The sequence below is a fragment of the Thamnophis elegans genome, chromosome 2 (genome assembly GCF_009769535.1).
Source record: "Thamnophis elegans isolate rThaEle1 chromosome 2, rThaEle1.pri, whole genome shotgun sequence".
In the NCBI taxonomy this organism is placed as follows: domain Eukaryota; kingdom Metazoa; phylum Chordata; class Lepidosauria; order Squamata; family Colubridae; genus Thamnophis; species Thamnophis elegans.
In genome coordinates this window covers 100953032-101025120 of record NC_045542.1, presented here as the reverse complement: position 1 = coordinate 101025120, position 72089 = coordinate 100953032, and positions in this window count along the sequence as shown.

Below are 72089 nucleotides of genomic sequence, written 5' to 3'. Positions count from 1 at the left end.
CCATTAAGGCCAAAATTGAAAAATCCTCTGATGATGCCAACATAAGCCTGAAAAAGTCACCGAAAATCAGATGATCAAGATCTTGTGGGATTTCCATATACAAACAGACAAAATACTGGTGCATAATACACCAGACATCACACTGGTTGAGACAAATAAGGTTACAATCATAGACATTACAATACCAGGTGATAGCAGGGTCGCTGAGAAGGAACATGAAAAAATCGCAAGATACCAGGACTTAAAAATTGAAATTCAATGATTATGGCAGAAACCAGCAGTGGTGATCGGCACACTGGGTGCTATTCCAAAAGCACTGGAACTACATTTAAAACAGTTAAAAATTGACAAAATCACCATAGTCAAATGCAAAAAGCCACACTGCTTGTATCTGCACGCATATTATGAAAATATGTTACGATGTCCTAGGCCCCTGGGTGGGGCCTGACTAGTAATCAATGCCAAATCTGGCGAAACAACTGGCCGCTGTGATACAATTCTGTTGTTGCGATAATAATAATAATACAAGTAGGAATGCCTATCTTTCTGAAACCTATTTGATTGGGGCAAACAGTAAGGCCTTCCCAAAGTTTCCAGTAGTATTATGGAGTGCCTTCTCATTGGCAATGCAGAAAGAAACTTCTCCACTATTTTTCTATAAATAAGGAATACTTTTATTCTGACAGCTTTTGCCTAGTCAGGTAGTTAATGTATCTTCTGAGCATTGCTTTTATTCTTATGTACAGAGTAGTATGTCTTAGTAGTGATATTTTAGTGTGATTTTAACTATTGTAAATCTTTTCAATATGAAGCAGATCAATTTGTCAGGGATCCTTAATTTGCATTCTACTATGGAGCAAGAGATTGAACTCAGTAGCCTAAGTGGTCTCTTCCAACACTACAATTCTGTGAGTCTAAGACATTTTAAATAATGTATATGCATTTATGAGGGCAGGAGAGAGGGATATAAATCTTTATACAAATCAATATATACATCATCACATAAATATGCTAAAACATAACTTCTACCCCATCAAATGTTTCCCTCACCTTAATATCCCAGATGGAAGTGAGGGTCCTAAATACTAAATAGTATCTAATAACCCTTAGCAAACATATTAAAATCAGATTAAAGAAGAATGCATAGGGTGGATTCTTGGTCTGAATCTATAATTGCTGTACAAGGCATGAAAGTAGAAATGATGGATGACAACTGTCCAGATCATCATAACTTAATAAAATGCTTCATCCATCAGAGGAGCATCAAGCTATGACATTCAATTCCTTCAGCTGCATCCTACAGACTTCCCATCTTTTCCCTTATAAAGATGCTGCCTCTTCTCTCATGCAGATATTGCAAATTGTATTTACTCACTGGCTAAGTGATAATTGGATTGTGCTAAATGTGACACGAAAGGGGGGTTGTATGGGAGGCTGACAAGCTTACTGAACCATCTTCTACTCACTTGCTGCCTATTGGTGGGTAGATGAGCTCCATCTTTCTGTTTGTGTCTTTTTTGTTTTTTAAATAAAAAGATTGTTAGATTGGGGAATAGTAACCTGAGTATGCAATTGCATGTAACCAGAGATGGAATTCACTTTTCCTATCGGTTCACAAATGTGAGTGTGCGTGTCGTCTCTCTCGCTTCACTCACACACACCTTGTCTATGCATGTGTACTGCCTTCTGTGCATGCGCAATGCTCGTACATTATGTTGCGGTGGGTGGGCAGAGTCTCCTGCAGCCATCACTCCTGGTTTGCCCGAACCAGAGAGAACCAGCTGAATACCACCTCTGCATATAACTACATGAGAGTTCACAAAAGCAGACAATTTGGAAGAACAAGCATGTTTTCTGAGTCCTTATCCTGAATTAACAAAGTCATTCACATCTACACAGTTCAGAGTTACATAAACGTAAGTCTGTATCAATACAATTCAGGAATCATAATTAGTGTTAAAGGAATTGGTAGTCCTACTCTGCTGTGAAATCTGACTATGTGGCTGAATCTTTTCCAGGTAGTACAAGGAGCATAATTTCGTATACTGCTTATCTGCTTTTAAAATATCATTATGCAATATCATGTCCCAGTTGCTCCCAGAGTAAAACCTTCCCTTTGACAAATGTGCACGACAGTTTACATTAACAAACTGTAATCAATAAACATACACACGATGTGTTATAAAATCCTGCCATTGTTTGCACCCAGCTCCATCATTAGGTGAAACACATATAGGATTCTGTACCAGACAAAAATGATCAGAAAACCTGTGTTAAGTAGTTTGCAAACAGAACTTTCCAAAGACTTTAATTGTAAAATTTCCATTTCATTTAAATTTTCTAGCAACAGGATTCAGAATATTTGCGTGTGGCTCAGATTCTTACATTCTTACCTAGCGGGTTGCAAGTAAGAGTTGGATTGCATATTTTCAAAAATGGAGGACAAACCATTATGCCTTACTTGATCCATTATTTCTTTCTTAAAGATTTTGTGGAAGTCTTAGGGCCAATCCCAAACCATACAATCCCCCAGGTCAGTTACAGCTTTCACCATAATTTTCAAGTCATCTGCTAAATCAGGGGTGTCAAACTCAAGACCCAAGCTCCATTTTTCGCTGGCAGAGGGTTGCAGGAGGTAATTGTAGCTGAAAATGGAGCTCGGGAGCTCATTTTTGCTGACAGAACACTTGGGCCACCACAGGCGTCCACAACATGAGTGACATTGAGCTGGCCACATCCTTTGGCCATGCCCCCCTGCCGCCCCAAGGTCAAACACAACCCTGATGCAACCCTCAATGAAATCGAGTTTGATACCCTGTGCTAAATTCTTTATTGATAACCTGAAAACTCCACAAGAAACAACAATACAACTGACAGCTCATGAATGCAAGGATGCCGCCTCTACCCTGCCCCACCCAAGGAGTTCTTTGTGGGCATTTGATGTTTTAAAAACATTTGAGCATTTGCAGTTGGGGAGTAGGTGGGCTGCCACATTGACAAAGTATTTTCCCTTTGCACAGTTTGAAGCAGATAGGAAATGCTGGCAAATTATTATCTGTGAGAAAGGGAGAGAACTGCCCGCTAATCTAAAAGAATATCCTGCCTCCAAGGTTTGGAAAACTCAGATATGGAAAACTGGATTCAGCGTGTTTCCTTCTGAAGCATAGTTGAGCTACAAATGAAACAGTTCAGCTGCTTAACAAAGACAATAGTGTAGGATTCTATGAGTATGGAATTAATCCGGAAACAGCATAAACATCACAGTGACATTGCCTTAAGACATTCTATCTTCATATCTAATAAATGCAGTGCTTGTGGTTTCAATATCAGCTACTTTCCTCCTTTGGGAGTTTGTTTACCAATTAGATACATGAACTATGGAGCTGTTTTGTTGCTTTGAATTCACTAATAAAGGTATTGAGTTATTACATAATTTGAATTTTTCTTAAAACCAGCACAGCTGCCTTTACTTTGAATAGATTTCAGTATGACAATTATGCTCCTAAGATACAGGACCTCAGAACTTCACATAACATGATAAAGAAGATGAGTTAAAGCGCAAAAGATAGGGCAGACATGGATACTTTAATGGTGGACTAGCAATACTGTTGGAGGCTATTGTAGATACAGGAGGTAAGGGAGTTGACAAATTGCTATCCCTGGCTGACCCTGTCTTGGACTCTGGAACTAAGCAAGACCAGGCATGGTTAATACTTGGATTTCTCCAGGAAATACAGAGCTGAGAACTAGGCTGAGAAGTTGAAAAGCATCCCAGAAGAAGACAAGGACATATCATTTCTCTACTGTTGCCAGGAAAATAGCATTGACATGTCCATTAAGTTACCAGAAGTCAAGGTCAATTTGAAGGAGACTTAGCTTTTCTATATATGGTATTTTGGTTTCAACGTCTAGCATGTCGTTTTTTGGCTTCTTAGCACTGCTTTGCTATGCTTCTTTAAAGCATTGCTGTACATTGCTTTGTTTATCATATGGAGTTGCTTTTACATCTTTGCAATAGATAAAATAATAAATATGCTTCTGAAAGCTGACCTTGTCTGTAAGGAACTTGTTTATGATTAATGATGTATTTCTGTTTGCAAATTTTTTGGCCTAGACTTTATTAGAAAACTGAACACAAATGCTTTCTGACCCTACAATAATAAACACTTATTATAAAAGCATTTGTCACTGAAGTGAGGAAGCCAACAGCCCTAGAAATCATAAACATACACAAATTATGCCATATTTTGCCATATTTTGTTCAATTAATATATTACACAAACCAGATCTCTCAGCAATCCCCTCTTAAGCAATATATAGGCCATTAAAAAAGAAAAGGCTAATGTCAAATACAGCTTAAAATATTTGGTTATCTAAAATAAAAGATCCAAAGCTCTATCTATATATATTACTGGGATTTGAACCTGGGCTATATTACATACTAGGCAGACTTCTTAGCCATTAGGCCACAGGCTCTTATCCGTTATCAGCAAAGCCAGGGTGAAAGGTATCTATTAGATTTCTTTTACAACCCCCGGTATGCCCAAATATGGAAGGAAGATCACTACTTCCATTCTCTGTCCTTCGGCTCGTCACAAGAGACCATCCAGGCAGAAACCCAATATTTTTACTGTTGCCTTTTTGTTACATTTTGTTGTATTTGTGCTGATAAATAAATAAAGGGAGACTAGTATAGATCTATTTCAAGCTATTTAGTTCTCATCAGCTAGCCATACCCTTACTGGGATTTGAACCTGGGCTATATTACATACTAGGCAGACTTCTTAGCCATTAGGCCACAGGCTATATATATAATTTTTTGAATAAACACAAACACCTTAAAATCATCTTCCATTACAAATTGTAGAAAGTGTGTCAATTGGTTACAAAGAACCTTCATGCATCCCTTCCATAGTCATCACCTATGATTGAAATCAAGTTATATATTTTACATTATCTATATCTATATCTATATCTATATCTATATCTATATCTATATCTATATCTATATCTATATCTATATCTATATCTATATCTATATCTATATCTATATCTATATCTATATCTATAGATATAGATATAGATATAGATATAGATATAGATATAGATAGATATAGATATAGATATAGATATAGATATAGATATAGATATAGATATAGATATAGATATAGATATAGATATAGATATAGATATATATCATCATACCTCATCCTTCATATGACTATAGTTGTTTTAACTTCCCTTTGTAACAAATATTCCAAAGTTTAAAACAAAACCACATAATGGCATTCCATTATTTATTTTCAATATCATCCAGCCACATTATATCTTTATAACACATTCAAAATAAAAATTAATTATATTTAATAACAAAATTTTTAGACCTCTTTTCTTAATCATTGTTTACAATTTATATCCAATTTCCCTTTTATCGTGTCAATACAAATTATTACATTATTATTGATAGATACCAGAAACATTGGTAATGGTTTACACCAAGGTCCTCTGTTCCGGCGGGAACAGAGATTCAATCTGATTGGTCAAAGGGTCTGACAGCACCCTATAAAAGGGCTGCTCTCAGACTGAACCTTCACTGGATTGTACATAGTTGATTTGTGCTAATAAAGAGATGTTTGTTACTCTGAAGCCTGAGTGTGCCTTCATTCACCCGATTTAACAATTATCATTATCAGTCATTTATTTAAAAATAGTTTGACTAAGTTTAACTTTTCCCCCTTTTTTACCATTTAAAATTTATACCAAATTTCCTCTTATCAAACCAATACATATGTATACATTGTTATCATTATCAATTATTTATCTAACTTTATCCATTATCGCTACATTTTTAACATAATGCTCTAATTTGAATTAAATTTAATTAGTGTTTTATTATTAATTTTCATATCTCAACCTGTGTCTTTCCAGTAATAGTGTAGTCCTATTTCTTTTGCCATTTGTGGAAGTGGTCTTCTAGTTATTTCCTTAATCCAATTTGTTTGGACTTCTCTTCGTAACTTGTTGCTTGTTACATATCTTGTAAAATCTCGAAACCCTCCATTCTTTTAACAGCTTATCTTTGGTTATCAGTAGTGTTTTTGTCAAAGTTTCTCTCCTTAAGTCCATCAATTTTTCTCTTTTTTCTTCTTCTATACCTTGAAATCTGGAGTAAAGCACCTTTCCATCTATCTCCCCTTTCCTTGTTCCACTCTTTCCATCTCCAACCACACTCAGTTCACTGTCAATATCCACAATTATCTTGCCTCTTTGTTCATTTTTCCCTTGGGTTTTTAGGACTCTGGCCTCCACTTTTTCCATTTGCTGTATATCTTCCATTTTTCCATCAGGTTTTACCACATTACAATTTATATTTTCAATATTTTCCCATCTCTTCTCAATTCTCCCTGTTGTTTCTAATAATTTTTGAATTCCAAACATTATCTGTTGTAATGTTATGGTTTCTTTTTGATGTCATGCCATCCTTCCAATTAGTAAACACTGCCACTCTGGTTTAAAACAAATCTTTGTTTTCACTTCTTTCCAGCTACCAACAAGCATCCAAAGAGCACCTATGTAAACAACCCATGCTCTTCTCCTTATTTCTTCTATAAACAAGCTGAAGTGCAAGGTCAAAATGAACAAGGGGGAAAAAGAAAAAGCAATGTTTCCAGGTCTCAGACTACAACCTCCAAGTGGCAGTGTAACTTCTTTTCCCTCTAAGATTACTACCCTTTTTATATTCCTGTTAGGTAAGCTCCCCGTTGGGAGAGCGAGTGCGTTCAGAGAAGCATTGTGAGAGTAGTGTTGGAGAACACACAAACCAGCATACAGAGACTTTTACAGAGACAGCATACAAATAGGCTTTTACTTTCGTGGAAATAGAGGTATCAGAGTCCATCAAACAGTCCAAGTCATACACGATTAAGACAGTCAGTCATCAACGTCTTTCAGTTAAGGGATAATCCAAATAACATAATCCATAATCATACAAACAGTCCGGTACCCAAAGTTTGCTAGCAGTTGCAAAACTTACAATAGCTCACGCTGATCACTATATGGCACTTCTCACAGCCAGCTTCCAAACACTCAGATCAGATCAGATCAGCATCTAACAGTGAATCTGGCTCCCTCTTATGACCGATTGAGGAAACAGCAACCAATCACACAGCATGATTTAAAGAAACAGGTACAGCATTGTTACATGATTTATATATTGCCAACCCAACCGTTAGATTATATTCCTAACATTTCCTTTTATATCTTCTTTATGTTTCAGGCTTAGAAGAAACAAAATTCCTAAAGGAAACAAAATGAAAAGAAAAAATCCATCCAAACCAGTATTGTAGAAATAAAGGAAAAGATTTAATCCATAGGTAAAAAAAGAAATAGAATAAGAAAATCCAATACTTTCACTTTAAAAAGTAAAAAATGTTTACAAAATTTCCACCCATAGAAAAAAATAAAATAAAAAAGATTACACACTGTCCAATAATGCTTAATTTCACTGCTTATTTTCTTTTCTTTACCAGTTTATAAAAGACTGCCCAAAAAAGACTTTCTCATGAGTCAAACAGGTAGGAATTGAGAGATCGAAAAGTATGTGATTTACTTATTTGTTTGTTTGTTTGTCAAATTTATACAATCACTCATCTCACCAAATGTGACTCTGGGTCACATCAATAAAAACAATAAATATAAAAACAGTAATACAAATATAAAAACCATAATAAATATCCTAAAACCACATAATATCAAACCCTAAGTGAAAGGAGAATTTTAAAAATGATCCCCTCAACCAGGGAGCTATATAGGCAAGTCTCTGGTTCCATGGGAAGACAAATATAGTCACATAATGTGAGGCCCTTTCAAAATGTTAGTTATTTATTCACTCAAAGTTCTTTCTCGGTACAGGAAACAGAACAGAACAGAATAATAGAGTTGGAAGGGACCTTGGAGGTCTTCTAAATCCAACCCTCTGCTCAGGCAGGAAACCCTACACCATTTCAGACAAATGGTCATCCAGTCATGTGTCCAATCATAAAAGAGGATGGGGCCAATGTAATTTTGAGGGAAGGATATTCCATAATGTGGGTTCCGTGTCAAAGAAGACACCTCTTATGGGACCCACCAAATACTGACCCTTAGCCAATGGTGCCTATAGAATACCTTCTCTGTAAGTTCTGATGGGGTGGGCTGACATAAGCAGAGAGAAGCAGTTCCTCTGATAGTCCAGTCCCATGCCATGAAAGGCTTTAAAGATTGAAACCAGCATCTCAAATTGGACTCAGGGCAAACTAGCAACCAATGTAGCTCTCAGACCAGAGGTATAGCATGTCTGTTCTAAGACTAGACCCATCTGCTTGTTCTGCTGCATTCTGTAGCAGTTGAAGATTTGAGATACAACCCCATGTAGAACGTATTGCAATATTACCCTTTTTTGTTAGAAGGTCAACTCTTTCTGGAAAACCAGTGCATTAAATTTCCATCAGAAACTATACAAAAGAGCAAGAGAGAAAGCCAGATATTTCTCCGTATCCAAATCCATATCAGAGCTAATTAAATTGTCAAGTCTTCTTGTGAATTGTTCTATAAATCTTATAAACACATGCTACAGTATGGTTGCAGTTTCAACCAAGCACTTCTTTTCTTTATTTCAGGAAATGGAGGAGAGACAGATTTGATGCTAATTCAAAAATGGATAAATTTGGCTCTTTCCCCTGGGTAAAATCATCTAGTTGTATTAAGAAGCACATTAGGGAAGCATAATATCCACCAAAGTCTACTTTTATGTTTCATTTTTGCATGAAAGTTTTGCAGGACAAACCATCTGATCTCTTTTTTTCTGATATGAAAAAAAAATCAAATGGAAAATCTCTGGGCAAATGCATTTTTAAAAAATCCTCATTTCCATTTTGTGGGGCTATATTCATGTCATTTCCCCCACTCCTTCCCATTTCACAAGTATAATTATCCTGTTGATATATAAGTATATGCCAACAATACTTACAAACAAAGGTCAATGTCCATTGTATATCTGAATCATTTTAGAAAAAAGAAATCCATAAGGTTACAGCCCCATAAACCTTGAATATCTTACAGTAACTTCTTCTTTCAAAGCCTAGTGCCCTTCAGAAATCTTGGACTACAGTTCCCATTATTTCATGCTACTCTGGTCAATATTTTGTGCTTCCTGATTCCACATTTGGCAGCCATCAGGGATAGAAAATAGTAATGTAGCCTAGGAACTCAGGGATACATACCTGCATACACGCGCACACACACAGTAACTATAGAACAGTGGTGGGATTAAATCATTTTACTACCAGTTCTGTGGGCGTGGCTTGGTGGGCGTGGCATGGCTTGGTGGGTGTGGCACGGCTTGGTGGGTGTGGCAAGGATACTATAAAATCCCATTCCTTCTCAATCAGTTGGGACTTGGGAGTCAAGGAATAGATGGGGGCAGGACCAGTCAGAGGTGGTATTTATCAGTTCTCCAAACTACTCAAAATTTCTGCTACCGGTTCTCCAGAACTGATCAGAACCTGCTGAATACCCACCTCTGCTGTAGAATATGTGAATAATTTATAGGAAAAAACACTGACATTTTACATCAAGCCATTTGAATCACTCTGAATAGAGATTCAAGAGATGTAAGTCTATCATTGGAAGGTGCCTCATTGAAAGAGGACATGTAGTAATATTGGAAGAATGCTGGAACACAACTCTGTGCTGTAAATCCACTTGAATGACTTTCCTGGTATAAAAGTGATAATGGGCCCAGGTAGAGACCTAGAATTGACAGCAATGTTTCAACCATAACAGATCATTCAGAGTGGGCATTAAATCTTAAGGTACATAATTTGCATCAATTCACATCATTAGCATGATTAGGTAGTGAATAGAAATTGCATCATTTGCAAGAAACACTGGATTTAATGGATACATTCTTATTCTTTTAAATGAGGAGGAAGACCAAATGGGAAACCAAAAAGTCCATTGCGTCCAAAGAATGTTAAACCAAGATCCATTAAAATAGGATTTTATAGTAGAGTATTAATTTGGCAACACTTCAAATACACCTAAATTCTAATTACAGGGAGGAGGTAGACTCTGAATTAGGGCCCTAATGAGAAAAGGTGGGATGGCCACAAGATCAATTCTACCACTCTTCAGCTGGAACTTTGCCACTGCTGCAGCAATCACTCTGGGTCATGCTGGACAGCTCCCCATTTAATCTGAATGCTCTCATCCTTAACCCAGAGATTACCTGTACAGATTAGCTGCTGGTTGTTAGGAACAAGTTAGATGAATCTATGGAAGAAATGATGTGGTGTCTGTCTCTGCTATTCTATACATTAGTCACAGGGCAAGGAAGAACACAAATAGCAATAGCATTTAGACTTACATATCGCTTCATAGTGCTTTTACAGCTCTCTCTAAGCGGTTTACAGAGTCAGCATATTGGCCCCCAACAATCTGGGTCCTCATTTTACCCACCTTGGAAGGATGGAAGGATGAGTCAAAATTGAGCCAGTGAGATTTGAACTGCCTAACTGCTGCTAGCAGTCAGCTGAAGTAGCCTGCAGTACTGCACTCTAACCACTGCACCACCTCGGCTCTATAGTAATACTAAATACTAATATTACATACAGTTTATTTGTATTCATGTCTTTGGTATTGCAGTTTAAATCAGAGAAATAACACAGACACAATAACTGGGCAGAGGTTAATCCTTTCTAGTGCCATACCTCTGGTTCAAATATTCTGATAAATAAGCACTATAGAAAAACTATTTTCAGACTTTGGTATGAGAGTTATGTATGTATGCTCTATAGGTTTAGATAATGTAGATGTGCTAGACAGATACTAAGATTCACGTTAAGGTAAAATATACATACATAACCATTAAGAATACAAATCTCACATTTTCAAACAGCACAGAAACTTGTCAAGGGAGAAGAAAATCGGTGTTCAGAAGTGCAATATCCAATTGTGGAGAATCAGTGGATCTAAAAGGTAAAAAACATGAACTCCTCCTATGATTTTATATCCATTAGTCCTCTCAAATAATGTTTAAAAAGGACTGGGCATATTTTATATTTAAGGATCTTAACTGATATGGCACTATATTCCTAAAATACGGAATCTGTCATTTCATGAAGAGTTTTTGTTCAAGTGAGATTTGGGCAGGGTAATGAGGATAATTTTCCATAATTTGAAAGTATGGTTTTAAGGAATGGCTCCAGAATATGAGCTTATTATCCAGGTTTGAAAAGCTCATTTGTTTTAAAAATGAGAAGATGATGCAATGTCTTCTATATATTCTCTAGAGCTAATGACCAGCTTAAGGATTTAATTAATTTTATACTCTTATCTGCAGTTAATATCAGTTTATTTTGTTAGTTTTTTGTCAACTATATTCTAATCACTATATTATATTTAAAATTTATTACTTCACTCTATAGTCATTCTTTCTTAGTGGTGTAGAGTAGCCTTTTTGTGTTTATTAAAAAAAATTAAAAGAAAAAGGGGGGAAAACAACTCATATTAGATCATTCACCCTGCTTGTGGCAGCTCTATTCTATTGCTGTAGCAAACCAGACCACTGAAAAAGGGCCAATTGGAAACAGGGCCAGACAGGCCAGCCACAATTTCAGTAACTTCAGAGAAGCAATACCATACAGAGCTTCTTCAGCTGCTACTATATTTTTCTCTGCCAGTCTTTGCTAATGAGCCAGAGATCTCATTTGCCTTTTTAAAAAAGTCACTGTAGGAACATTGGCTAAAGGCATGAAAAGGGATGGGGTGTTATGTCTACTTTATTCTTTGCTAGGGTATGCCTTCAGTCAGTGATGCCAGGTCCTTCAATTATCCCAAGGTCAGTCACTTATCTTCGTAGCTGAAAAGTGTGTGAAGTGGGGGGGGGGAATCTTGTAGTTAAATGTGCACTGCAATCTCTTCATTTGGATGAAAATAGCACAGGGACCTGCAATTAAATTTAGAATTTGGTCAATAATGATTCTACTTTTGCCAACCCTACACACAATTGATTGTGCTAAGCATTATACATTACAATTTAAAACAATGCATTAAAGGCGAAATTGCAAAACTACAGTAATACTGAAATAACATTTATCACAATTAAAAAACCAAATAGAGCGATATAGAATAATGAACTATGTTGTACTATATATATTTAAAAACTATAACAATCAGGTGCAGCAGCTAAAGATACTTTCAGAAACTGAAATACACACCTTAAATATATTTCTAAGAGTTAAGCTACTTGAGATGCCTGAAACCAAAACGATAGCAATCTATTGTAGGTGTTGGCAAGCTTCCCTGAAGAGCAATATTTCATTGCTGAGGAGTTATCACTAAAAAATATCTTATGTCCTGCAGCCAATCGCAGCTTGGATCAAACTCGCAGTGTCACATTGTTGTCACATGATTTATCACAACATTTTTACCCTTCGCTAAACTGGGGGTGGGGGTGGCCAGCGCCTGACGCATCCAGCCCGTAGGCCGCAAGTTTGACACCCCTGGCCTAGATCAAGGTTTCCATGGAAGTCACATGGTATTAGCTTCCTGTTCTTGCAGTGTTTTGCAAGATTAAGCCAGGAGTTTGAATTGGCTGAGGAACAAACTATGCAACATAACTCAACATAGCAAAATAAAGGAGATGGGAGGAACCTTAGAGATCTTCTAGTCCAACCCCCTGCTAAAGCAAGAGACCCTACTCCATTCCAGAAAAGTGGCTGTCCTGTCTCTTCTTAAATGACAGTGCAGGTGAAAGAAGATTTGCATACTATGTTCACACTACTTGGTCCTAAATCGAAGTCTCATTGCCACATTTGTCACTGGTTGAAATTTCGTCAGAATCAGACCCATTTACAAAAACATTATTGCAATAATCCAAATGCCACTTAACCAGTCTGATGGAAGGTCTACTATATCTGTACATGATATCCATTTCTAAATCCCAGTGGAGGGAAAGACCCAAGGCAGCTACTGTATTACTACTTTAAAACACTCAGTCTACATTGGAAGACTATGTTTGTGGTGAAATCATACTCTTGAGGTTTTCCCCTGCAACTATACTTTCTCCTTCCAATCTCTCTGCCACAACTAAATGTTCTAATTACTCTTGGCATTTCAAGACATATAGGGTGATCCGAATGTGATGCCTCTCTACTATATTGGTTAATGAGGTATTGCTTTCTTTCCAACAAGAACATCAACATTAAACCAAATGATTATTTCCATGAATTGTCTGTGCTTCTTGTTTTGACCTAAAGATGGGCTAACCAAAATATAGATTTCCCCCACTAAATTTGCAAGAAATATAAGCAAATATCCACACTATAATATGTCCAGCTTTGGGCCCATTTAATTCCTTTTTCGTGTTTTATTTAATATCTTTACTTTGTTCAGCAATGCCATTATTTTTCAATTCCTTTTCTTTTTCAGAAATGACATGTTTTATTAATACATAATATCCAAGCTAATTGTTAAATGTATTATGATGGGATGGAAAAATCTTCATTTATGACAACCTGCTTTTACTGGAAAAGAAATATATTGTCCATATGATCAGGCATTATTCACATATTTGCATTTGGACAGAAAGCATATTTAAAAATTGACATATATCTGATCCTAGCTGTAGGTAAATTACCACAGACATATTGATTATATGAGTTTGCTCTCAGATGAGACATATTCTTTCCCTTAAAACTACAGACATTTCTAAATAGAAGAAATAGAAGACTCTAATAGAGTCTTCAGAATACTTTTCAGACTTATGTACCATAGTACTACATGCAAATCTTTTACAGCTTTGAGACTTCAAAGTTTTCCTCCACCTAAGAAGGGCCAATCTCTCCTTGAAGAGCTGTAGATGATAACCCCAGAGTAAAGAAATTGTTACCTGGTCATAATTTTTCCCACTACGGGTATCAGATCTTTCTACTTTCTACTACTACTTTCCACATCCAAACCCTATCACCCTCTCTGGTGAGAATGTTGCAGGAAAGACCTCTGACTGAAAGTAGGACACATGGATGGGTACACAGGCCCTCCCTGTGGCAGCCAGGATGTTTTGAAGATCCCTACCCTCAGAAGTTCATAAAGCTCCACTCCTCGTAGCATTTCAGAATATTAATGAAATAGCTTCATCCCATAGAATCTTCAACTCTAATTGAAAATTCCTGGCATTCATTTGGTTGGGTGGGTTTGGGGTAATTATTGCTATTTTCATATTTTTGCTTTGTTGTGATATACACAGAATGTTTTGGTTGAGGGAAGCAAGGTATGAAAACTGTAAAGTGAATAAAGCCATAACTGAAGCCTGTGAATTACAATCCGTGTTTCCATTTCTGTGTATGCATTTATTTATCTACTGGGCTTACTGTATATGCAGCTCCAATTCTAATTGACTGAGCAATTCACTCCTATACCAATTACAAGAATAAAACAACATTTTCTACCTTGAGGGCTGGCACACAGAAATGAACATTCACCCCAAGGAGGGAAAAAGTTAGATGTCATCCCTCTGATTCCACATATGATAATCATCATATTTATAATATGATCATTATTATAATCATATAATAATAATAATTCATTATTCATGATTATAATCATTATTATAATCATGATTATAATCATTATTATAATCATGATTATAATCATTATTCATGATTATAATCATTATTATAATCATATAATAATAATAATAATAATAATAATAATAATAATAATAATAACAACAACAACAACTCCGCCGTTGCCAGTCCCAAGCCCGGATGAGAAAGGAGGAGGGTTGGGGTCAGGTTGGCAACTGGCCCCATAAAAAAAACCCGCCAACCCATACAATATGGTGAAAGAAACGAATAAAAATTTTATACCGCATCGGTCGTCACGCGGGTTAACAAGGGCCGCGGCGGATGTTGGGGTCCCTGGACATCCGTCGACAAGTGGGCTACAAGTGGACCAGCCAACAAAATGACTAAAATATAGTGCAGATGAAAACCGTGCCATAATGGCCTGTTACTACAACTCAGAGCCAGAAAAAAGAGGTTATTTAAAGAGAATGTATAAATTATGGAAACAACAATATCCAGATTCAAATGTTAGTGAACAACAACTAGCAGATCAAAGGCGATTTATTATACGGAATAAATTATTTAGTGAAGTTGAACTTCAGGAAACTCAGGCAAATTGCAAAACCAAAAAAACAATATCACAAGCGGAAATAACTGATATTCAAGACACAACTAAAGACATTACAGTAGAACTCCCAGAAGAAGCTCTCGGGGAGGAAATAATACCACCACCACTAGAACCAGTTATCACTGAAGCAACTGATGAAATAACTCAAAAACAAAAAGAATTGAAGGATAAGATCATGGAGCATCTTCTGCTTAATGAGGAAAGGAAACGTTTACCATCACTAAAAACTGTGCCTAAGAAAATTTTGGCCCCTATCATGAAAATGGTTAATGCAGTGTTTTCAACAATTGAATCGGGATCCATCTTGGAAACAAACCCTTTGGAACGAGCTCCCCGTAGAGATTCGTACCCTCTCCACCGTCCAAGCCTTCCGCACAGCCTTGAAGAACTGGCTCGCCCGTCAGGCCTGGGGATAAGGATCCCTACCCCGCCCGAATGTTGTATGCATGTTGCTCATTATTTTATTATGTGTTGTTGTCTCAATGTTGTATTTCCCCCTTCCCTGGTTTTCTGTGAGCCGCCCTGAGTCCCCTCAGGGAAAAGGGTGGCCTACAAATGCAAATAAAACCATAAACCATAAACCATAAATGTACAGCGCAGCTGTAATAGTCACTAATGAACTAGGCATTAAAATCAAAGTACCTAGTCACACAACAGAAAAAGCATCAAAGCCAAAGTGGAAAATCCGATTAGAACAAAAAGTCAAAAAATTAAGGGCAGATGCTAGTAACTTAAAGAACATGCATGAGCAACGGCTTAAAAACAACAAAGCCATAGATCAGCTAATCAGAAGATATAGATTGGATACAAGAAACATCAATGAAGCTGCAGAGATTGTAAAACAGCAGATAACAGCAACAGCTAGAAAAATTGAAAGATATGAGGCACGAATCATCCAATATAAACAAAATCAGCAATTTCGATCAGACCAATGGCGTTTTTATCAAAGTCTTAATGTGAATGGTGACACCAAAAGTGAAAAACCAGAAAAGCAGGCCACAGTTAAATTCTGGAAAGAATTGTGGGAAAATGCAAAGGACTACAATAAGGAAGCAAAGTGGATACATGACTATGAGAAAAGCATTGGCAACAAACAAATGAAAGTATTAGAAATAACAACTGAGATGGTCAAAAATTGAGTAAAAAAGGTAAAGAATTGGACATCACCTGGGAAGGACCAATTACATGGTTTCTGGCTCAAATATCTGACCAGTTTACATGCAATATTGGCCAGGCAACTGAATGAAATTTTACAAAAGGGCCAAATTGATGAATGGTTGACAACTGGAAAAACATACCTGATTCAGAAAGATGCAACTAAAGGAACAACACCTGAAAACTACAGAACAATAAAATACTTGCCAACAACCTTCAAATTACTCACAGGCATTATTGCAGATAACATGATGGATTATTTGGAAACAAACAACATCTTGCCAGTAGAGCAAAAAGGCAACAAAAGAAGGAGCAGGGGCACAAAAGATCAGCTCCTAATTGATAAAATGATATTAGAAAATTGTAAGAACAGAAAAACGAACTTGAATATGGTCTGGATTGACTACAAAAAGGCATTTGACTCACTGCCACATAATTGGATCATAAAATGCTTAGAAACAACTGGCATTAGCAAAAATATTACATCCGTTACTGAAAAGGCGATGAAACAATGGAGAACTGAGTTGGCAGTAGGGAATGAGATCTACGGAATGGTTAATATCAAGCGAGGAATTTTCCAGGGCGATTCACTTTCACCTCTTCTCTTCATCATCGCAATGATCCCACTATCAGTAATCTTAAAAAAAATGAAATTAGGCTACCAAACAGCCAAAGAAGCTGAAAAAAAATTGCATTTACTATATATGGATGATTTGAAACTCTATGGAAAGTCAGAAATAGAAATCCAATCATTGACAAACACAGTCCGAGTATTCAGCACCGATATTTCAATGCAGTTTGGCATAGAAAAATGCACCACTATATCCATAAAAAGGGGCAAAATCACTGCATGTGAGGGAATTGAAATGCCCAATGGCCAACTAATTAAATGCAACAAAAATGAAGCCTACAAATACTTAGGCATTCTGCAGTTGGGTAATATCAAGCATGGAGAAGTAAAAACTATTGTCAGGCGAGAGTACACCAACAGAGTTAAGAAAATTTTGAAATCTAAATTGAATGGTGGAAATACAATCAAGGCCATAAATACCTGGGCAATACCAGTTATAAGATACACAGCTGGTATAGTTAACTGGACACAAGCTGATTTGGAAATTTTGGACCGAAAAACCAGGAAACTAATGAAAATGCACTACAGTTTACATCCACGTGGTGATACTGATAGATTATACCTGCCCCGAAAATCAGGTGGCAGAGGATTATTACAAGTGAAGCAAATAGTTGAAGAAGAAAAATATGGACTGGCTGATTATTTAAAAGAAAGTCAAGAACATCTATTAATCGAAGTAAAAAACAAAAAACTACTGAAGGCCCAACAGACGAAACAAGAATACAGGAAAGATGTGATAAAATCAAGAATGGAGAGTTGGCAGAACAAAGCACTGCATGGCCAATTTCTGGAAAAAATAAAAGATAAAGTGGACAGTGAACAAACTTGGTTATGGTTAACAACAGGTACATTAAAGAAAGAAACAGAGTCACTAATCCTGGCTGTGGAAGAACAAGCTATCCGCACAAATGCCATTAAGGCCAAAATCGAAAAATCCTCTGATGATGCCAAATGCAGACTTTGCAAAGAAGCTGATGAAACTGTTGATCACATACTCAGCTGCTGTAAAAAAATTGCGCAGACTGATTATAAATTGCGGCACAATTCAGTAGCACAAATGATCCACTGGAATTTGTGCAAAAATTATAATATTAAAACAGCAACAAACTGGTGGGAACATAAGCCTGAAAAAGTCACCGAAAATCAGATGGTCAAGATCTTGTGGGATTTCCGTATACAAACGGACAAAATACTGGCACATAATACACCAGACATCACACTGGTTGAGAAAAATAAGGTCACAATCATAGACATCACAATATCAGGTGATAGCAGGGTCGCCAAGAAGGAACATGAAAAAATCGCAAAATACCAGGACTTAAAAATCGAAATTCAATGACTATGGCACAAACCAGCAATGGTAATTCCAGTGGTAATTGGCACACTGGGTGCTATTCCAAAAGCACTGGAATTACATTTAAAACAGTTAAAAATTGACAAAATCACCATCAGTCAAATGCAAAAAGCCGCACTGCTTGGATCTGCACGCATATTACGAAAATACGTTACAAAGTCCCTGGCCCCTGGGTGGGGCCCGACTAGTAACCAATGCCAAATCCAGCGAAACAACTGGCTGCTGTGATACAATTGTATAATAATAATAAACTGAAAAAAAGAAACATAAGGCTTTATTTTGGCAGCTCAAGAACAAGCCTTAGCCACAAACTGCATGAAGGCAAAAATTCAACATGTTATCACCAACAGCAAATGTTGCCTCTGTAATGAGAAAGACAAGACAGTCGACCACTTGATCAGTGGGTGCAGAAAAATTGCACAAACTGACTACCTACAACGCCATGACCGCGTTGCTAAGATCATTCACTGGAAATTGTGCCAAAAGTTTGGATCTGAGTACAGCAAAAACCACTGGGTACATCAGGTTCAGAAGGTTTTAGAGAATGAGAAAATCAAAATCTTGTGGGACTTCAGAATCCAGACTGACAGGCACTTGGCTCACAACACACCTGACATAAGAATAATTGAAAAGAAAAAAGTATGGTTCATTGACATTGCAATAGCTGGTGATGCACAAATTGAAGATAAACAGCAAGAAAAAAATCACAAAGTACCGGGACTTGCAAATTGAAGTTGAGCGACTGTGGGGGGAAAAATTGTATGTTGTCCCGATTGTAATTGGAGCCCTTGGAGCAATATCTAAAGGGCTACCTCTCTATTTGGAAATTTTAAATTTATCAGACTTGAACATTCTGATTCTACAAAAAACTACCCTACTTGGAACAGCTTATATCCTCCAACGTTACCTTAACAGTTCCTAGGTCCTTGGTTAGGACTCGAGCTGTTGTGCTACCAACCAGCCCCAAAGGCTGTGAATCTCACCAAAGATTAACCACATAATAAGTTTTACCAAATGAATAAATAAATAACCAAGCAGGCCAGAGACTCTCTGTTGTCAGAGGAGTGCTATTCCTGAGAAGAGGGACAGTGATGGAGACTAATTCTGAAATCCTTGTAGATGACAATTTCTGAAGCCTGAGATCCAGAAAAAGCCATCTTATCTATTTCTGTATATATAGGCAGAAGCTATCCGTTGGCCCTGTAGATATTCAGATTCTGAATTAAGAGATTTAAAGGTAACAACCATTACTTTGAACTGTAGCTGTAATACACTGCTAGTAGTGCAGCTATTGGAACATTGTATAGGGGCGGGGGGAGAGAGGGAGAGGGAGGGGGGGAAAACATTTATATATTTAAAATATTTTTTCCTAGTGGCACTGACTCTTCTTTGGCAACTTTATGTCTTCTTGCTTACCTAATTTGTCCATTTCCATCCAGCAATTGGCAGATCTTCCTTTAGGGTTTCTGTAAAAAGGAATTTTGGTGTAAATGAGATTTAGTTGTTTCTTTTGCTTATTTAATATCTTTAACTTTCTTTTTTGGCTTACTATTTCTTACTTCTTTTCTGGGTTTTGCACAGTGTTTTCTTGAGGAGGAAATAGCATAATGAGTATATGTGGGTGTAAAAAAACTTTTTCCAGGTCCTACATTCAGCCTCCTCCAATACCAACAATTAATCTTCCAACCTAAAACCTAGAGATTAGACAAAGGAAGCTGCAAAACAAACTGGAGAGAAGATGGTTTGGCCAAGATAGTGTTGTTTGACTTTGAGTTTTGCAAGGATATCTAAGAGCTGTTGACATTTTCTGAGGCTTGCAGTAAGGGTGAAAGATGCAAATAGACCACATCTTGTGAAAGAATAATTGTGCTGTATTTCCTGATCTTTATCCCTTTAAACACGATACAGTGAAGAAAAAGCAATTTCCTAATGAATGCAGTAAGGACCAGTTTGGCGTAGTGGTTAAGCCATCAAGCTATGAGGGGGTGGGAGGAAAGAGAGAGACTCTGAGCCCTGATCCCATCTCAGTCATGAAGCCATCTGGGTGATCGTGGGCCAGTCACTTTCTCTTAGCCCTCAGAAGGAGATGATGGCAAACTACTTCTGAAAAACTTTGCCAAGAAAACTATGGAGACTTGTCACTTTCTAAGATTGGACGTGCCTGAGCAGCAGGAAAGAATCCGTGGATAGGGATAGCTACAGAAACTCAGTTTATATGCAAACTTGTTCTGCTATGCAATATGTAAGAGGAATTATTGAATCTGTCATATACACCTCTATAACTGTCTGGTTTGGCTTTGCAACCGAACAAGACAGACATAGACTTCAACGGATAATTAGAACTGCAGAAAAAAACAATTGCTACCAAACTGCCTTCCATTGAGGACCTGTACACAGCACAAGTCAAAAAGAGGACTGTGAAAATATCTACAGACCCCTCACATCCTGGACATAAATTGTTTCAACTTCTACCCTCAAAATGATGCTGCATACTGCACACCAGAACAACTAGACACAAGGACAGTTTTTCTCTGAATGCCATCACTCTGCTAAACAAATAATTCCCTCAACACTGTCAAATTATTTACTAAGATTGTATTATTATTATTATTCTCTTCCTTCCTAGTACCTATCTCTTCCCACTTATGACTATAACCATGTTGCTCTTTACAATTTATATTGTTTTATTTGTTTCCTAGTATAATTTGATTGCTTATTAGTAACCCATGACTAACACTAAGTGTTGTACCTTATGATTCTTGATGAATGTATTCTATTTTATTTTTCTTTATGTACACTGAGAGCATATGCACCAAAGACAAATTCCTTGTGTGTCCAATCACACTGGGCCAATAAAGAATTCTATTCTATTCTATTCTATTCTAAATGTAAGGCTGGTTGAACATTTCAATGGTTACAGGTTTTCAAAGGGCAGTTTCTGCTCTGTGTTACATAGAAAACAGTATCTACAATATCAACTGTATTTATGACAGGAGTACAAGGCAGACACTTCACAACTATGGAAGAAATAGATTAGAAATTCCCTGTGATTATTTCTTTATTTTGCTACCAATAGCATTGCCCCTGCAGGTTCCAGTTATTATCACATGTTTTTCTTAGTTTTGAAATCCAGAATTCTGCCTGTAAAAATTTGCTGATATTGTACATTGATTGTGGTTGTTTTGAAAGAAGGAAGGTTGGAAGTTTCTCTTAATCATTAGTCTCCTGGGGAAAGTACAGTCTTCCCTTGATGAGTCGCAATTCTCTAGAAAAGTCAGCCTTATCATAGAATGTGATCTTAATCCTTCCTAGGTCAGTTTCAATCTTACCTAATTGGAAGACCTGGAATATCAGATGTCTTTTTTCCGCTTGACATGATCTATTACATCACATCTCCCAGTAGTGAAATTCTAATAATTTGTTACTGGGAAAATACTCTTTTTCTCACCAACTACTTTATCAATTATGGATCTTTTATAGAAAGTGATTCTGTGAGCACTGAATAATTTTTAGTGTCTGGTATAATTTCTGCATAGTTAATTCACAGTAACTATACACATCCCTTCTGAGGTCTTTTTACAGTGGCCAACGATTGGCAGGCTGTTCCAACACTATCAATGCTGGATAGTGGAGTTGAAATCCACATATCTTAAACAGTTGCCAAGTTTGAAAAACACTAATATACAGGAGTCATTTGAACAACTGTAAATACCATGTTTCCCCAAAAATAAGACAGGGTCTTATTTTTGAAATAAGCCTTGGCCTTATTTTTGGGGAGGTCTTATTTTTTTTGAGGTGCAGGAGACGGTGAGTGTGTTGCTGCTGCTGTGTTGCAATATTTTCAGGGAGGGCTTATTTTCAGGGGAGGGCTTATTTTAGTACATGCGCTCAAAAGCCTGATTGGGCTTATTTTATGGGGAGGTCTTATTTTCAGGGAAACAGGGTATTACATAAAAAATATTGCTTTTTATTAGAATCTGGCATTTTGTAGAGACTTTACTACCATATCAGACCCAAATGAGTTGTATACATTTTTTTAAAAAACTTTGCCATCATCTAGAAAAATTATTTCCCGTCTGTTGTGGAACAAACTTCACTAACCCTCGCTACAAGTAGCTTGTCCTTAATCGATGCATTTCTTCTTCAAAATACAGTTGAATAGTATTTTAAATCTAAAAGGAAAAATACATTTAGAGGGAGAAATTTCTTGTTATTATTCTCCATTAAAAAAAATCACTCTCCTCAAATGAAGCTAACTTTTGTTTTTCCAGTACTGCCTGCTCACCCTGCATTCATATATTTTGTGTTGTTTTTTTTTTTTTTTGAGGGACAAGCAATTTCTGGGGGAAATTATTAGCAAAGGAAGGATAAGAATCCTCAAGGGGGAAAAAATTCTTAAACGCAGATTCCATATATGCTGTTACATTCTTTGTAGCTGCATTTTATAAAAATAAGACAAGCCAGGAATCATACACAATTTATTCATAAGGAAATATTTCCTTGAATTCCATGGGAGTGGAGGATCAAAGTATTCATTTAACACTTGCTCATTAACACTTCTCTGCCTTCTCTAAATTAGCATTTGCAAGACCCTCCCTGCCCAACACCATAACTCTGCTTGTCTCTAAATGATGGAACAGCACCTCATGATCTACGGCAGAGGTGATGAGACATCACTAATCGATCTGTGTCAAAGAAGATTTCTACAAAAGAAAATCCCTCCTGTGGCCACTCAGGCATATGCAAAAGAGGAAACTGGTAGTGATGTGTCTTGTGAATGCCCTGCAATCTAAAGCTCACATTGTCCATCTCCTGAACCCATCTGATTATGTTCTTACTCTGGTTCTCAAGAGAGTATTTCTTATCATCACCTCCTGTTCAAGATGCTTTCTGACTCACTCCTAATAAGACATGGGGTATCTTGATTTCTTCTGGTTTCTTATCTCCTCTAAAATCCAGTCTCTTTTTTGCAAAGGCTCTTTATAGAGTTATGACATCTCTCTTGACCTATATTCCTTTCCCCCAGATCTACTACAAATACTGCAGGTGCTGGTGTTGCTTCCTGGAAGGACCTCATCACTCCATCACCTTTTCTTAACTTGCTTCTCCACGTCCACTAGCCTCATCCTGATGGAGGGCAAACAGCACAATGGTTGTGAAAAGGTCTAATTAGCCTTTAATGACTCAGATCCTTTCTTTCAACTCCTCCAGTGAAGATACTCCCACCCACCCAATCTCATACTCTTTCAAAGGAATAGAAGTTAACACAATTATAGATACATTTTTGCAAACCAAACCTGTAGCCTGCATGCCAAGGAGGAAGGCAATAACTCCAGCTTTTAAACTTCCAACTCAAAATCGTTGAGCAGAAGGAGGCTACACTCACTTATACAGCAATGTAAAACTAGATATGCAACCCCAATCAGATATTATTATGGTTTACCACACAGCCAGATGTTTAGGCTGGATTTGGTACTTTTATTCTCCTATTGAGCCCTTCCTGAGGACCTGGGCTAGGCAGATGCTGTTTGATGGTATTAAAGGTATTATCGCAGGATGTGGCTGTTCCAAATAAAGCTGTCTTTTACAATTGATTGATGGTGATTTTTGTAAATGCTGATGGCGTCCCTGTTGCTTTGGACTGCACCCCAGGTGGCTATTACAATTGGTACTATTTTTGCTGTCTTTCCCCCCACAGTCATTCTACTGTGAGATTTGCAGGTCTTTGTATTTTGTGATTTTTCTCCAGTTCTTTCTCTTCTGTTGTCTCCAGGAACTTACATGTTCACTATCCAGACTTTCTTAAATCTTAGTTTTATTATGGTTGGTTGGTTGCACAGTCAGCCAGATGTTCAGGCTGGATTTGACATTTTTATCCACGTGTCGGGTACTTCACAAGGACCTGGAATAGGCAGCTGCTATTTGCAAAGATAAAGATTAAAGATATTGTTGGAGGATGTAAACCCTTCCAAGTAAAGTTGCCTTTTGCAATTGATTGACAGTGATTTTGCCAATGCTGGTGGTATTCAAGTGGTGTTGCAGATGTTGCTGTTGTTATTCAGGAATAAGAGATAAATTGCTAACCTAAGTTGCCAATCCTACTTAAATATATCCAGAGAATAATGGCATATATAATATGAATTTACCAAAATGGAATATATACTGAATAGAAGAATAGCATTATTAAATCACCAGTAAAAAAAAACATGAAAGTATACTTAAAGCAGCTATACTTAAAGTATAAAAATAAGGCCTAAGGCACCAAGAATAACATGTGAAGTTACTTCTGAGCAGTTCTTTATTGTTGTTCATCTATTAATAGAATCTTGCCAGACTAAAGCAACTACCGTATTTTTCAGAGTATAAGATGCACCTTTCCCTCCCAAAAAATAGGGTGAAAATCTGGGTGCATCTTATACACTGAATACAGCATATTCAGCCTACCGAAACCCCACCCCTTTTGCAAAAATGGATGAGCAGAGGGTTTGGGAGACTTGTAAAGTACTCCTGGGGGCCGGGGAGGGCAAAAATGAGAAAAGAAACAGACCATTTTTGCTCATCCCCCCCTCTAGCCTCCAGGAGCATTCTTCAAGTCTCCCAAAGCCTCTGTAGGACCTTTATTATTATTTTTTGCAAAAAACAGCCCATTTTTGCAAAAAACAGGGCGTTTTTCGCTCATTTTTGCCCCCCCCCCAGCCCCTAGGAGCACTCTATAAGCCTCCCAAAGCTCTGCATGCCCCCCTTTTTTTGCAACAAAACTAGGAATGCAGAGGGTTTGGGAGGCATGCACAGTGCAAAAACTTTTTTTTTAATTTACCTCTTCAAAATCATGATATGTCTTATACTCTGGTGCATCTTATAGTATGAAAAATAGGGTATCTGCATAACTATTAGATATACACTGCAAACTTCTAGGGAGGATCTGCCTTCACCCTCTTCCTGCCTTCCAGACACTCTAAGCTCTCCTGACTCTGCCCTTTGGGAAAGGGTCCCTTTCTCCTGCCATAGAAAGAAAGAATGTAGGAGTAAATAGCAACTCAATAGTACACGAATAAAGGACTGTAAAGATAAGCAGGAATAGCTTAAACTGCACTGTAGCTCAGATAGGAAACCAATGAAGCAATAAAGCAAGTCATAATAATCGTGTAGAAAGTCCAGTACAGCCTGCATGGTACTATTCCAAACTACAATCAGGATGTGGAGAGAAGAAAAAGGAAGAAGTCAAGGAGACTATTGTAATAATCCAAATGAGAAACAAACAAGGTATATGCACCATTACAGCTACAATCTCTTTCTACAATCTCCAGAAATCCCGGAACCTATGAATACTCTTCCAATGAAAACTAGTGACATTCACTGTAAGATAAATAAGCAGGCACAAAGTCAGCTTGGACATCATCAACCTGGGGCTTGACCAGAGGAAACTGGGATGATCAGGGAGCCCTGGAGACAAATGGGGGAAAACGAAATAAAGAACGGGAAGGACAATCAGGAAAAAACACTCAGTCATTTCAACCAAACAGAAGATCATCCAAGGGGAAACATTAATTAGACACATTTCACCTTAGGAATTCTAGTTTCATTTTCTGTGTGGAAATTAATAAAACCCACAGAAGGAATGATGAGAAAAAAGAACCATGCTTGTTAACAATTTATTTTAGAATGATATGCACCAGCATTTCCCCTGCTGATTGTTTTTGGCAGAAAATACCTTAGGGGTTTTTCTCTTAATGCCCTGTATAATTGCCCCATGCAGTAAAATTCATTGTCTTCAACCATAAAAAATTCCAGATGAGGATGCACCATCTTATACCTAAGGTACAAAAGGCAGAACCAAGCATTAGTCAGCACTTGAAAGTATCTAGTTGATTTAGCCCTGCAACAGCTCCTCTGACCAGTTTCTTAAAAAGTGTGACTGTATGGTACAAATGGAATATAGGGCAGTGAGACTATATTAGTGCTTTTCCTAGCCCCTTTTTTCATTCACTCTCTATTATATCTACTGTTCTAGGCGTTAATCCAATAAATCAGGTAAACTCTATGCCATGATTTAGCCATCTTGAAAACATAGATGAAACCCAAGACCAGAATTACTGTGGATGAATTTTTGTGGCATCATTATCCAACTACTGTAGGTAACATCAGTGCTAGAAGGGAGTAAGTCAGAAATGACTGGTTCTTCAACCCCTTTGCTACTTTCCCAATTTGGTATATTTGGGGTTGGATGGAACTTCTGGAACTATACTCCAAGACGTTGGAAGATTAACAAATTGATATTTCTTGGTGTTAGTATTCTTTCAATGAACCGCCAACAACAATTACAGATGCAGAATCCAGGTCAATGGTTGTCCATTGATTCTCCTGTCCTTATTTTTTTGGTGTAAAAAAAGCCATTTAAGCATTCAACAATGAAGATTTTCAGCCTAATATAATTTCGTACAAACTAGCTATCTTTAGAAAATGGCTGAATATAAGATTTTCTTCCACATTAGTGCCCAATCATTAAGTGAAACACTCCATAAATCAACAAGAAGTTAAGCTTAAAAGGCAAGTTAAGCTTAAAAGGCAAACGTGCAAGATTCACAGCAGCTCTGCTCCTGTTTCAGAGGAGTAGAGTAGAATAGAGTTGAGTAGAGTTGAGTTGAGTAGAGTAGAGTAGAACAGAAAGAACAAAACAGAACAGAATAGAATAGAATAGAATAAGCTGGAAGGGACCTTGGAGGTCTTCTAGTCCAGCTCCCAGCTCAAGCAGGAAAACCTATACTAGTGATGGCTAACCTTTTTGTCCTCGCATGCCAAAATCATGTATGTGCCCATACCCACACTCACACCCACAATGCAATGCACCCACCCCTTGTGCATGGGCGCATGAACCCCCATGCTCTTCCTGACCTCCACCTGCACACAACCCCCTGCGCATGTGCATGACCCTGCACCCACACCCATTTTGGGCCTAGCAGGCCTCCCTGAAGCCTCCTGGGACCAAAAATGGGGTGCAAGGGTGGGAACACTGCACCCACCACACTCCTTCATATGCATGTGTGACCCCCCTGCCCCACACATGTGTGTGTGACTCCTGTACGCGCAGCAGAGACCTGAAAATCAGCTTGCCGGTGGGAGGCACATGGACATGAACAGTGAAGCTGAGCTGGGAAACGGCACGCATGCCCACAGAGAGGGCACACCTACCAAAGGTTCGCCATCACGGACCTATGCCATTTTAGATAAGTGACTGTCTAGTCTCTTCTTAAAAACATTCAGTGATGGAGCACTTACAATTTCTGAAGACACAATCTCTTGTGTCAATATCCCTAGAAATGGGTCTGGACATATTTATATTCTGCTAAAATGTCATAATAAATTTTCACTAGTGACCCTGTTGACATGTGTGAAGTTTTGTTTGACATGGATGACACATCTCTAGATTTTCAGGAACTTTTGACGGTCAAATCTCACCTTTTGCAAAGCTCATCCCACCCCTCAGGAGATGCAATACAAGTCCTATTCAAAGGGCTCCTCTGCTCCTAGAATTCTGGGATGTTGTTGGGATTTAATGCTGGTTGTTCCTTCCCACCACATCTAAAGAAATTTTTCTTATGTCAGGCATGCAGGCAGGTCTCAGCTGCTTCCTTTCTTTCCTTGTCAAAACTCAGCTGGACCATGTGAAAAGTTTGAGAAAAACCGAGAAGAGGCAATACAGAGAAGAAGAGGTCTATGGGAGAGTAGTCAGCAACAATTTTAGGGCTGAGTAAACAACCTGTGACCTGTTGGGTCATACCTGTAGAAGTATTTCCTTACCTAGACAGAGAAGCAGACATTAGCATGAATGGGTTGTTATTGTTTTGGCTTGAAAATTAAAGAAGTTTTATTAAAGAAGAAAGATGCATAGTTAGACAAATATAGATGCTTTTCATTTAACAAAGGACACTTTTGATAACAACATTTGCGGTTGATCTGGCATTCTAATGCAGCGGTTCTCAACCTGTGGGTCGGGACCCCTTTGGGGGGGTCAAACGACCCTTTCACAGGGATCGCCTAAGACCATCTGAAAACACATATTTTTGAAAAAATACGAAAACATAAAATAATTTTATGGTTGAGGGTCACCACAACATGAGGAATAGTATTAAAGGGTTGCGGCATTAGGAAGGCTGAGACCCACTGCTCTAATGTTTTCACTTCTTTTTCCTTGGCTTAAGATGGCATATAGCCAATCATGCTGGAATACTAGTTAGATAAATATATACTAGATAATATATATACTCCCAGATAAATCAGCATATTCTCTATGGTCTGTCCTTATATTTTATGTACAGTGAGAGCAAAGCATGACTTTTTGATAAATTGAGTGTAATCTTTGGAATCATTACACTGCCATTTTTGAATGCACCAATGTTTTTCTTTGCTACAGTGAGATTTTTGTGAAGTTCTTTCACAATCGTCTGTTTCTCTGCAATTGAAACTTGACAAAGTTTCTTCAACTTCAAACTATGCTTTTTTAAAGCCTAAATTCTTCACATCGGCATCATTTCCTCCTTTCACAACTAGTAGAAGTTGATGGAAGCCACAGCGAATGGTTAAAATTCCCCCAATGAGCTCATTCTTACCACATATATTGCAGAGACCAACCTACAGTTTCAAATCTACTAATCATGGGACTCACATCCCTGACAATAAGCCTTGCATGTTGACACAAATTTACAGTCTGGAGGGTTTTGTCAATGTTGCAATGCACATTTTCATTCACTGAGAGCTATCTCGAATCCTGAATGTGCTGTTCTACCAGCAGGCATCAATGTTGCTGATACTACTGGATGAAATCTGTAGCAATAGCTACACCTTCCCTAATTTTATTGGGGATCAAGATGGTAACAAATGTCTTTCCCTGTCCTTCTAGTGCATCAATGAAAATTATTCAAGAAAGATTGTTTTGGAATCATTTACAGGTAGTTCTTGTCCTCGGATCATTCATTCAACAACCATTCAAAATTAGGATAGTGCTGAACATAGGGAATTATGAGCCTTACCTGAAATTATAAACTTTGCAGCGCCCTTGTGAGCATGTGATGAATATTTGGTTGCTTGGCAATACATCTTCCTTATGATCATGTGGACATTGCAACTCTCTTCCTCCTGCCTATCTCCTCCACATCTAGGCTGTCCCAGCAGCAATTGGCAACAGCACTCAGGATGTGCCTGAAAGAGAGGACCAGTGCCTTCAATGGCCTCAGCCAGCTGACACTTCTCCAGACTTCCGCTTCAGGCCTAGTATTGCCACCACTGCTCAAAAATGCTGCCTCAAAGAAGCCTTGGAAACAGCATGTTTTCCTCCCTGACCTGGCACACCCAAGTGCCACTTAAGGTGGTTTTCACCTTCACTTGAGACTCCCTACAGGGTATTCAAGGCAACTCTGGGGCACATGAGGCTTTTCCTCAAGTGATTTCAGAGCATGTTCTCACACAGCTTCCTGTACCTGTGGAATCCACACAAGAATGAGACATGCTCCTGTGTAGCAGCTGGAAAACAGGTGAGAATGGAGCAGGCCCTCACATAGCCTCTGAAATTTCCATAGCAGCACAAGAGCAGCCAGTGGCCCTGAAACAGTCACAATTTTTTATTCCCTTGGGAGTCATAGGTTCCAAATTTTGGAGACATTCTCTGTTAGCACATGGAAGCAGCTTGATTCAGACGTTGTTGCCGCATGATGTACATTATGCCAAGGTAGGAGTCATAACATTGAGAGTTTAATAGTATATAGATAAAAACATTATCCATTCTAAATTATATAAGGTAAATTTATATTTTTGTTGCTAATACCTCTTTAATTTCTTTTAAAAGAAAAGAAATAACATTTCTACTCTATGGTTTAGAAAATGTTTAACAGAAAAATGATAAAATTAACACTAATATGGCTTATTATACATTTATAGAATGTCTCTTATTAATTATCAATTTTACTTCTATTTAAGCCAGCATCCTTGAAACATTTCTTAATAAAGAACAGATTGAGGTTAGTAATCAGAACAATGGGAAGTTCCTTTTTTATTTTGTACCATATTAAGAAACTAGTTCCATTTCTTGATGTATGGTAACAAATTCTGTGACAATTATTTCCTTACAAAATGCTATTTTTCCTCATGTTTAACATGCTTTCAAAGCTGCCACTTACCACAATACTGAGTTATTTTCTTTCTTGTTTGACTCAAATGAATGTAGCAAAAATCATTCCAAATTTAGGAGCTCTTTTGCAGCACAAATATGCCAATGTTTTCTTAAAACTTAAGTTTCATCAAGTTAATTGAGATGATTTCTTTAATTATATTTAAGTGTATAAATAGATAACATGATCAGATGGCATATTTTATTCTTAATATGAAGAGTTTGTGGCCATAATAGACTACAAGAATCTCTCAGGATCTCCTATATGGGCTTGAACTGCAGATATCCAGTACTAATTGCTGTCTTGAGATCATCTACAGATTATGGATTTTATTATTTTAAGGAATAAGCATACCTCTTTCCTCTGAATTCCTTAGCAAAAATAGTGATGTGTATGATGTTAAGGTAGTGTTTTGATGTCTGTACATATGGAAACTAATCAAGAAAGAAAAACAGGGGGCAGGAAATGGACCCCATAGTCCTACAGTACTTTCAGTATGGAATTGTGCCTCTAATCCTCAGACATATACCATAATGAAGTGAAAATCTGCTCTGCGCCCTAGTGCGTTGCTATAGTAACTATGCAGTAGTAGTGATAACAAAAACCAGACCTAGGATTACTGCTCTCTCAGTCCCATCAGAGACAAGCTGACAGACAAGATGGAGCTTCCCTTATCCTAAAGTAGTTATAACTTCAAATTCTGAAGGGCTGAAAATGATTAACCTGGTCAGATCTGTTTACAAGCTATGCTTGCTTTGGGTCTGGTCCCCAAAGGTTCTTATTCTGTCACTTCTTGCTGCATGAAAGTTGATCCAAGCTGGTGTCTTCGGATCTGCCAAGTTCTGAATAGGGATCTTTTTACTGTCTGAAAACAGAGCAAGGGTGAGTCTGAGGATCAGAGGATTCTTCACCTGCACAACATTTGGTTGTTCTTCAGGATCTCGGAGGATGATAAAATATTTGCTAAAATGTTTCCTGATTGGAAGCAATGTCTGCTAGTCTACTAGTTAATTAATTGAAGGAATGGCTTGAGCAATCTTTTCAGAATACACTGAGTATATTTCCTTGCTGCACACTCTTTGTGCTATTAGGTAATCTGGTTGGGTTAGAAGTTAAAAAGGAATATCAGTTTAAAGTACAATACGTTTACTGTGTTAGGCACCAAGCCACATTAAGAATCAAGACCTTTTATTGGCATGGAAAGCATACTAAGAGTTCCTTTACAAATATTAGTCTAAATATAGATAATTGAAAATCTATCTCAAATCAAAATCTTAGGGAAAATCCCTTATGAACAGAAATATGGCACCATGCAGGTTTGGTCACAAGAGATTAATATGGCTTTTTCACCTCCAAAAGTTATCTCTCTATTTAAAACATTCATGAAACTAATCATCGTGCAGTTAGTCAAAACAAATCATCCTTTCCTCTCCATAGGAATCATCGTAATATCTAATTTGTATATATTACCCTTATAATTGAGAGAAAAAAATCAATGACATGTTCTCAACTAGATAGAAACTGTTAAAAAAGTTAATTTTAAAAATGGCTTGTGTCTACTTACAAAAAAGAAACAGGCAGGTTCACGGCTGACTTAATTTGGAAATCTGGATTTGATTGGGACTTCCCTAATGGCTGGTAGTTGCCTATATCTTTTTTTTAAAAGGTCAAATGTTGAGGAGCTCTCTGTTCTAAGGCTACTTTTCACATACAAAACAATAGATTTTTCTGGAGCCTTACAATATAGAATATCCTGAGATTTAAGCTATACTAAGAACATGCAGACCCCCAGCAACAGAGGATCCTACATTGTTACAGGTCTGAAATGGCATTGTTTGCTTTGGTTGTTGAGCCTATATGGAGAGGACTTTGCCCCTCTTGATTCTATTAAACCTCCTGGAGGCATTTAACAGCATTAGTCATGGTGTCCTTCTGGACCATCTGCAGGGATTAAGACCATAGTTGTATGTCATATTATTCCTATCTCAGTGAGCAGTTCCAATCAGTGATCATGGGCAATCAGCTTTAAAGTTCCTGGGGAATTTCATTGGGTATGCCTCAAGACTCAGTATTTTCCTCCACAATATTTCACATTTACATGAAGCTGCTAGTAGAGGTTGTTCAACACTTTGAGATGCCATTGATGATATCCAGTTATACAGTGTTACTCTGTGCTGAACCAGAAATGTTGTCAAAGATTTCAACTGATGATGGGACCTATGAGGAAAGGGACAAAACAAGCTGAAATGAAATGAATTAAACCCAACGTTATTGGATTTACTGGACATTAATATATATCTGGTCTACTTAGTAGCACCCATTCTGGTATTTACTCTTGGCAGGGCTAGCCTCCCGCTAAAAGAGTTGTTCATGACTTCAAGTTCCTTCTGAACTCTTGGCTTCTTTTTAAACAGCCAATGAAGGTCATGGCCAGGAAGCCTCTATTCAGCTTTTGGTGCACAAGTTGTAATGAATGTTGAATGTTGAATGTTTATTCAATTTGTATGCCGCCCTATTCCTGAGAGACTCAGGGCGGCTAACAAGCAGAGGGGAAGGGGAATACAAACAGGAAAACAAAAAGACAGACAATTTAAAACACAGCAACAGTCGCAACAGTTCAAGTGGGGGCTGGGAACTCATCAGCCCCAAGCCTGCCAGAACAACCAGGTCTTAGTGGCTTTGCAGAAAGCTGGAAGGGTGGTGAGGGTGATCTCAACGGGGAGATCATTCCAGGGGGGCGGAGCAGCCACAGAGAAAGCCCTCCCCCGGGGAGTTGCCAGTCGGCACTGGCTAGCAGATGGAATTCGGAGGAGGCCTAACCTGTGGGATCTAATCGGTCATAGGGAGGTAATTGGCAGGAGGCGGTCTCTCAAGTACCCAGGTCATCATAGTTGTCCTAGGAGGTCCTGAGAACAGTAACTCCTCATCACTACCCAGTGGGACCACTGTAACATATTCCATGTGGGAATGAAAATGATATTTGAAAATGATTTCAACACTACCATTAATAGCACTTAGCAATACCAATAGCACTTAGGCTTATATACCACTTCATAGTGCTTTACAGCCCTCTCTAAGCAGTTTACAGAGTCAGCCTATTGCCCCCAACAATCCGGTTTGTTGGCAGCAATATACGATACCTACTGTTGAGGCTAGATTATCGACAGGGCAATGCTGATATAACAAAATAGCACCTATTAGGAAGTCGTAATATTTATTTCTTGTAGTCTTCTAGGTCCAATTCAAAATACTAGATATTTTGTACTAGACTATAAAATATTAGATTATCTTTAAAACCCTTTGTGGCACATAACTAACATATACCAAGCCAGGTTTCCTTAGAAGTGAACTAGTCTGGTCCAGCAATCAAGAAAGACATATGAAGTGTGGACTGAGCAACAGACCTTCTCAATGTGGTCCTCGCAAATCCAGAGATCCAGATGGCCCTGACTCTTCTGGAATTTCATAAATAACCTAAAACAGTTTTATTCCAGTACAGATTTGGTGATTAGATCAGTTTAATTGAAGAACAGTCATGATGTTTACTCATTATTATGTTTAGAATAGCATACACAACTCTTTTATCTTAATGTCTCTTTGAGAGATTATATCTTATTCCCAACTTTGAGGTTTTATGTGATTTCCAGCCTTTCTCCTGGAAAGGGAAAATTACTCTGGTTAATGCTGTGTGATGTATCCTGTGTGGTATTTTTATTTATAATCATACGAGAACTAAATATAAACATTTTATAACTATGTTTTGCAAAATTCAGCAGTAGGTATACATTTAGTGAAAGGGAAGTCACCATTCCAGATTTATCCTAGTTTTTCCAAGTCTATATACTTTTGATATGAGAGACCGCCTGCTGCCAATTACCTCCACCAGACCGATTAGATCCCACAGACTAGGCCTCCTCCGAATTCCATCCGCCGGCCAGTGTTGACTGGCGACTACCCGGAGGAGAGCCTTCTCTGTGGCTGTTCCGACCCTCTGGAACGAACTCCCCATGGAGATTCGCACCCTCACCACCCTCCAGGCCTTCCGCAAAGCCCTTAAAACCTGGCTGTTCCGACAGGCCTGGGGTTAAAGAACCGTTGCCCCTATCTCGAATGGTATGATTGTTGCGTGTTTTTAAATTATGTATTGTTTTGTGTTGTTGTTAATTTGTCTGTATCCCCCTTCCCTGGTTTGAGTTGTGAGCTGCCCTGAGTCCCCCTTCGGGGGGAAAGGGCGGCATACAAATGAAATAAACATTCAAACATTCAAACATTCAAAGCATGAATTGAATATATAAATTTTCTTTATTAAATATACTTAGATGAGCATATAAAAATTACAGACATATATTTAATCTTTGTATAGTTCTAAATTCTATAGTTCAAAAGAATCAGTTCTATTTATAACAAGCCAACAGAGCAATAGGAAGAGAGTCAATAAAACCTAGTCTGGCTAATAGTACATTGATTATCTATGTCTGTTACTATAGAACAAATAAAGTGAATGGTAGTTTCATAGTTCAAATGAAGCTGGATACAAGTCAAGGATTTAGTAGAAGATGCAGAAAATGCTTTCTTCTGGATAGTCAATTCCACATTTTAGGTAGAACTGTATATGGACTCTTTTTAGTATATTTTCTCTATTTGAAATTTTCTTTCAAAATATTATTACCCCAGAACTACAGAAATATTATAAATTATATAAATTACACACACAAAATTTGATTAGTTTTGACCTTATATTATTTAGTTGGGTTTTCCTGGGCTTGGTGGGAAATCCAATTTTCATAACCTTATGAAATAGCTTCCTTTTTTCCTTTATTTTCATTGGTTCGGTGCCAAAATTAGCCACATATCCAGTGCTTTCAATCTTCAACTGAATTTTCATGTATAAATGATGAACCCAAGCAAACATACTGTAAAGAATACAATTATGATTTCAGAAAATTATTGGTAGTTTGTATAATTGTAACATGTATAGCCCAAATCTATTCTTAATTCTTTACAATTAAATGGTGTTAGTGGGCTTCCTTTGCAATGGTGAGTCTAGGATTCCACTTTAAGACCAGCCTATATATCACATATTAAAGGATGGAGCCTAATTAGCTTCTTGACAAAACTTTAGTTCTACTCCATTCGCTGGCTACTGTCTTTTCCCAAAGATACCAGGAAGCAGTAAGAATTAAATAGTGTCTGCTTCAGGAATAAATAGTTCTGTAGCAGGAAGCATTTTGAAAAGACTGCAAAAGAAGTATATATTTATCTTCACAAAAGAAGTGGTCAAATGAATTAGATCTGGGAATCTGAATTACCGTAGATTCTCAGGTGACATAAATGAATGAACTTCTGTATTCTCTGTACACCAAGTCATAATCTATCCCTCCAATATTAGCACTGCTCTTTAAGGACCAAGTAAATATGACTGATAATCCTCTGTTTTTAGTGCATATCTGGTCCCCAGAACCACTGGAATTCTGCCTCTCCCAATTTTTTCTCATGGACTGTTGATCTTCCAATTAATCAGTAGAACAAATTGCCTGCAGAAGTTGTGAATCCTGAAACACTGGAAGCTGTTAGAAAGAGATTGGACAATCATAGGGATATCCTGCCTGAGCAGGAGGTTGGACTAGAAGACCTCCAAGGTCCCTCCCAACTCTGCTATTCTATTCTATTCCATTCCATTCCATTCCATTCCTGGATGGAATATAGTACATCACTGGTTTCCAACCCTGAATAGTAGTGGGAAACTTTGTGACTGTATGTGTATACCTTCAAATCATTGTTAACTCCTAGCAACTGTGTGGGCAGTCCCTGCAGTCTTCTTCATAAAGTTTTTCAGAAAAAGTTTGCCATTGCCTCTTTCCTAAAGGTATAAGGGTATGACTGGTCCACCATCACTTAATTGACTTTTTGCCTAAGGCAAGAGTAGAACTCATTGTCTCTTGGATTCTATACGGATGCCTTAATCATGGCACCAGACTAGCCCTGTGAAAAACTAGTAAATCTCTAAAGAAGAGAGTGAGTGAGGGGGGGGAAATCACACTGAAAGGAGAGACCATGGATTTTCTCCCCATTCCTCCACCGTACCTCTTTCAAAATCAATGGTTTTCCCTCTCTCTTGACGTAGGTGGAGTTCTCTGATTTCCCACTGCCATTAGTTATGGGAAAATAAATATTGAGCAAACTCTTTTAAAGGATAAATCATCTTCATGCTTCTCAGTGACTGAAGCTTTTCCCTCCCTTCCAATGCCTCTACCATGTGGGTGTGCCTGGGTGGTACAAGTGTGCAAACACAGTTACAACTGCAGAATCCATCTGCTAGTTCATGCAGTCCAGTCCAGAGATGGCTGGTTATTTCTGCTTATAGGCAGTTTGAAATATACTTCCCTTTATTTTGAATTTATGATAAAACTTTTAACACATAATGATATGACCTTGATGAAAAGACAGTGATGAGTGTAGTATTGTCCCTTGACTTATGGCAAATCATGGCCTACACAGTGTTCAGTAATCCATCTATTGATTTTATTATCTCCAAAGACTGCATCTACATTTGTATCCATCTTGCACATACTGTAATAGAATCCAATTTTGAATGGAAAATAAGTTAGATAAAAATAAAGTCCCAAAAAAATATTTTAAGTGCCCATCATTTTATTTCAGCTTATGCTATATATACAGGCATTATTAACTTCTGTTTCCAGAAAACTTACTAATGGTAAAACTAAATTTAAAAAAAGCCAGGCAGAAGTCCTTACTTCCAGAATCTGAAAGAATATAATGTGACAGCTAAGCTTTATTTTATTGATTGATTAAATTTATATGCCACCCATCTCATCATCAGGCAACTCTGGGGGGTGGGGGGGCTTTAATTCAAATAGCTTAGTCCAGGGTTGTCAAATGCCCAGCTCACAGGTCGGATGTGTCACACACTCGCCACACCCACAGCTGGTTTAGTGAAGGGGGGAAAGTCCTGATAAGTCACATGATGCTGCCACAACAATATGAGTTTGGTACTCCTGGCTCATTAAGTATGGCTTGTAGATTTCATGAAGGATCTTTCATTACTACAAGGTTGAACACCCAACCTTCAATTAAGTCTGATCCATTCTGCAAACAATAGTTTAAGAGTGTGGGAAGGCTGTGATGGCTCCATAGAGAGAAAAATGCCTTGGACTCTCTTGTGTTGGCTTAGAACATTCTGTTTCCCACATCGGCCTATATTTGTCAGTGAAATACTTTTGAGCTGGGAGTTTCTCAATTGACTTATAGATGTGCATGGAATATAGTCCAGGTATCTTTGAATCCCCCAGTTCGGGGATCTGGACAAGCTCTCACAGGCATAATCAGTCAACTTAATATTATAGCCTTAGCCTGAGAAAACTTGACATCAAGGAAAGCAAAAACTATCTTAGCATAAAGAATGGCTGTCCTTCATATAGAGGACAGTATAGCTCCTACGATACTTACTGCAAGTCTTCATCAGGACAAAAAAAAACAAGTTTTATTCCAACACAAAATATTTTCTGAGTATGTTGAACAAGAACTCCCAGCAGTCTCAGTCCAGCTGCATCACTATATAAGGAGAACATTTATTAAGCTTTTTAAAAACGATTAAATGCAATTACAGAGACTGTTTCAAGGATATTCCTGTAGGAATGCTACCATAATATAGTGGAATACAACATCATATGAACAGAAAACCTTTCTTCCCTCCTGCTCCAGTTTCCTGGACTAGATTTGACTATGTGTACATAAACTGCAAAAAGAAAGGAAACTCACTGAGTTTTTATTCAGCTTTTATTGAATTTTATTCTGAGGGTTTGGAGGTGTTTGCTGCTTTTATGTTTTGTGAGAGCTGTCCAGATTTGTGATTACAATATGCGGTAAATATATAACTCTTTAAAATCAATAAATGCATTATAGTTTCGGGGGGGGGGGGATTTTTCTTTGGACCTTCCCACGTTGTACTCATAAGAACAGAAAAGATAGCGTGCGCTTTCCATTTCACACGTTCATTTTATAGGTTTTATAAGCTTCTTTATTATGTGATCCCCCTAGAGAACTGATAATTCTATATTGTTTACAGAAGTCATAAATATTTTTAAAAACTTCAGTGATTCCTAAAACTTTAGGGAAGTTTGCATGAATCACGCAATTCACACTGGATTTCAGAACCAACCAAGTCCCATGATAAATAATTATATTTTACCTTCATTTCAATGATTAACCACATGTGGCTTTACTAAAGAATATCTGGTTTGCAAAGTTTTAGAGCAAAAATTATCAGAAAGTGGTTCTGACAGTTCTTTTTAAATATGAAGGTCAACCCATAACTCATATGACTTTCCAAAATTACCAAAATTTGTACAATTTTCCTTATTTATAATGTTTTATTGTATTGGATTTTATTGTTAAATATTATTTTACAAAGCATGGGTATAACTGTTAAAAGTAATATTTGCATACCCAAAGTTTTACATATACTAATATATACTGATTTCTAGAATCATGATATATTTTCTATAATTCATGGCTTTTCTAAACGACAGCAGATATGTAAAGTCTGCCTTCTCTGTAATAGAACCTACTCTCTGGAAAGAGCCCCCTGACCCAAAGATCTGGATTGGCCACCTTCTCCCCCCCCCCCCCCCACCTTCTCACCAGCTGAAATGAATTGAGTACAAATTACATTCCTAACAGAGTTGGGTTACTGTAGTCAGCAAAGGCAGGGCAATCCTTATAGCAAAGGCACCATTGTCCATTATCAGTCCTAGCCAGCAACAGCAATAAGAGATAAAGTCTTATAGCAAAGGGACAATTGTCAATACAGTCACAAATCCATTAGTGGTTGGTAACCCAAGCCCGTCTGCCTTGTGGACAAATTAGAGTGGGGCAGTAAGAGTAACAGGAGCTCTCCCATGCCATATATGCCACTCTCCGTGGTGTCAAAGAGTCATTAGACTCATTTATTTCTAGCCAGCTCCCTGCCTTTTACCCCCAGCGAGATTACACTGTCGGAAAAGAAAAGCAAGGAACTAGGGTGACTGCTTTTGTCAAACATTCTCCACTTTTAGTTAAGTTTCCTGTTGGGTTCCTTGGCTTCTTCTACTTGGTGTTTTAATCAAATTTACTTCCCAAGGCAGCTCATTAAATTGATTAAGCATAATAATTGATTTAGTCTGATGTCTTCTTTTTTAGTGGGTGGCACGTTGTCTCGGTGGTTAAGACGCTGGGTTTGTTGGCTGGAAAGCTGGCAGCCCGGGTTCGAGACCTGAGCATCATGCAATGCTGTGAGCTTCTATCCTTGCCTCAATTCCTGCCAACATAGCAGTTCCGAAGCATGCAAATGTGAGTAGATAAATAGGTACCACTTCGGTGGGAAGGTTAACAGTGCTCTGTGACATCATGCTGGCTATTTGACTGTGGAAATATCTTCGGACAGTGAAGAAACTGAGATGAGCACTGCCCCCCCCTATAGTAAGCAATGACTAGCAGAGTAAAATCTTAGTGCTATTTCCAGAGGAATCTGTGTTCTCCACTTTTTCCCTGCTGACTGCTCTCCTTAAGCAGCACTAGAAACTTGCCATATCTGGGTCACATTATTGCACTGGATTTCATGGCTTTTCCAGAGAGCTCACCCTTTATTAGATAAACTCAGGGAAAAGGTGAGAGAAACCACTGCTGATTTATCTCTTTAGGTCACCCTTAAGTCACAGAGAACCAGCTCCATTCATTGTAACTGCTCTTAAATACCGTGTTTTCTATTTTTAAAATGGTTGGATGGGTGTTCTCCTGCCTGAAAGGTAGTTTTTGAATAGCAAGTACAATAACTCTGTGCTTACTTCATCCATTCTTACTTTGCAAAAATGCAGCGTTGGTTCTTTACTTCTAAAGACTGCTGAGGCCTGAGATGAAGGGAGATAAAAAATATTAGAAGACAAGGTGGAAGAAAAATAAGACCAGAGATAATTCAAACCTAACTTTTTTGTAGTGCTTTGCTGTGGGAATTGTGTCAGCAGTAAGGATTTGATTATGCAAAAGTTCAGGTGGTGAGGCTGAGGAGAAAAGAGACAACTATGTGGGAGGAGGAATGGAATGAAGCAACTGAGGGGGAAGGTGAAGAAAGAGATAAAAAGGGTCAGAAAAGAAATCTCTCACCATCTGGACTGATAATTTTGTGGTTCTCGCACTGAGAAACTATTTCAAACTTTCCTCAAAGATGGGAGTCTAGACATGCACAGCTGTGACTGTGCACCAGTTTATTCATCTTTCCTACAGAAATAGCAGTGAAGAGAGTTTCCTATTCTTTCATACTTAGTTCTTGCTTAGTGCGTGAAACTTCTGAAAAACATCGTGCTGAATTACAAAGCAACTGGAAGGAGATGAGGTTAGGGGAGAGCGGCTTATGCCAGACTTGCAATAGAGTTGAAATGAAAATAATTGCTTATCAAACCCCTAGTGTATTTTTCAGAAACCATTGTGTTGCTTACTAATATTTGAATTGTATTGTGCAGAAGATCAGCTCAGTTTTGTGATACTAATCATTGCTTTTAGCCCCATAGTGCAGATTTAATTGATAGAGAAGTATACAACATAACCTGACAGTGTATTTCATTATTAATAGCTCTAAAAGCTGTAGGAAAGCTGAGTTGAAAAAGCTTTCAATAGCTTTGCAGTGCAATTCACAGTTAACCTCTCTTACAGTTCATGTAGCAGCAGAAAACAATTTATTCAAATTGTCTACTTATGCCTCCTTCCAGACCAAACCAAGCATACACTGAATTTCATTCAGAAACCTTTTACTACCCCATCAACTTTAATGCTACGTATTTGTATTTTTCAATAGAAAAAAGTAATTCTTTGTAAACACACATAGAAGTAGTTCAACATTCAAGAGTCTCTCTCTCTCTCTCTGTCTCTGTCTCTGTCTCTCTCTCTCTCTCTCTGTCTCTCTCTCTCTCTCTCTCTCTCTCTCTCTATACATACATACATACATACATACATACATACATACATACATACATACATACATATTCCCCTAAGCAAAATCTAGGGACACGGTGGCCCAGGAGCTAAGACACTGAGCTTGTCAATCAGAAGGTTGGCAGTTCAGCGGTTCGAATCCCTAGTGCCATGCCATATAATGGAATGAGCACCTGTTACTGGTCCCAGCTTCTGCCAACCTAGCAGTTTGAAAGCACATAAAAAATGCAAGTAGAAAAATAGGGACCACTTTGGTGGGAAGGTAACAGCGCTCTGTGTGCCTTTGGTGTTTAGTCATGCTGGCCACACGACCAAGGAGACCTCTTTGGACAGTGCTGGCTCTTCAGCTTTGAAACGGAGATGAGCACCGATCCCTAGAGTCAGCAATGGCTAGCATGTGCGAGGAAACCTTTACCTTTAAGCAACATCTGTGAGTAAAATAGGCAAACCAAAGACACATTGTAAGATTTAGTTGTAAGATGCTCTTATCCTGGTTATATAGTGACCTGATTCTCAGAGCACTATCCTTCTTAGCAAAACATCTTATTTTTATTTGTAAAGTAGAAATCTTGAAATTTTGTTATAGTTCAGAAACCTTTTAGAAGATCTCTGCTAAATAACTCAACGGAGCTTAAAGTTATTCAAGAGGACCAGAATGTAGACAGATAATGGGGGGGGGGATGGGATATGGAGAAACAGGATGGAAACGTTGAGAAAGATGATTATTTATTTTTATTAACTTTACATGTCACCCATCTCACTAACCAAATATCCATAATTAACTGGAATGCTTAAGAGACACTTCAAAATGCAGTATTTTATTCAGGTTTCACTTTAGAATCACCTAAAGCTTATTCTAAAAACAAATTGGAAATCCCAGCCTTTCCTCCTTAAAGTTTCTCAGTCACATATCCAACACTGAAACCTATGACACGTTTGTCAGCTTCCATAGTCACTGCTCTCAGCTGTACACTGTCCTTTCCGAATGATGGATGGGAGTTTAATTTCTCACGTTCATCCACCAGTGCTTTATTTATTCCCTGAGTAGTCCCAGAGTAGATATTTTCGCATTCATTTCTTTTTGGAAACGAATATACTGTAAATTAATCAACCATTTCTTTGCAAGCCAATGTTCATCTATGCTTGTCTCTTCCCAAACTGGCCAGCTGTCATGGATGGAAATGTATTCAATAGGAAAAACATCAAAATTCAGCTGTGTCATCACACATGAGATTAGACCAAAGAAACAGAAAGTGTTCAATTCCTGGTTGAGTTGTTGCCTATATCATTGAGAGAAGTCTGTTGCTTTTTATTAACTGGACAACAAAAGTTCAATAGATCCAGATCACTTTCCCCCATCTGTAATCTCCTCAGCAACGAAAAAAGCACACATGGATTTACTGCATGTTATTAAATCATTCAAGGATTACAAATTTTTAGTAAAGAATTCTTTAGTAAAGAAATTTTAGTACAGAAAAAACTACTAATTTTAAATTCTCTCTCTCTCTCTCTGTGTCTCTGTCGCTCTCTCTCTCTCTCTCTCTCTCTCTCTCTCTCTCTCTCGTGTGTGTGTGTGTGTGTGTGTGTGTGTGTTGGTGTATGTGTCAAAGCATTTAAGCTATTTGGCTTTTAGTCATTCATAAATGACAAGAGGGGTTGTTTTTTGCTTTTTTGTTTGAATTGTTTTTTAAAAGTACTTACTAGGATTAAGATTTTTAATTTTTTGTATTTCATAGAATCATGGAATCATGTCTGCTGTGAGTTGCTAAGGATTCCTCTAGCAGACGTTGAATATCATCTGGATTAATTTGTACTTTTTAGGAGATATGCAATAGATATATTTTCCATTTTCAAGTACTCTCCAAGAACCAAGCCATACTTTATTCATAGTTTTTTGGGGGGGGAGGGAGACCCTCTTTTTTATGCAAAGAAGCTAAGATAGATGTTTCAGAGTTTATTTCATGATTTCTCTCAACAGTTGTTCCCATTGCAGTGGTTTTCTTCAAAGGAGAAAAATGGAGAGTCGTTGTTACTCACAAGAGAAAGAAAAAATGGTATGGGTTGAAAATAACAACATTAGGGAGGGTCAACATAGCAAAACTTCATTTTGCTGACCAAGATAAACTACTAGCTGTTTCACTTGTAGAAATCAATTGTACTGAATCTGAATTTAATCCTTGGGATGCAACTTCCACGAAACCTGAGGTCAGCGCAGACCTTCTTATGCTTCAGGAATTTGATTAGAATTCAAGTTAAAGGTAAAATTTCCCCCTGTCCAATCATGTCAGATTCTAGAGGGCGATGCTCATCTCCATTTATTAGCTGAGAGAGCCAGTGTTGTCCAAAGACATTCTGTGGTCATGTGGCCAGCATGACTATACCCAGAGGCACACAGAAAGCTCTCACTTTCCCACTGAAGTGGTACCTATTTATCTGCTCACATTTGCATGCGTTTGAACTGCTAGGTTCAAAAGGAGGTCACTCATCACACGCTACACAGGTTTTGAACCCAGGTTATCAGCTTTCCAGCTGACAAGCTCAGCAAGAGTTTGTAGCAAATGCAGTGCAGGGCACTGCAAGAAAAGTTAAAAGGGTTGAATTAAATAACTAGATTCCAGGATGGCAGATAATGGAGATATAGATTTTGGAAAAAGAAAATGAGCACATCTCATATCTGTTGACTCCAGTTATAGTTAAACTAGACTCAGCCCTCATAATTAGTCATTCATAAATGACAAGAGGACAGAAAAGAGGACAGAATTGAGAAAATTAAGTTAATTTGTGAGAGTATAGAAAAAGAGTCTCTTAGAAACATACATATATAGGATGAGAGGAAGCATAGAGAAATAAAGTCTGAACTAATGGAAGCAATAACAAGCAATCAGCTGGAAAGGTATTTCAGAAACAATCAGAGCAAAACATATCGGAAAAGTAAAGGAACCAAGTTTTACTGTTTTAGTGTTACAGGACTGTTCAGTCAATAGTGTATTATAACATCCATATTTTGCTAAAGTGTAAATTGTTCATGTATCCGTATACAGGTAGTTCTCAACTTACCTTCCATTTAGTGATGATTTGAAGTTACAATGGCACTGAAAAAAGTGATTTATGCCCATTTTTCACACTTATGATTATTGCAGCATGCCCTGGGACATGTGATCAAAATTTGAATGCTTGGCAACTGCTTCATATGTTGATGGTTGCTGGGTTGGGTTCCAGGGTCATGTGATCACATTTTGTAAACTTCTGACAAGCAAAGCCAATGGGGAAGCCAGATTCACTTTACAATCATGTTACTATGATTGTACCGAGGTGGCGCAGTGGTTAAATGCAGCACTGCAGGCCACTTCAGTTGACTGCAGTTCTGCAGTTCGGCTGTTCAAATCTCACCGGCTCAAGGTTGACTCAGCCTTCCATCCCTTCCGAGGTGGGTAAAATGAGGACCCAGATTGTTTTTGGGGGTAATATGCTGACTCTGTAAACCGCTTAGAGAGGGCTGAAAGCCCTATGAAGCGGTATATAAGTCTAACTGCTAACTGCTAACTATGTTAACTTAACAAGTGTTATGTTAGTGCAATGTTAAGTACAGTGATTCAAGTAACAATTGTGGCAAGAAATGTCATAAAATGGGGCAAAAATTCACTTAAAAACTGTCTTACTTAGCAATGGAAATTTTGGGGTCAACTGTGGTTGTAAGCCAAGAACTACCTGTATTGTACTAATGACACAAGTACAATCTCTAAAAAGCTAACTACTGGTATGTGTATGTGTGATATCCTTGTACTTATTGAATGCCCCAAGAAGGTGGGGGGGAGTCATCCCTTAGGATCCCTATTGGGGTTTTAGAAGGTAGGGTGAGAATATGTTCTATTGGAGCTGAAGAGATTCTGCTTGGAGACAAAGGCACTTTCAGACTCTTGTATTATAGATGTGGCTAAACACAAGAACCCATTAGGTTGAGCATGTTTAAAGCTCACTTCCAGAACTTTGAAATAAATGTGAAACAACGTAATAAGTGCGCAATTCTATTTTTTTTTCTCCTTTTTTCTATCTTTCTATCTTTTCTTTTTTTTCTTACTGTGTTTGGGATATGTTAGGAGTATGTATGAGATTGAATGAATGATCCCACTTTTATCATTATTACTGTTGTATTTTTTGTGTTTTAATCACTATGTGGGGACTGTTTGAGTGAGTGAATGAGTATGTATGATTCGGAGGACCTGGTGGGATTTGCGGGGGCCACCGGGGTGGTTGGGGGAACTACATCCACGGGAGAGGGTTGGAGCATTGCGGTCATAACAGGGAGGGGCAGATACGGCGGGGACTTTAGGGCTGGCCATTACCGGGGAAGGAGGGTTCGCTATATCACAGAGATCCCTCCTTCCGGCCCTATGAGTCCCACTCCAAGGTCAGATGGCGTGAGCAGTCAGGACCCTGGTCTCAGGCTGCTGTCGCTAAATGCCAGGTCTGTTGTTCACAAGGCTCCCCTCGTCCGGGACTTGATAACAGACGAGGGCGCAGACCTGGCATGTATTACTGAGACCTGGCTGGGCACAGAAGGAGGAGTCCCCCTCGTAGAGATGTGCCCAGACGGATTTCAGGTGCTTCATCAGCCGAGAGCCCAGGGAAGGGGTGGCGGTGTGGCTATTGTAATCCGGGAGTCTTTAGTACCTCGTAGGATCCCTGCTCCGGAGCTTGTCGGGTGTGAGTCCCTACTGGTGACGCTGGACCTCAAGGGTCAAGTGGGTTTGCTGCTCACGTACCTGCCTCCCAACTGCGTTGCAGCAGCCCTCCCCTCGCTCCTCGAGTCAGTAGCCGAGCTGGCAGTTGAGTTCCCTAGGCTTATGGTTCTGGGGGACTTCAATTTGCCTTCGCTCGGTGAACACTCTGATGGAGCGCAGGAGTTCATGGCTTCCATGACAGCCATGGGCTTGACCCAAGTAATTCGAGGCCCAACCCACTCAGCGGGTCACACGCTCGACCTCGTATTCCTCTCGGAGCAGTGGAGTTATGATCTTGGTCTGAGGGGAAATGAGACCATTCCCCTGTCGTGGTCAGACCACTGCCTACTGAGGCTAGACTTCCGGAGGCCAAACCCCCACCGTAGGGAGGAGGAACCGACCAGGTGGTTCCGCCCCAGGTGACTTATGGACCCAGTAAGGTTCCAGACGGAGCTTGGGGTTATTCCAGATGCTCTCGCCCACAGTTCGGCGGAGACTCTTGCTGCTGCCTGGCACTCGGCAGCATCAGAGTCTCTTAACCGGATTGCGCCACTACGGCCCCTCCGGGTCAGCGGCCCACGGAGGCCTCCTTGGTTCACCGAGGAGCTCCGTGAGACAAAGCGCCGGAGGAGACGCCTAGAGCACCTGTGGAGGTCTGATAGGTCCGAGTCGAGCCGGGCACTGTTGACAGCTTGCACCAAGGAGTATATTCGGGCTCTAAGAACAGCCAAAAGATCACACATTGCCTCCTTGGTAGCGTCCGCCGAGTCCCGCCCAGCCGCCCTGTTTAGGATAACCCGCTCCCTCCTAAATAGGAGGGAGACGGAGAACCCTTTACAGGGTAAGGCTGAGGAATATGTACAGTTCTTGGCGGACAAAGTTGCTCGGTTTCGATCGGACCTGGACTCCACTCTTGCAGATCCAGCCGAGACACAAGGGAATGATCTGGCAGACCATCTCTGGGTTGAGTTTCAGGATGTTGCCTCCGGGGATGTGGACAAGGCTATGCGAGCTGTGAGCGCCTCCACCTGTATACTGGACCCGTGTCCCTCCTGGCTGGTTGCCAACAGCAGTGAGGTGACACGAGGCTGGATCCAGGCGGTTGTTACCACCTCTCTTCGGGAGGGACACCTCCCCACCGCGCTGAAGGCGGCGGTGGTGAGACCCCTCCTGAAGAAACCGTCCTTGGATCCAGCAATTCTTAACAACTACCGTCCAGTCTCCAACCTCCCCTTTGTGGGGAAGGTTGTTGAGAAGGTGGTGGCCTTCCAGCTTCAGCGTACCTTGGAGGAAGCTAACTATCTTGACCCCTTCCAGTCTGGCTTCAGGCCCGGTTACAGCACAGAAACCGCTTTGGTCGCATTGACCGATGATCTCTGGAGAGCCAGAGATGGAGGCCATGCGTCCATCCTGGTTCTCCTTGACCTCTCAGCGGCTTTCGATACCATCGACCATGGTATCCTTCTGCGACGACTGCGGGAGGTGGGAGTGGGAGGCACTGTTCTGCAGTGGTTCTCCTCCTACCTCTCGGACAGGTCGCAGTCGGTGTTGGTGGGGGGGCAGAGATCATCCCCGAGGCCCCTTACTTGTGGGGTGCCGCAGGGTTCGGTCTTATCCCCCCTACTATTTAACATATACATGAAACCGCTGGGCGAGATCATTCGGAGGCACGGGATAAAATACCACCAATATGCGGACGATACGCAGTTGTATCTGTCCACCCCGTGCCAACTCAATGAAGCGGTGGAAGTGATGAACCGGGGCCTTGAGGCTGTTAAAGACTGGATGAGAGCTAACAAACTGGTGCTCAACCCGGAAAAGACCGAGTGGCTGTTGTGTTTTCCTCCCAAAAATTTGGTTAATGTTCCATCAATCAGGCTGGGGGGACAAAATTTATACCCCTCAGACAGGGTCTGCAACTTGGGAGTCCTCCTGGACCCACAGCTGAGTTTCGACCATCATTTGTCAGCTGTGACCAGGGGGGCATTTGCTCAGGTTCGCCTGATGCGCCAGTTGCGGCCCTACCTGAACCGGGAGGCTCTCACAACAGTCACTCGAGCCCTTGTGACCTCTAGGCTGGAATACTGCAACGTGCTCTACATGGGGCTGCCCTTGAAGAGCACCCGGAGACTTCAGCTAGTCCAGAATGCGGCCGCGCGAGTGATTGTGGGCGCACCACGGTTCGCCCACATAACACCGATCCTCCGTGAGCTGCGCTGGCTACCTGTTGATCTCCGGATGCGCTTCAAGGTCCTACTTACCACTCACAAAGCGCTCCATGGTAGTGGATCTGGCTATTTGAGAGACCGCCTTCTGCCAATTACCTCCCTGCGTCCCATCAGATCGCACAGGGTAGGCCTCCTCCGAATCCCATCCGCCAGTCAGTGCCGACTGGCGACTACTCGGAGGAGAGCCTTCTCAGTTGCAGCTCCGACGCTATGGAACAATCTCCCCGTGGAGATTCGCACCCTCACCACCGCCCAGGCCTTCCGCACAGCCCTCAAGAACTGGCTATCCCGTCAGGCCTGGGGATGAAAAATCTTAGTTTGTCCCCTCCCGAATGATGAATGAATGTTGTGCTCTATTTTTAATATTATGTATTGTCTTATGCCTTTTGTCTTTGTACCCCCCTTCCCCGTGTTTTGTAAGCCGCCCTGAGTCCCCTCAGGGAAAAGGGCGGCCTATAAATTATAATAAACATTCAAACAAACATTCAAACATCCATAGAAAAATGTATAGATCCTAAATTGGGGAAACCAGTTGTTTCCCTATGTGAAATTGAGCTATAATCAAAAATACATTATTTGATTTATTTTAATTCACTTGGAATTCTCCAAACAGAGAAATATCTTTACAATTCAAGTCTTAAGTTTCCATAAAAACACACTCTTTTTAAAGATAACCTTGGAGGTGGAATGCATCCATGGGTTTTAGGAAAAGAATAAATCCTCACTTTGTGTATTGACTCTTTTCCTTCCACATGGGCCAGTTCTTCCTGCAGTTGTATGATAAAGCCCAGGACCATATCTGCTGTACAGAGAGCAACTGGTGCATCCAGCCATATATACTTTATCCTCCGAATTTTCGACCTTTGATTATACCACCTGATTCCCTGATATAAACTGATTTCCTCGGTTTTCTTTACTGAGTTCTTGAGTTTTTCAACACTATTTTAATTCCTGGCTTAGAGACCAATTTTATCTCCTTTTCAAGCTTCAGCTGTATACATAGTAATTGCTCTAGCGCATCCAATTTCTTCATATCTTTGCACCTAGTCTGATCCCTACCCTGTTGCTCCCAATTATACATCTTTAGGTGACACACAGAAAAAGAAAGAGAAAAAAATCTTCCTTTTCCTGTGTTTTGTAATGTAAATCAGGCTGCAAAAAAGAGAGAAGGAAAGGAACCTTCAAAGATTGGAATAAAAAGGACACTTTAGATGCCCTTCAACTGGCTTTGAAGTTCAGAAAGGACCTGTTAGCAAAAGGGGCTGAGAGAGAAATACTGCTGAGATAAGAAGATGTAAAAGAATGTTTCTGAATGCATATATGACAAGATCCTCACCTGTGGTAATTGCTATGCAATGAGATGTTCTGTATCACTGGGCACAGACAAGATCATTTTACAGCATAGAAATTAGTGGCAGAATATACAGCACACTTGTCTTTTCCTTGCAATCCACTTTGGATCTGAAAAAGATATTTATTCCTTCTGGGCATTTGTATTTAAGACAAGTGCTTCACTGGTCCAATTGTGGATCAATTATACTTTTAAAAGATTTCAAAGTGGCCACAGGATATGAGTCAGTACTGTAAGAATGACATAAATGCAGGATGCCATATAGAAATCCAGTCAGCCCCACTGATTAAGAGGGGAGGATGAGAGGACCCAGGAAAGGATGGAAATAGGACCAAATACTAAGCATTTATGCATGGAAGGAAATGATTTCAGCACTTCAAATAAAAGCGGGGGAAGGGGCAATCGGCCCAGACTATTCAAGCAAGTCTTGTTTTGACTGGGATTTGATACTACAGCTAACTTGAAAATTCTAAAACTTAGCATACTCCATATAGGTTTATACAGGATAATGAACATTCAGTGTTTTATCTTTTGCCGGGGAGGATGAATGAAATCTGCAAGCCTAATAGCCTTTTCTAAGAGAAGGAAGCCTCCCAAATTTCAAGCAAAATACTGTATGCACTCAAATATTTGTACTCTCTTTTTTTCTATCTCTATAGATCAGTGGTGGGATTCAAATTTGTTTTACTACCGGTGCTGTGGGTGTGGCTTAGTGGGCATGGCAGGGGAAGGTTACTGCAAAATCCCCATTTCCTCCTGATCAGCTGGGATGCGGGAGGCAGAGAATAGATGGGGGCGGGGCCAGTCAGAGGTGGTATTACTGATTCTTCGAACTACTCAAAATTTCTGCTACCGGTTCTCCAGAACTGGTCAGAACCTGCTGAATACCACCTCTGCTATAGATGGAGGTTTTGCTTTAAAGGAGAGGAATGAAGTATCCCTTGAGGATCTGCCAGGTGAAATAAAGAATGTAGAGTGAATATATAAAAATCCTGAACAACTGGAGGAGCAAATGGCTTGAGAGAAACAGTTGCATTCCTTTGTTTTTGAACTCATCTGAAAACATATTTACAATTATAATATTGATATACTATATTGTTGTGTTCTTTAAAAAAAAACCTCTCTGTCAGTGAAGTATTTACAATAACGGTTCCTATTGTACAATTGTGTCACATAGCACTATTTCTAAAGGCTTTTCATTTAGACGTAGTAATTTCTGAGGTCTTGTTCAACTCATCCATCCTAGAGGGGTGTTGCAGGAAATTCATGATTATATCAGCAGAGGATTATACCAGATAACCTTTAAGAGGATTTCCACTTTGACATATTGGGCAATACAATCTTTTATATCTCTCTCTTCAAAGCTTAATTACTTGGGGCTTAATATCTCTTAATCCCATTATAAGACTGCAGTCTTAAATTATATTATGAATTTTGTATGGAAAAGAATACAATATTTTTCAAGTAATAATGATGTTCAAATGGGAAATCTTTTTCTGGAAACTGTGTCATTTCCCTTCCCCATGCTAAACCACAGATCCTTGAAATAATACACCACCTCCTTGTATCTCTTTGTTATTTGCTCTTATTAATAATATGTGGGTAAATGGAAGGGTTCCACTAATGATAAAAACAAGGCTGGGCCATATGGAAAAAATGCTAGGGATCCTAGAGATTTGGGGGCAGGGACATTTCCAAGTCCTCCAAGAGTTGTAGGATTATACTGGGATTTACTGAGAATTTTATGGAGGGGGGATGCAAAGGGAGGCGTCCCTTTTAGTTCATAACATTACAACCCTCCCCCTTTTCTTGAAGCTGGCTTATAGGAATGTCCAGAATTTTTTTCCCACGTGGACTAGCATTGCCTGCCTAAGTGAACATGAGTGTTAGCAAATGATTTATTATGCAAGGATTAGAAGTCTAGTTTTAGGAATCAGGATAAAAATTGTTTGAAAGATAGAGAAAAAAACCCACTTGGACCTGTGTTGATGGACACAACATACCAGCATTTCAGAAGGGGGTGGGTGGGGTGGAGATCCAGGAAAAGAGTAGAGAATATCATGTAGATGGGAGCAAGTGCTGAATCTCCCAACTGAGAGAATTGAGGGTTGCTTTGTGAAATTAATTTAAAAAGAAATTCCAAAAAGACAAAACTGAAAAGGAATTGTATTAGGATATGGAAATATAGTGGAACATTTCTTCCAATAATATATTATTATAGTGCTATTATCCATAAAAGTATGTTCTGTATGTTGAGTGTTATAATTTGAGGCATTAGTTTGAATGATTATCCCTGGATTCCTTCAAAATTTGCAATTTGTACTTGTATATTCTGCTTTTGAGTTTGGCTGTGCCTCTAATAAAGTATCTTGCTTTGCCTTGTCTTGTCTAGAAATGTGAGATAGCAAAACAGATCCATTTTTTATCTCGTAGTTTTCAAGAGTTCAAGGCAATGCATACAATACTCCTTTCTTCAAATCTGCCCCCCCCCCAAATAACCCCACAAAGTAGGTTGGGCTAAGAGACAGTGATCTGCTCAAAGTCATCAAATGAGGTTGTGTGGTTGAACAAAATTGTTTGGATTTGAATCAAGTGTCTCTGGTCCTTATCCAACTATTGCGCCAGTAGAGACCTGTTCTCATAGATCTAACTATAAACCACCCTGAGACACTTAAAACATGAAAAAGGGATGAGAACCATACTAGCTCAATCTTATCCAGATATATGTCAAGAATTACCGGAGGAGAGGATGCCCTATATCAAGCTCCTTAGTTATTTTGTGCTAGTCAGCATATTTGGAATTTTAAATTACAGATAATCCTCAACCTATGACCATAACTGAGCCCAATATTCCTGTTGCTAAGTGAGGCAGTTGTTAGGTGAGTTTTGACCCACTTTATATAACTTTTATTGCCACTGTTGTTAGTTGAATCGCTGCAGTTGTTAAGTTAATAACACGGCTGTTAAGTGAATCTGGCTTCCCCTTTGATTTTACTTGTCAGAAGGTCACAAAACGGGATCACCTGATCCTGGGACACCACAACAAACAGCAACATGAATCAGTTGCCAAGTGTCTGAATTTTGGTCCCGTGACCAAGGGGATGCTGAAAAAGTCGTAAGTATGAAAAAACTCTTCTAAGTCATTTTTTTCAGCACCATTGTGACTTTGAATGGTCATTAAATGAACTGTTGTAAGTTGAGGACTCTCTGTATGTCTTAAGACTCTCAGGATATGACTGCCTTGTGAGTAGCTGCCAACCTCAAAATGTCCACATATCAGAATGCCTTCTGGTGTTCTTGCTTCCTGCCTATTCAATTTGCTCCCTATTCAATTTGCCTTCTTTGGGGTTTGGGTTTGGGTGCCTTTGAGTCAGTGTTCCAACTTCCTGGACTAATCACTGCAGTTTTCTAGGCAAGATTGACATAGTGATTTGCCACTGCCTCCTTCTTAGGGCTAGGAGGGTATGAATGGCTAAAGGTGGAACTAGACCTCACAGTCTTCCAGGTTATAACTTGATATCTTAACCATTTCACCAAACTGGCTCTTACTTTTTTTTCTTTTTGGGATGGTTAATGCATACAACTTCCCAAAAACTGAGCTGCAATCACCTTCAAGTTTTATTTTCTAAAAATGCCTCTGAATTCAGCCTGAGATAGAAATCAAGGTGATATTCGAAGCTGCCATGAGTATCATGCCAGATCCTTTTTTGTTTGCTTTTCAAGTGAAAAAGAAATATAAAACAAAACTAAAGTTTGGCAGAGAGCCTGCTTCATGTCGAGGGAGACCTCTGTCTTGTTTTGATTCTAGGCCAAAAAGGAGGGAGTTTGTTCATTTTAAATCAATCTGGGTTGGAACTGAGGAATAAAGGACAAAGTGGTTTTCCTCTCTACGGAAGACTGTCAGTTCTCTTGAAGTGGAATGAGGAACAGGAATTTTGGGATGTGAGTGTTATGAATTATTCACCTCTGCCTAAATAGTTATGTAAATAAATCTTATACTCTACAAATATGCCACCTATCTCCAATAAATTGCTTCTATAGAAATTAATCCCTGGATAAACGTCGTTACTTCTGAAATTTTTCTTCAATTGCGTGCGAGGTACACATGTTATAGTTACCATAGTATTAATTTTAGTTCTTTTTCCATCTTATCTGCAAGATCTTGTTGTCCTTTTCAAATTGGGTTTTATCTTGGTATGTGTGGGGGTTGTTCTTATATTTATATTGCATTTTCAGAATTTTCACAAGGACAAAAATAAATACATCTCTAATACTTGTATTGCAAAAATACCAATAAAACATTTGAATATTTTCATGCCTAGATAAGTTGAATTATCAATGAATGAATAAATGGGCAGTCAGATCAAGATTAGACTGAATAGAAATGGGATCTAATCATACAGGGTGATGCTATGAATGATACAAGGCAATGCGCCTTCATATTTATGGCTTTAAAATAAGTGTGTGAGATAGAAACAAAAAAGGAACTCATTAAAATTCCTGTCAAATGAGAGAAGTATAATAGAATAGCAATAAAAGAATAGCAGCATTGGAAGGGACCTTGGAGGTCTTCTAGTCCAACCCTCTGCACAAGCAGGAAATCCCGAACCATTTCAGACAAAGTATGCTGGAGCTTTCACTAGTAAAGGAATGCATTGGGGCAAAAATTGTATAGCTGAAATAGGTCTTGAAAGAAAAATCCAGTAAATTATTGGGTCGAGATTGACAAAAAGTGCTTGCTGTAACCATGGCAATTCCCTGAATATTTATTTATTAAATTTATTTGCCACTCATCTCATGATGAAATGACTCTGGATGTTTTTTAAATATCCTTTGTACCTTTTTTAGGTATCTTAGAAACAGGGAACATTATCTAAAGAGCATTAGAACTAAGGAACAATTAACATTTCAGTGACTATACATAATAATACATGTGAGAAAATCTTACAGCTGGCTTCTTCATTGCAAAACACTATTTCAGCAAGAGAAATCTGCTATGGAGTAAACACTTAAACAAACTCTCAACCTGCCAGCTCCTTGTCAAGACTTCCAAAGAAAATTTTGCCCCTTGCAAAAACCAATCTGGAATCTGTATCTATGTGTTTGGAGGGAAGAAAACTAACTGGAAAAACATTAAGTGCTGGAAGGGGATGATAAAGTCAGAGTCCAATATCTTAAGGGCATCCGGATGGGAAAGGCTGTAGTAAGACTTAACAGAAGCCCCATGATAATTTCTTCTCTTTATCCCAGAGCAGGGAATTATTGAGATATCTCCATGATATTCAGATAAGTCATTTACAATAATGCTATGGATAATAATGGCCAGAATGCTTTCAGGGTATACTGTTGGACAGGTGAAATGTGTCAGTAACCCAGACAGGGACTGCAGTGCCCCATCACCCTCCAGTCACTGCTGAGACAACTGCCATCCAAAGAAGTAAAGCTATTATCCTGAGAAGGGAAAGTAGAAAATAATTTCCATACAGAATGCTTTCTACTGTCCGACTCAGTTTGGTTCCATATGGTTTTGTCAGCAGGATTTGGGTGTTCTCATGTGAAAGAGATGCCAAAGATACCCTTGGAGAGGATGCCTCCTCTCGTGGCAATGTGTGTTGGATTTGTACGGAAAACGTCATTAGAGCTGTTGTACTTTTGATCATCTAACTTCAGCTCAAATTGCATTTTATAATGCATTTGATGTCTGGAATGGAATGGAACAGAACGGAACGGAACGGAACAGAACAGAACAGAACAGAACAGAACAGAATAGAATAACAAAGTTGGATGGGACATTGTAAATCATCTAATCCAACCCCCTGCTCAGGCAGGAGACCCTATACCATTTCTTCTATTTTTATTTTCATTTATTTGGGGGACAGGTTGACTCTATTTGCAATCTAAGCTTTATTGTGAATTTTTCTTTCAAACATTCAATATTTCCATGACCACCAGGATCCAGACAACATTACAGAGATGCATTGTCACTGAGTTGCTGCTTCTTTTTTGAATCCATGTAAGCTGTGGAGATGAATGGTATCAGCATCACTTTACTTCTGATTCTGAACAACAAAACGGTTTTAGAACATTTTTAATAGTTATTATTCCATTCTAGGAATAAATAGAGCAACTGTATGCCAGTTAGAGATTTCAAGAAAGAGGTTTAACATGACCATCCTTTCATATCTGGTTATATAAGCCCAGGATCCAGAGGCCGGTCACATCTCCAGTGCCCTGTTCACTGAGCATGTACAGTGTTCTCTGCCACAGGTAACCTGAAACTTCAGAGGAGAAAGCAGAGACTCAGTACTAAATGGACGCTTCTTTTCCTAGAGAATGTTAAGATTTCATTTTTCCATTAAGGCTGGGAGGAAAACCGTCAGAAATGCCCTCCAAAGTCCTGTGATATTCTGCTGGCTATAAATTTAGTCTCCAGTCAGAGCAGCTGCAGAACAGGTTACAGGATTGTGGTGGGTTGCAGAAACTATGCTAAGGCCAGAAAAAGAGGCAAACAAATGCTGGGCCTAATTCTGTGGTTTCTCGCTCCCCACCCCCACACAGGCAGTTGTCCCCTGGATCAGCTCTGACTTCAGGAGAGCCCCTCTGCTAAAAATCGGTTTTCTTGCAGAAAGGAAACAGGTGGAGGAGCCTGGGCCAGACTCTGATTGATTACCCCAGTCCGGGGACACAGAGAGAACACCTGCAGCTCCAGGTTTTCACCTCCCTAATAATCATTGTCAGTTTTATACATACGTAATGTTCAGAACCCCTTTTTATATACACAGTCTGGGACTCAAACTGTAATAAAGGTTCTTTGCTTTCCAGGTCCCTTGGTGGAAAAGAGAGCTTAGGTTTAGCTCCTAGCTGCTAGCTGCCACTAAGAAGTAGCTAATAAAATTCAATTGAAGGCAGCCCAGTTACTAGAAGCTGATGATGAATGGCACTCTTTTGTTCCACCAGGGGCCTGCCCTGCTCTTACCTACGGTGGGGATATGGAATCTTCACTTGCAGAATTCATAAACCCTTCTTTCAGATTAAGGGTCTTGTTCTCACATTATCATTTGGGACATACCCTGCAATGCAGGTTTGTGCATAAGTGTACATACACTCCCCCCCCCCGGTACGTATTTACCTCACTGTTTTGTACCTGTCTTTATTCCTGTATAGAAGGGGTGTCATTGATTTTATTGAGAGGCCACATCAGGGTTATTTTTGACCTCAGGGGGTGGGCGTGGCCATGGTGGGCATGGTCAGCTCAACATCACTCATGCCGAAGGTGCAGAGGATGGCTTGAATGTTCTGTCAGTGAAAACAGGCTCCCAAGTTCCATTTTCACACCATATGCAACACTCTACCAGTGAAAACTGAGGTTGGGAGGGCCACACGGGACCTTCCTGAGCTCCATTTTCACTGGCAGAAGCACCGCGGGCCGGACCTTCACTGTTTTTAGGGCAGCCCCGCGAACCATATCTAAGCACCATGCAGGCCGAATCCGCACCCCGGGCCTTGAGTTTGACACCCCTGCTATATAGTAACTGATTTGCACACTACCACCCTCACAGTCCTGGTAGTGATGAAAAAGCAACTTTTGGACCAACTCTTGCATTTACAATCTTCACAGGTCCTTAAAGCAAAGGAAAGCTGATGTAAGATGGTAATCACAATTCTGGTTTCACTTAGGGACCACTTAATTTAATGACCGAGTTTCTGATCCCAACTGTGGTCGCTAAATAAGGACTTAGCAAGGCCTTTGTTTGTTTTTTGTAGTACTAATTAATAATAGTATTAACTTTCCTGGGTCTCATAGTGTATTTCCTAAACCTGCTACAAATCATGATGATTGGATTTGGGATGCTCCATATATAAAGTGACCAGATTTTAAGATGGGTAAAGCGGAACACCATTGACGGGGGGGGGGGCTCGGAGCATCTGAGCTGCAAAAAAAATAAAGAGGGCGGTAAAACCATGAAGTGTTACCCCTGCCGCCGCCTCCTCCTCCTTGGCTGTGCTTTTGAGGAGCTTCCGATGACCGAGCCTCCTCCTCGCCGCGCTGCCACTGCCGGAAAGCCCCTCCACCTGAGGCCACCGGACGACTGTCACAAAAATGTCACGCGTCAGCACGCGCACATGCAGGAGGGGAGGGAGCCTTACCCCTTGTCGGGCGCTGCGAGCAAGTCGAGCGGAGGGAGGGAAACCACTGCCCTCTAAAGGCCACACCGGGAACGACACTTCAGAGAATAAAAGCTTTTTTTTAAATGGCATCCTTTTTAAAATTGATGATTCAGCGTCTTTTCTTTCTTTTGGAAAATCGGGACTTTTTGAACATGCCCCGGGACACGGGACAAATTTTGAAAAATCGTGACTGTCCCACCAAAAGCAGGATGTCTGGTCACCTTATCCATATACAAAAGGCCTATTCATTGTCCTGTTGCCAGCCAGCAATTTAGTTTGAAGCCAAAAATGGACAACCTTACACTGTATTTACCATCCCCAATTCATAAAAGTGTCCCCCCAAAACATTTTCCTTGTGTAATTATAAAACCCTTGAGTGTTCCTGTCCACTTTACTTCCTCACAGGATAACTCCTTCTCTCCAATTCTTTCTTCTACTCACAGATGAATGAACAGCTTCTGAACTCTGCCAATAGCTGTCCTATCTTTTGTGGCTTCCCTTTTGCAGCAATGCTGAAATGGCAGAGTGGCTGTGACCTTTGCCTGGTATATCAAAGTTTGTTGGTTTAAAATGTTAAGCAAAAGTCATGGTTCCTGAATTCTTTCAGTGGAACTATTACGGCAAGCTTGTTGTCCAAAAATTGGTTCAGCCTGGCACAGAAGCCAATCAGAGCCAGACACGAGACATGACTTTTGCAAAACTTTTATTGAAGCACTTCAGCAAAAGGGTCCTAGTCCAATTTGGGAGCTGAGACCTTGAACAACAGCAAAGCATGATCTTTTATAGAGTGGATTTCCAGAAATAGGGAAGTAACATTTCACAAAGCAATTCTCCTTTTTGGAGTTCTACCTTGCTTTTAGTCTACGTGTCTATTTTCACCTACGTGTCCATTTGCATATGGAGTTGCACCTTACCTGAGCTGACATGTCCTTTTGCCCCTATAGAGTTATACTATATCTTCCTTAAGCTTTCCATGTCCTTTGTCCCTACTTGCAGCTTCTATTGCTTGTCTTCTTGTTGTTGCCAAATCTTGTAAGTTCCTATTTATTTCTAAGTACATGTTGTTATATTTCCTTCATCTCTGACTGACACATTGCACAGTTGCATTCTTTTACATTTTTGTTCTTTCCTAGGATGGGGGTGTATTGCTTTTTAATAGGTGATCCATCAAACTGCAGAAGATATCAGGTGCCAACACGATGGCAATGGGGAAATTTTTATTTTCCAAGAGATTAAACTGCATCAAAAATGCTTTGCCTATATGCATTTAACATAATTTTAAATATTTATATTTTATGTATCTATGTAAATAATTGTGTGTGTGAGAGAGAGTGTGTGTGAGTGAGTGTGTGAGTGTGAGTGAGAGAGGTATGTATTTCTAGGAAGACCTGCCCACAAGAATGAAGACAAATGGCCATTGTTTTCTTGTAATGAGAAGGTGAGGCATCTGAGCAGTAGGGGAAATGTCTAATGGGAGGAATTGTTCAGTGGGAGGACATGATCTTGCAAGACATTCAGTCCTTCAGTGTGCAATCTGGATTGAATATCTTGCAAACTATTGCCAAAGCCTCTCAGTCTAAACAGGATCTTCTAAAACTGGCTTAGAGTCAAGCCAGTTTGAGCACAGAGCAGAAGCAGCTTAAGGTGCAGTGCAGGTATAAGTTGAAACTTTAACTGTGGTGGCTAGTTTCCCATTTGTTAAGCCACAATATATATTTTACAAATGGATCTGGCTAGGTACTTACAGTAACGCTCTCCAGAAGTATTGGACTATAATTCTCTTTGTTTCCAACTGGAAACCTGGGAGCTTCCGTTTAATACATTTGAAGCTACTGGCCTATAAAGCAGGTTTTCTCCATGTTGGCAACTTTAAGACATGTGGACCTCCTCAACCCAGAAGTCTGCAAATTGAAATCCACATGTCTTAAAGTCGCCACGGTTGAGAAACACAGCTGTGTAAAGAATAGTGAAGAACAACTTTAGACAACTTTCATTAATAGATGATACATTGTTAAAATTCAATATTGCTTTTTAATAGTTGCTGCAGTCACATGTCCTGCTAGCTATTTATGCTTTCTATTGCTAATTTATTTACGATTTTTGATTTTTTTTATCCTCAAATTGATACTACAGAATCTGAAGAAAAATAACTTCTTCTATTTATATCATGTTATTATTAGTTTTATTGAATAGAATAGAATAACAGAGTTGGGAGGGACCTTGGAGGTCTTCTAGTCCAACCCCCTGCCTAGGCAGGAAGACCTACACCACTTCAGACAAATGGTTAGCCAACATCTTTTTAAAAGCTTCCAGTGTTGGCGCATTTACAACTTCTGGGGGTACTTGAGAGACCGCCTCCCTGCGACCAATTAGATCCCACAGATTAGGCCTCCTCCGAATACCATCAGCTAGCCAATGTCGACTGTCGACCCCTCAGGGGAGGGCCTTTTCTGTGGCTGCTCCGGCCCTCTGGAACGAGCTCCCCATGGAGATCCGGACCCTCACCACCCTTCCGGCTTTCCACAAAGCCACTAAGACCTGGCTGTTCTGGCAGGCCTGGGGCTGATGAGTTCCTGGCCCCACTTAAACTGTTGTGACTGTTGCTCTGTTTTAACTTGCCTGTTCTGTCTTTTGTTTGTATTTCCCTTCCCCCTTGCTTGTTAGCCGCCCTGAGTCTCTCGGGATAGGGCGGCATACAAATGCAATAAACATTACAAACATTACAACATTACATTACATTCTGGAGGCAGGTTGTTCCACTGATTAATTGTTCTAACTGTCAGGAAATTTCTCCTCAGTTCTAAGTTGCTTTGCTCCTTGATTAGTTTCCACCCATTGCTTCTTGTTCTACCCTCAGGTGGTTTGGAGAATTGAGGTGCTTTGGAGAATATCTGCCCTGGAGCAATTACCTACCTGAAAGGAGATCTCTTTGGTAGTAGCTTTCTATGGACCCCTGAAGAATGGGGCAGGGAGGGGCAAGGAATGAAATGTGTGTTGCGATGCTATAATGCAAAATCCATCTCCCTATCTATAAAGCCATCATGCACATTTGAATGAACATTGCTAGCCAATTGATGTTGCAATGCTGATTTTGTCTCTCTGGCATCATCAAAGTTGGTTGTAGATGTTTATACTTACTGAGAAAAGTGTACCTGGCATTTATTTCATTTGTTTTAGATTCTCCAAGCCCTTTTAATAATGACTTAATGCAGCTATGAAATTTGAGACAGCCAGTTTGATGTACTGGCGAAGATGCCGGCCTAGAAACCAGGAGATGGAGAGTCTAGTTCTCCCTTGCACATGAAAGCAGCTGGATGACTTTGGGCCAGTCATTCTCTTTGCTGTTGGGGGAAAATACGAGGCAGGAGAATTACTCTCTCAGGAGAATTACCACTCACTGCCTTGAGTTGGCCAATACCTATGTGTATAAGTGTAGGATGAATAAAAATCACGATTTCAAATTTTTTAATTGCCATTTTTTTACTTTCTGGTACGGTATTATATTTTTTTAAAAAAAAAATCTTACTTTATTTTCTGCATTTTATGCAGTGCTTTATGTGCTTTTATCAATTGTTTTAATCTACCAGTTTGTTTGAATTTAAATGTAAAGTACTTGAACTTTTTTTTAAAACGGGGAACAGTATAAAAAAGTTTTATAATAAATAAATACAGATAGTCTTCAACTTAGAACAACAATTATCCCTATTTGTATCCCCTATCCCCTCCCTGACTTGGGTTATGAGCCGCCCTGAGTCCCTTCTGGGAAAAGGGCGGCATAGAAATATAATAAATTCAAATTCAAATTCAATTAAAGCCCAAAATTTCTGTTGATAAGCGAGTTAGTTTTTCCTTATTTTAAAACCTTTCTTGCCACAGTTATTATAGCAATAGCAATAGCAGTAGACTTATATACCGCTTCATAGGGCTTTCAGCCCTCTCTAAGCGGTTTACAGAGAGTCAGCATATTGCCCCCAACAATCCGGGTCCTCATTTTACCCACCTCGGAAGGATGGAAGGCTGAGTCAACCCTGAGCCGGTGAGATTTGAACCGCTGAACTGCTGATCTAGCAGTAGCCTGCAGTGCTGCATTTAACCACTGCGCCACCTCGGCTATTAAATGAATCACTGCAATTGCCTACTGCCACACACCTCCCAATGGCCCATAAGATCCCACAGGGTGGGCCTCCTTCGGATGCCGTCAGCCGGACAGTGTTGGCTGGTGGGTGCCCATAGGAGAGCCTTCTCTGTGGCTGCTCCGACCCTGTGGAACCAGCTACCCCCAGAAGTCCGGACCTTATCCACTCTCATGGCCTTCAGAAAAGCTGTTAAAACCTGGCTGTTCCGGCAGGCCTGGGGCTGTTGACCTTATTGTAAAGGTCCAGCTCCGATTAGAAATGTATGCGTGTTGGGAATTTTTAAATTATTCTTTTATTTTGCTTTTCTTTTTCTTTCTTTGTAAGCCGCCCGGAGTGCTCCGGGATTGGGCGGCCTAGAAATTTAACAAACAAACAAACAAACAAACAAACAAATAAATAAATAAATAAATAAATAAATAAATAAATAAATAAATAAAAACACGGTTCTTAAGTGAATCTGGCTTCCCCATTGACTTTGCTTTGTCACATGGTTGGAAAAGGTGATCACATGACCTTGGGACTTTGCAGCCATGATAAATATGAGTCAGTTGAGAAGAATCCAAATTTTGATCATGTGACCAAGGAGATGGTGCAACAGTCGTGTGAGAAATAATCATGTCACTTTTTCAGTGCATTTGTAACTTTGGTCACTAAATGAATGGTTGTAAGTTGAAGACTACCTGCAGTTAAATGAAACAGAGTTGGCTAGTTTCGTATATGTTGTTCATGCCAAGCAACTCACATCAGTGGCTCAGTGTAATGTGTAAGTCAGCCACATTGCTGAGGATTTTGTTTTCGTCTGGGGAAAATCTTTTTTTTTACTTTGCAAAACTTTAACCTGTCTAATCATTTCTTGTTCCCTCAGCTATTCTAGCAGCAATAACTTTCCCTCCCCCAGTTTTTATTAAATCCATTTTACAAATGCCTGCAGGTTAGATGTGACTCATTCAAAATGATTTGCAAAAAAGTGCCAAGGTCACACAGTGAGCTTTAGAGCCCAGAATAGAGCGTGAATTCGCTTGACTTGTCACCACACGTACGTGTTTTTCTGCAGTCCAGATTGGCCTGTTTGCATCCCCCTTTCTCTGCCAGAAGGGTGCAGGGAAGCTGTAACGGATGGGTTTAGACAAGGTCAAGGGTTCAAGACTTTGTGGCCCTCCATCAATGGTAACCTTCTAAGTGACAGCTTTACAAGACAAGGTCCTTTCCCTCAGCTAATCCTGAGGCATGAAGGATGATGTTTGATTGGTTGCCAAAATCCAGTTTCCAGCAACATTCAGGAGTTTGTGTCAGTTGTTTATATTTAGGGCTATGGAAAATCTTGTCAGGCTATTAATGAAAACTCCGGTGAGTTGTGTAAACTTGGAGAAGCAGAATGCCATATTAACACCCTTTTACTGCATGTCAAGGTAAAAGAATGGAAAGTCAACTCTGTGAGCCTTGTTATGCATCATACCTCATAAACCAATAGGCAGATTGGGTCTTCCATCTCCCACATTCACCAGCATTTGCACCTCTGGCTAATGAAGAATTACCTGAGTTTATTACATATATGAATCCACATAACTCTTATATGAATATATCATGGAAAGCTGTATTTACTTCACGAGGAGCTGTTATATATTTTAAATGTTTACTACTATAACAAAAACTATTTATCCATGATTACACTATTTATAAAAATCTACATACATACATTATTTTGATGAAAGTAAACTTAACAATGAAGGGAAAGAAACTAGGAAAAAGAAGATTTCAAAACTGGTAACAAATACAAATCGTAATCCACTGGTTAACATCAACAGAAGACATTACATAAAATTATTCTCTCTGCCAAATAATACCAAAACTCTTCAGAAAATGCCACTTTCCATATTTAAGCAGTATAGACACATTTATATTCTTAGTTACTAATTTTTCCTATAACTGTGTTCAATAACTTAAACTAAAATAGAAGACTGAGCAAGACTAAATTATGTGCATCAAAGATCCCTTAAATTACCTGCAACATCAATGCACGTACAATACACAAACACACAATCTAATATCCAACTGTTTTAAAACAAACATTTAAGAAAGCTGATGAACATGAAGCAATATTTTCTGATCAATAACATCATTCTTAAATCATAAGAAATGTATTTTACATTCCTTGAAACTTGGAACCATTAATTTTCTAAGAGTGGATATTTTATTTCCTCATTCCACATTTCATATGTATTGCTAATTCTAACCATCCTACTTTTTAATTCCACCTAAAACCAAATGTTTGCCTTTGCTTCAAGGACAGCTTTTCTTAAGGATCCTAGAATTCCCGGGCCCCCTGAAACTGCTGAAGTATCTGGACCATATTATTTTGTCAATATGTATTTCAGTTCTATATATTGCCAAGCAGTTGCATCTGTGACAGCTTCATAACTGTTGCCAGATTTTTCTCATCCCATTTTCCTATATTTTTATAGCATCATAATATATAAATAATGGTCTGACTACAGAGTCAATTACCTGTAGAAGAAGTGATTGGTTTACCTTCCAAACAGAGCTGGACTGCCATCTGTCAGTGATGCTCTGATTCAGATTCTGTACTGAGGTTTGTCTAAAGGACTCCTCCTAATTCCAGGACAATGCTTATCTCTCTACTTTTAAATGCCTCATATCTCCAAAAAAATCCAACGAAGGGGTGACTGATGGATTTTTTTGGTCAATTGGCAACCCTAGACATAGCCACTCCCTGAAAGCTTGGACTGAACTTTGCACTAAATCATAGTTTACTTAACCATATTGTTGAATAAGCCATAATTGGTTGCAGTTTGCATAACAGTAAGTCATAAACCTGGGTTTAACCACAACAGCTTCAGATAAAAGCAAGCCACATTGTCACTAACAATGTCAGTTATTTCTGAAGACTTGCATTCATTCTTTGAGGAATGCAACCTAACCCACCACCCAGTTAAAATTGCACCTTGTAAACAGCATTTCAAAAGAGCTTCCGTTGTTTTGTATATTGTTCTGAAGTTTGGGGAAAGGCAAACTCCTGGATTCATGAAAGCAGCTTCCCAACTGATATAAGCCATTTCACCAAGGGCATCCAATGGGATGGGTGTCAAGAAAGTCAAAATGGCAGCCACAACCAATCAATTGAAGCACTACAACACACATAAAAGGGATGAGACTTTGGCTGCATGGTCAGAGCTGCCATCTTGACTTTTTTGCCTTTCCCCTGCAGATGCCCTTACATTTCATCAAGCCTTTTTTTCCTCCTAAGGCGAAAGTTGAAATTGAAAAATCAACTGCTCTCTTTACGCAACACACTGATCTGTGGTGAACTGAAACGTGCTTTAGGCAGCCCCATTTTAGACAAAGATGTTCTGCAAAACCACACAGTTTGCCAATTAATTAAAAACAACCACTAAAGCAGATACTTCTCCTGGTGGTTATTTTATTTTATTTTATTGCTTATGGTTTCAGAATCACAGGATCACAATTAGGGATATAATTCCTGTTTCTCCAGTGCAGGAGGTAGTAGTCAAGTTTCTTTTTCCATTGTACTGTTTTTAAAAGTTTGCAAATGGTCTGCCACTTTCAGAACATGAATTCGAAAACTTTCCTTTCTGTATGGTTTTTTAAAAAACCTTAAAAGAAAAATACTCATTAAATGGAACAAATGCTGTACAAATGCCCAGGCCTAATTATCCACAAGGGAATTCATTGGATGCCCTACATAGCCCTAAATAACTGTTCATGAATCTAATATGTATTCTTTTTTTTATTTAACTGTGTCTTGATTAACTCCTTCCTAACTGGTGTCCATTTTACCCACTTCATTAGAGCTCAAGCTCTGAGAGGTGATTCAATGCTGCTCTGAAACACTGCTGTGAACTAGGAAAAGCAGTACAATCACTTTTCCCCCCTAAGCAAGGAATAGGCTGGAGAAACTTAACTGTTCCCTCATAACAGATGACTTGTGGGATGGCTCTTTATTGCTTTGTCTTTTGGTAAGACATCCATGATACCTGATAATCAGTAGGATGTCTACTTCCAGAAAATGATTTGTATTCTATCTTTCTAACGCTTTCCCACCTCTCTAAAGAAATTCCAATAACTAATAGGCAAGTATAAAATACCTTCGTCTTCCATAGAGATAAGCCTAGAGTGTTTGAAGAAGGCACGTTTAGCAAACAAACAAGCATGCCCAATGGAAAATTATCTGTTATGCTAAAGAAGCATATGAAAAATGAAAATTGTAATTTGGCTGAATGTAAAACTAATATAAATCAGGGGCGTCAAACTTAATTTCATTGAGGGCTGCATCAGGGTTGTATTTGACCTTGGAGGGCCAGGGGGCGTGGCCAGGGTAGGCGTGGCTAGCTTCACGTCACTCGTGTTGGAGATGCCTATGGTGGCCTGAGTGCTCTGTCAGCGAAAATGGGCTCCCAAGCTCTGTTTTCACTGGCAGAGGCACCGTGGGCCTGTCCTTTGCTGTTTTCAGGGCAGCCCGGGGAGCCAGTTCTAAGCAACCTGTGGGCCGGATCCACCAATCTTGAGTTTGACATTCCTGATGTAAATCATTTGCTTCATTTATTCTGGCATAGAAATAGGGAACTCAAAGGTATTTTGGATGGGGAGGTTGTACCAAATCATTTTCACTGGTCCCACTGACCGAAATTGATAGGATTTAAAATCCAAAACATCTAAAAGCCACCATTATTCACTTCTGCTTTAATAAACGGACAGATTCTATATATTTAGAGAACACCATTCAGAGGGACGGTAAAGGTTTGTTCTCTGAGCTTGAGGGTTGGTTTCTGAACGTTTCATTACCAGTTATGGGTGTGTCACATGAAGGTGTTGTGACAGGTCTTGTGATATGATGAGTCAACTGTGAGTCATCAGTGAGTCTTGTGATGGGTCAGGCGACATTGTGGGGTGCCTGGCTGCAGGATCCTGCCTGCTTCTGACCTTCGTCTTTCACCTACCTCGCAGCCTCTCTCACTGCCAACAAGATGGTGGCTCCCATTGAGAGTCTTCGTCTTGCTACTCTTAAGCCATCTTCCATCATTCCTGGAACATGGAGAACCTTTCCACCCGATCTCAAATTGTGTACAAGAGAACAATGGCATATCTCTGACCCTCAGAACAATGAGCATCCTTTGCTACTGGGCATTCCTTTGGAGGAACATTAAATGATCTGCTTCTCCTCTCAGTCATCTGGGATCAAGCCATTTTAGACTTTAAATAATTGCTCAGAATCAGTTTATTATAAAATGGGGCTATTATATGATCATTCAAAAGCAGCTGGAGGTTTCTTACTTTCAGCTCCATATATCCTCTGACCTAGCAATTTACAGGTTAGAAAAGTGTTGGAAGAAAAATCCGGTCCATTTCCAAGCCAGGAGAAAGATTCAGGAGCCATGAATTTAGAAGCAAGCTGCAGGAAAGGAGGTCTCTGTTTATTTAGGAATCAGAAGTGAAGTGACTCAGCATCGGTTCTGGGGCAGCTGACAGCCTGGCATGAGGAGTGGATGATTTTTATATCTTTTTGGATCTTTGAGATGCATGGTGGGGTTATTTGATTTGATTAGGTTCTGTATTCTAATTGTCCCTATTTCGTTTCCTGGGTGGTGGCCAGGTCAAGGCTAGCCTTGGGGAAAGATAGAGAATGTAAATTTTGTGTCGCTTTGGGTTTTCTGAGTTAATCCTTAGTGTTATCAATTCAGCCAGTCTCAGTCTTCTAACCGGGGTTACCTGAGGCCATTTTGGCTGGGAGACAGGGATTGCTTTAGCTTCTATGGATGGTTTTTCTTTGCCTTCTCTGTGGGCATGAAAATAAAGAGGGGGTGGCAGTTCTCTTATGATTCTTCCTACAACAGGTAGTGGTGATTTCTCAAAATCAGACATTCCCTTTTATCAAGAGGCAGGCAGACTCCCTTTCATTCCAGCTTCCTCCCTCTCTGGAGTAGCAGCAGCCCTTGAAAGATTCATCTGCATCATAATGCAGACAACTGCACTGTTTCTTTCTTCCCCTACCTGTTCCCACAGGCCCTTTTTCCCAGGTTCCATTTTGGGCTGGAGCAAATACAGCTGCAGAAAGCAGAACAAAAGTTAACTATGTTTTGCCTGCTTAGCATGAAGCTTTAGCAAATCGAGTTTAGCTGGGATTGGTACAGTATTGCATCGATTCCAAGCCATAGTTACTTTAGACGGTTTAGTGTAGTAAAAAGAATGCCATGAGCTCTGCCTTTAGCTTGTATGCAAACTCATACTGACATTTTTATGTCAGTTATTTTTCAGCCGAGGTCAGCTTCAGATCTTTACTTTTGAGCAGAGTCTTGAAGGCCTTGTCAGTCATGAAAACTCAAAAGACTGCTTGATTTAAAGAAAAGCTGTGTGGTAGCAAGGGAATCCCATAGCTGAGAGTGTTTCCAGATGACCAGCTCATACTAATAATCAAATTTTGCAAACAAGAGCTTAAATGAAATGCTTTACTGTAGTCTTGGGATATCCGTGTCTTACTGTAATGGCTAGATCCATGCACACACTAAGCCATGGCTTACTGAACTAGCCAATTGGCTAAACTCAAACAATCCTAAAGTAACAAACAATATTTATATAGCACGCTGAGTCATAGATTAGCTATTCACATTTTAGCATAACATATCATCTTGTATGAAGCCTAACATTCATAATGCTGTATCCAGTTCAGTAGCTGGGGAATGGCTAGATTTTTGTTAATCAAGCTGATCAAAGGATTACTTCACTTGTTAGCCTTAAGTTTTTAATTGGTGAAAAATAACAACCACTACTTTTATTACTATTACAAAATACACCAGTGATGGTGTGGTTAAAAATAATCTGCATGCATTATGGTGATTTAAATAATCTAAACATGAAGAAGAAAAAGAAACTAATAAAAAAATTCACATAGTAACAATGTAAAATTAACATGAAATTTATTGCATCTTCTTCTTCATAGAGTATAAGACATTTCAAAATTAATAATAAACACATATTTTGAATCAATTTATTTTTCAATAACTAAATATGAAAAATGAATAAAAATATTTTATAGACACAAACGTACATATATGAATTTTGAACAAAACAAAATATTAAAAATTGTAAAAAGAGCATTTTGGTAACTCCCTTTCTTTCATTCCCATCCATCTTCCCCTATGCAGGCACTAATTGCTTCTTGAATGTGATTATACATTACTTTGAACATTGTTATTCAATTTAGTTTGAAATATATTTATTTTATTTATGAATTAAATTTATATTACTATCCTTACTACTTTAAAACAGTTTCTCTTTTTCTTAAAAACCAAATGCTTTCTTTTCCTATATATTTTGGATATAAGGGAAACATTCCTGCTTGAATTTGGTTAGACTTCTGCTATGAATATATACTGTCAGATTTTCCATTGCTGCATATTTTTCAATTTTTGTCTCCCAGTCCTGTATTGACAGCAAGGTTTTCCAATATTGTGCCAGCTTGATTCTTGCTGCTGTCACAATATATCTTAATAAATTTTGTTGCTTTTCATTTGTTCTCTGGGATCATACTTAATAAAAATATTTGTGGCTATAATTCAAATTTTATTCTTAGAATGTTTTGGCTGTTTTAATATGTTTCTTTCCAGTACTTTGGGGCTTTTCTTGTTGTTGTTGTTGTTGTTGTTGTTGTTGTTGTTTTTACATAACCACTACATATGATAAAGCTTGTTCCTTTTTCGTTGTGGCATCTTCAACATTTATTGCTGCATGATTTATCCATTTTGGCAATTGTTGACAGAGTTATTTATCATCTGAAGAACATTTTGTACCAATTTTCCTTCAAATTGTGGCTTCATGCAAATTTTATTGATTTTTTTTCTCCATAGGTATTCTCATTGATCCACTGTTATTGCTTTTTGAACTGAATCAGTTTTATAACCTCAGGAAGACACATCTGAGCTGACCAATCAACTACTGTACTTACTGACTGTCCACAGGTACTTCCCCCGTTGCAGTTGAGTAAGTATGAGCAGACTACAGTTGTCCTTGAGTTAAGACCATTTATTTAGTGACTATTCAAAGACAGCACTGTGCTGAAAAAATAATTTATAACTTGTCCTTGCACTTATATCCCAGCAACCACATGATCACAATCTGGGCATTGGACAACTGGACAAAATTCAGTGTTGGAGCATTCACAACCTCTGGAGTCAAGTTGTTCCATTGATTAATTGTTCTAACTGACAGGAAATTTATTCTTACTTCTACATTGCTTCTCTCTTTGAGTTCTAGGTTGCATCTGTCCTTGAGTAGTCATAAGTTATAATCATATATTCAAGTCAATCCGTAATTTACTTCCACAAAAATGGAAGAGGAGAATGTGCTAATTATCTGCTTCCTGTTCTGTTTAACTTATTCTCTTTTATGATACAGTCATTTGTCGATTGTAAATGTCTATAGGACTTTTGAACAAGACAGGTAGTTGAATGAACCCAGGGGGTGGGGGGAGGAGCAGAGGATAAATCATACTCAATCAAAACCTATCCATTACTCAGACATTGCTTCTGTAACTTCATCTGCTAAAGGATCTCAGAAAACCAAAAGACCACTCTGTAGTAATCAGGTCAAAAGCCTGAGATAATGTTTCTTGCCAATGGTGAACCAGGCCATTTCATCTGCCAGATTGTTGGGGGTTCATTCAGTATCTCTTGGAAACCCTATGGCCAAGGCATACCATTTGAATGAATTTAGTTCTATGGAGAGAGGGAGCATCAATAAATCACTGACATATGACAAACAGTAATGTCCTTCACATCCAGATCATGCAACATCTGCTCAAAGTTTTTTTTTAAAACATGTGACATCCACATCATTAGAAACAAGATGGCTTGGGACAAGCTGATGGTTGCCATGGAGTCCATGAATTCCTGAGCTGTACTGAAACTGGGCTGGCAACCAGGTCCAATAGTTCAGGGAGGAATCCTAATGAGTAATAGGATAGTCATATTGCAGAGAAATCCTATCTTATTCCTTTAGTCTAACTACACATGTGGGCATAAAACTCAGCAACCCTCAAGAAGTGATCTTGGCCATAAGACTCAGTTCTCATTTGCCCAAGAGCCCATACTGCAACACCCCAACCCAGAGCGACCATTCATAATCCAGACAGATGCCAGTGACCCCTAAAGTGGATGGATAGTGGAACAATGTGATGAGGCGGTTCCTAAGTTTAGAGATGTAACTGGGTTCCTTCCCTCGTGGGACCCAATAAAATGCCACCATTGCTGTCAACTTGGCCACAAAGCATCAGGGTGCTTGGCTCCAGCCCCAATGCCACAAACATGTGCACCAACTGCCAGAGCGGTAAAGAGAAGGCCCCAGAAGCCACCACAAAAGAGTCATCTGGGCCAACAACCTCAGAAAGTGGGTCCCCAACCTAAGCTGATGAAAAGTCCAACCAATGGGGAGACCTTGGAGGAGGGAAATGCCGAAGATGACCCAATGGTGATTGCTCCCATCTGCCCCTTTACTATAAAATGCAACCTTCAAGTGCCAGAAACAGGAGTGGAGGGGGAAGTTGGGGCAATTGTGGACACTGGCTACACCCGATGCAAGTCGATTGTGGAACAGCTAGGTGTACACACAAGACCCCTAAACCATCCCATTTGGTTTGAGCAAGTGGATGGAACACTGATGGGGGGGGGGCAGCCACAAAAATTACCGAGTTGGTAAAGTTAATAATAGGCTGCCACTATGAATTCCTCAGATTCATCGTGGCTCCAAGAATGCAGGAATCAATTATCTTGGGGCTTGCATGGCTGGACAAGTGGACTCCTACAATAAAGTGGGAGGATGGTGTTAGAAAATTGATTATCGGCTTTGGGCCGTTACCACTGGTGGAGCCAAAAGGCCACCCAGGAACAATTGAACCCAACAGCCCAGACCGTCTGGAACCTGCAACACTTTCAGCAG